At 46.4% G+C, this 70,799-nt stretch overlaps 2 protein-coding genes across 4 annotated transcripts; both read left to right on the forward strand.

Annotated features, from left to right (window-relative positions):
- The first annotated feature begins 4,557 nt into the window (after window positions 1–4,557).
- F11R (F11 receptor) lies at window positions 4,558–37,512 on the forward strand. 3 transcript variants are annotated; one of them, XM_030824100.1, is made up of 11 exons: window positions 4,558–4,629; window positions 4,738–4,840; window positions 24,443–24,511; window positions 24,669–24,776; window positions 25,020–25,166; window positions 25,447–25,649; window positions 25,818–25,920; window positions 26,049–26,156; window positions 26,392–26,404; window positions 26,706–26,754; window positions 26,891–29,577. In XM_030824100.1, exons 2-11 carry the CDS (start codon window positions 4,777–4,779, stop codon window positions 26,924–26,926), a joined length of 900 nt encoding a protein of 299 aa, XP_030679960.1. In that variant the 5' UTR covers window positions 4,558–4,629; window positions 4,738–4,776; the 3' UTR covers window positions 26,927–29,577. The 3 variants fall into 3 exon arrangements, with proteins under 3 accessions (XP_030679960.1, XP_030679959.1, XP_030679958.1); XM_030824099.1 differs by lacking the exon at window positions 4,558–4,629 and adding an exon at window positions 37,450–37,512 and having other exon boundaries at window positions 4,646–4,840; window positions 26,891–26,970; XM_030824098.1 differs by lacking the exon at window positions 4,558–4,629 and having other exon boundaries at window positions 4,646–4,840; window positions 26,891–29,578.
- Window positions 37,513–51,294: 13,782 nt separating this feature from the next.
- ITLN2 (intelectin 2) lies at window positions 51,295–61,553 on the forward strand. The gene is given in 8 exon segments (XM_030823638.1): window positions 51,295–51,309; window positions 51,586–51,647; window positions 53,584–53,699; window positions 55,019–55,266; window positions 55,598–55,756; window positions 56,144–56,264; window positions 58,276–58,379; window positions 61,305–61,553. Coding segments are annotated over 8 exon segments (1,074 nt in total).
- The last annotated feature ends 9,246 nt before the right edge of the window (window positions 61,554–70,799 follow it).

Here is a 70,799-nt window from a genome sequence, read left to right on the forward strand (position 1 = left end):
GAAGGTCTTGCTTTGTCGCCCAGGCTGGAATGCAGTGGCATGAGCATGGCTCACTGCAGCCTCCACCTCCCAGGCTCAAAGGATCCTCCCACCTCAACCTCTGGAGTAGCTGGGACCACAGGCACTGCCATGCCCGGCTCATTTTTTAATTTTTATTTTTTTGTAGAGACAGGGCTCTCTGTTGCCCAGGCTGGTCTGGAACTCCTGGGCTGAAGCGATACTCCCGCCTTGGCCTCCCAAAGTGCTGGGATTGTAGGCATGAGCCACTGCGCCTGGCCTCTCTTTTCCACACATGATTAATTTCCTTGCTCTTTACTGGATCATTGCTATTAGCATACAAATATTTCCATCTAAACAAAATACCTACTCTGCGTTTATTCAACATCCCTTAACAGCTGTTGCTCCTTTTCTCTGCTGGCCTTCTCTGCAGAATTTCTATTGAACTATCTATAGTCACAGTCTATTTTTTTTTTGTGTGTGGGGCTGTTGAATAATTCCTTCCATAATTTTCTACTTTACAGACAAACTCATCAGTCTGTAGTTTACAAATCTGCTTTTTTGAAGGACTATAGAAAACAAATGTCAATGACAATGAAATTTTAACATTTATTATACATTTAAGCAACTTTATGGGAAAAATAATCTGATGAACATCAAATTACTTGCATGCTCTAAAATACCTTCATGCTTTGTAACTGTATATGCAGATGTTTATATAGGAATAACTGAGGTGCACACTATTTGTATTTACTTTTTTCGTTTTAGTTATTAACATTATTTCATGTATACTTGTCCATTACTAATATTTTCAAAACAGAAAATATAAAATTGAATAGAGATAAATGCAAAATGTACTTTGGTTAAGAAAGAAATGTGGCTGGACGCAGTGGCTTACGCCTGTAATCCCAACACTTTGGGAGGCCAAGTCGGGCGGATCACCTGAGGTCGGAGTTCAAGACCAGCCTGACCAACATGGAGAAACCCCGCATACTAAAAATACAAAATTAGCCAGGCGTGGTGGCCTATAATCCCAGCTACTTGGGAGGCTGAGGCAGGAGAATCGGTTGAACCCGGGAGGCGGAGGTTGCAGTGAGCCAAGATCGCGCCATTGCACTCCAGCCTGGGCAACAAGAGCAATACTCCATGTGAAAAAAAACGCATAAGTATAGGATGTGGGAGACCCAATTTAATAGTAGTTCAAGTGAAAATAAAGGGCTTACCCATTTTAGTATGCTGTAAATTGAATATAACTCAATAGTGTAACATGGCTATTATTATATTTGTGAATGCATGCTTTTTAAATTTATTTTTATTTATTTTTATATTTTTAAGAGGCGGGATCTTTCTTGTTCCTTTGCCCAGGCAGGAGTGCAGTGGTGCAATCATAGCTTACTGCAGGTTCGAACTCCTGGGCACAAGTGATTCTCTTGTCTCAGCCTCCGGAGTACAGGATTACAGGTTACGCCACCATACCCAGCTAATTTTTTATTTAAAAAAAATTTTAAATTTAATTTTCTGGCGGGGCATGGTGGTTCATGCCTATAATCCCAGCACTCTGGAAGGCTAAGGTGGGAAGATCACTTGAGCTCAGGAGTTCAAGACTAGCCTGAGCTACATAGCAAGACATCGTGTATACAGAACAAAACAACAAAAACAAAGAAAAGAGAGAGGAAGGAAGGAAGGAAGGAAAAGAGAGAAAGAAAGAAAAAATTAGCAGGATGTGGCAACGCCTGTGGTCCCATCTACTCAGGAGACTGAGGTGGGAGGATTGCTTGAGTCCAGGAGGTGGAGGTTGCAGTGAGCCATGATTGCACCACTGCACTCTAGCCTGGGCAACAGAGCAAGACCCTGTTTCAAAAATAAAATAAGTAAATAAAGGCCAGGCACGGTGGCTCATGCCTGTAACCCCAGCACTTTGGGAGGCTGAGGCGGGTGGATTACCTGAGGTCGGGAGTTCGAGACCAGCCTGACCAATATGGAGAAATCCCGTCTCTACTAAAAATACAAAGTTAGCAGGTGTGGTGGCACATGCCTGTAATCCCAGCTGCTAGGGAGGCTGAGGCAGGAGAATCGCTTGAACCCGGGAGGCAGAGGTTGCGGTGAGCCGAGATCGCGCCATTGCACTCCAGCCTGGGCAACAAGAGTGAAACTCCGTCTCAAAAAAAAAAAAATAAATACAAAAAATAAAAATAAATAAATAGGCCGGGCGCGGTGGCTCATGCCTGTAATCCCAGTACTTTGGGAGGCCGAGGCGGGCGGATCACGAGGTCAGGAGATTTAGACCATCCTGGCTAACACGGTGAAATCCCGTCTCACTAAAAATACAAAAAAAAAAAAAAAAAAAATTAGCCGGGCTTGGTGGCAGGCGCCTGTAGTCCCAGCTACTCGGGAGGCTGAGGCAGGAGAATGGCGTGAACCCGGGAGGCGGAGCTTGCAGTGAGCAGAGATCGCGCCACTGCACTCCAGCCTGGGCGACAGAGCAAGACTCCATCTCAAAAATAAATAAATAAATAAAATTTCCTAGACACACAGTCTTTTCCCTATGTTGCCCTGGTTGGTTTCAAACTCCTGGCCTTAAGTGATCCTCCCCTCCTGCCTCAGCCTCCTGAGTAGCTGGGATTACAGGCACACGTCACAGAGCCCAGCTGTCAGTGTATATACCTTTCTCCAAGACTTTAAATTTCTTTCTTTTCTTTTTCTTTTCTTTTTTTTTTTTTGAGACGGAGTCTCGCTCTGTCGCCCAGGCTGGAGTGCAGTGGCGCAATCTCGGCTCACTGCAAGCTCCGCCTCCCGGGTTCACGCCATTCTCCTGCCTCAGCCTCTCCGAGTAGCTGGGACTACAGGCGCCCACCACCACGCCCGGCTCATTTTTTGTATTTTTAGTAGAGACGGGGTTTCACCGTGGTCTCGATCTCCTGACCTCGTGATTCGCCCGCCTCGGCCTCTCAAAGTGCTGGGATTACAAGCTTGAGCCACCGCGCCCGGCCTTCTTTTTTTTTTTTTTTGAGACGGAGTTTCGCTCCTGATGCCCAACGGGCTGGAGTGCAATGGCGCGATTTCGGCTCACAGCAACCTCCTCCTCCCAGGTACAAGCGATTTTCCAGTCTCAGCCTCCCAAGTAGCTCAGATTACAGGCATGTGCCACCACGCCCGGCTAATTTTTTTGTATTTAGTAGAGACGGGGTTTCACCATGTTAGTCAGACTGACCTCAGGTGATCCACCCGCCTCGGCCTCCCAAAGTGCTGGGATTACAGGCGTGTGCCACGCACCCGGCCAAGACTATTAAGCACCCAGTAGGTGGTTTACATTGAATGGAACCAGAAGCAGAACTTTGGCCAAAGAGATGGGGACAAAGGAATGAGAGCAAAGATGAAAAAGGCAAAATGTCAAACAATATCATTCTTTTGGATAAAAATGTGGTCTTTTCCCTTGCAATGAGGTAATGCTAAGGAAGTTTTTTTTCCCCACAGTGTGCATATGCTTAGTACAGTTAAAATTAAATCATCGTAAAATAGAAACTACAACTAGCAAAGGTGTTGAGCATGAATTTCAATTAAAAATGATGTAGCAATATAAATATTAACAGAAAGTTTGAGTATCAACATTGTCTATAGAAAAAAGGTGGCTTAGTCAGCACACAACTATTAGTCACAGTGAGAAAACAATTCTGAAATGTAGGGACCTGTTCACAGATCAAATATGTGTAAAGGACATATCCACAGTCACCCAGAGATGTTTCTAGAGCATGTTCAGCTCAGTTTGTATCACCTGGGTGTGTTTTGTGTACATCTATTTAACTTTCTTCTTGAGATAACGTAATTCTGCTTTTCCCAAGTTGTGTTGTTGTGGGTTTTTTAATTTTTTGTTGTTGTTGTTTGTTTTTTGAGACAGGGTCTGGCTCTGTCGCCCAGGCTGTAGTTCAGTGGCGCGATCTCGGCTCACTGCAACCTCCGCCTCCGGGCTCAAGCCATCCTCCCACCTCAGCCTCCCAAGTAGCTGGGACTATACTGCCCAGGCTCCCATTTCCAGTTGAGTGCTCCCTTCCCCCCCCCCTTTTTTTTTTTTTTTTTCCCTTTCTTCCTCCCAGCGTAGCTCATCTCTCAAAGCCGGTGGGGTGGACAGAGGAACAGTTTGGAGGTGGTGTCAAAGTAACATTCCATTTCTCTCCGGGTTTTCTCCCTTACCCTCCCATATTAATATGTGGTTTTCACTTGCCAAGAGGCAGGACCAAAGTTTCTGCAGCACCAAACTGCAGGTGCAGTTGCACCAAGCAACTTACATTCAAACAAACACAAAACCCCAAGCCAAGCCGGTCTCCGTAAATCCCACACCACGACTGCCTTTCCTACTTCCTCCTTAGAGGTACTTCTCAGCCCTCCAGCTCCAACTGAGAACCCAGCCAGTCAGGAAGTCGCTACTTCAGGAACACCAACCAATCAGGGGGCCGTCACCTGCTGAAGGTGCGGAATTCGTCTCCTGACGCGACAGTCTCCTGGGCCAATCAGAGGCAGCTCGTGTGGGGAAAGGCGCCATTGCGCGGAGGCGGGGAGTGGCGGCGGGGTAACACCTGGCCGAGGTGACTCTTTCTGAAGAGCAGCGGTTCCTTACACCAATCGGAACGTGCAGGGGTGGGGAGCTGGCCAATCAGGCGCGGAGGGCGGGGCAGGGCGGGGCTCCACCTGGCGGCTGGCTCTCAGTCCCCGCGCTGTAGTCTGCGGAGCTGTGTCTGTTCCCAGGAGCCCGTCGGCGGCTGTTGTGTTGGGAGCCTGATCGCGATGGGGACAAAGGCGCAAGCCGAGAGGAAACTGTTGCGCCTCTTCATATTGGCTATCCTGTTGTGTAAGTTCCCAGAGTTTCGGGAGGAATCGTCTGGTCGGGTCAGAGGTTGGAGGAAGGCTCTCCCCACGCCCCTAACCCGCGGGAGGGGAGGAGCTCAGAAACCTTCCTACACCGTTCTCCTAATTATCTTTTCCACCCCTGGCTGGTCCCTCTTTCACCACTCTCACAGCTGGGTGAGTGGCTGGCTCCCCTCCCCCACACTGGTGAGTTGTGACCGCACCCCTCACGGCCACCTGGAGGGAGCTGACCCATCTGCACACACCAGAGGTACACTCCTCGTCCTCACTGGAGAGGGTCGTCGGGCCAAGGACCCTTCCACACTCATCTACCCAGCGCGCGCTCCACACGCACCTGGGAACGGCCAGCCTGCCCCTCCAGCGCCCACCCAGCATCCACGAACCCCGATGCTTAGCCGGGAGCCTTGGCTCCTTTAAGGGTCCTCGGAGAAAATCAGATGGAGGTGGTCTGGGGTGGAAGTCTCTTTCCCTAGCTTTTGCTGAAGGAGTCTCTGGCTCCTCTGAATCTTTGAATTGCGGCGGTTGCTCTGGGAAAATGTCTGGGTGCACAGTCTAAAGAGGAAATGCAATAGAAACCTGAAATTTCTCTAAGCTCAGCAGAGGTTCCAGCGAAGTTCCTTTCTGGAATAACTACCTCAGGAGTCCTTAATACGTGTTGTTGACTGAGTGACTCTTCCCAGGGGGAGAGTGTATCTGTTGGTTGGCTGGATTCTCATCAGAGCCAGAGCTCTGCCCTCCCCCTGGCTGTGTATGAGAGTTTTTGTTTCCTTTGTAAACTCCCTTTCCTGAGGAACAATGAGGCTCACTTGCTAGGGCATGCCTCTGTCTCTAGATGTGTTTGTGTGGGGCTGAGCGTTTAGTCGGTTGGTTTGTGCGTTAGTCAACCTGTGGCAGCACCTGTGTGTTTATCTGTCTGATTCTTGAGTGTGCGTGTCGTTGTGTGAGTTGTGTCAGTATGTGTTCTACATGAGTCTCCCCCTACCCCCAAGGTTCTTGTTTTAGAAAGTGTTAAATAAATGAATGATTACAATCAGTTTGGTGTATGTAGATTCCCTGCCCTTAGATGGATTGACTGCTCATTTCTACCTTATCACAACATAAACCCTTGGGAGAGATTGGACCAGAGGCATATCTGGTCGTCCTCTTTTTATTTTACTGATAAGGAAACAGGTCCAAGAGGGGAAATGACTGCAATGACAATAGAGTTAGGCGTGGAACCTGGGAATGGAACCAAACCCTCTTGACTTGCTTTTCCTTTTTCCATTCTTGGATCCAGCATCTCAGGCAGCCTATAGCACAAGAACTGTTTGGGATACTGCTTCAGAATCTACTGTCTTACTTACATTTAAACTTACTTTCCCACTAGCTTCTTCATTCATGTCTCCCTTTTTTTTTTTTTTTTTTTTTTTTTTGAGACAGAGTTTCGCTTGTTGCCCAGGCTGGAGTGCAATGGCGCCATCTTGGCCCACCGCAACCTCCGCCTTCCGGGTTTAAGCGATTCTCCTGCCTCAGCCTCCCGAGTAGCTGGGATTACAGGCATGCACCATCACGCCCGGCTAATTTTTTTGTGTTTAGTAGAGACGGGGTTTCACCATGTTGGTCGGGCTGGTCTTGAACTCCTGGTCTCAGGTAATCCACCCGCCTCAGCGTCCCAACGTGCTGGGACTACAGGTGTGAGCCACCGCACCTGGCCATGTCTCCCTTTTATTCTACTCTTCGGGTTCCCTTTTCTTTAATTTCCCTTTTTTCCCTACCCCTTGCCATTTTACTGCCTGTATTTTAGAACTGCTAGTGACACCCATAGTCAATTTTTGGTTATGTGGTTCTGGTACTAAAGTTTTTTCTAACCTTTGTACTGTGCCAGTATTTTTCCCCTAAGCCCAGAAGTTTCTTCTGGGTGAGTGACGGTATTTATAACAGTGTTTGTCTGTGACAGTATTTGTCAGGCTTAAAGGCTTCCTGGAGCTGCTTCCTCCCTATCCTTTGCCACCGCTTCCTTTCTTTTTTCTCCCTCTAATTTCCTATATTATTTATGATAATCCTAAAATAATCATACTGGCATTGGAAGGGTCATGATAATACCATTTTGAGCTTGGAGGTGTCTTCAGGGAACCAAGCCTCAGTAGTACAGAGGGAACCTGAGATGTTGTCGCATTAGCCTGTTAGGACAGTGGGTCCTGGGAAGTGACATGTCCAGGGGATGGAGGAACTGACCTTGTAACTTTTAAATCAGGCTAGATCTGGGGTTGGGTTGGGGGAGGGGAGTGATTTGGTTAGTGCAAATAAGGATGGAAATGGGAGCTGGGCCACCACACCTGCCTTCTAGCTTGGCTTTCTCTCTGCCTTGTTTGTGATCTTAGGCAGTAGCTTAGTCTTTTCATCTGTAAAATAGGAGTAATACTTGTCCCACCTTTGTCATGAGGATCAACCAGGATAATAGTTACATTAAATATACATGAAGGGATTATTTTTGGCAGCTATTATCCCCTATGGATTTTGTGAGGATGGAAGAATGCCAGAATGCTGTCCCTAGCCGAGTAGGTAAAAAAGGAAGCAGGGAGATCCCAAATGGCCAGAGTCAGAAATCAAAAAGCAGGAGCTTTTTCTTGGGTGTCTAGCTTGTCCACTGTCCCTGAGAGGCGTGGATAGGTTGCCCATATGTTCTGCCTGTTCCTCATTGTGGGTTCTGCTGTCAGGGAGGAAGTAGAAAAGGCAAGATAGGACTGACAAGTCAGGCAAAGGCCTGGCCCCAGCTTGGGGAACCTAATGGAGGGGAAACCCTGACCCTGTGGGGCAGAGATCCAGAGGGTAGACACTGGGAGAGCTGGACTTGGGAAAAGTAAAACTGATGACCCAGAGTACTAGCCTCCCTTTCCCTAGGGAACCTGTCCCTTAGAAACGGTTCAGCTGTCTACCAGGTAGGGAGAGACACAGTGGAGGTGAGTGTGGATAGGTCAACTTACAGTGTAACCACAGGGGAGAGAGGGAAACCTGGGTTAGAATGCTGGCATTTGCTCCCCTGCCCTTTCTCGAGTGTGGTATCATCACTGAAGAGTTCCGGGTGGGCAGGGCAGAACTGCTGCCCTGCATCTGGGTCATTCTCTGAGTCCCAGTGTTTCCTACTGATGTTTCTGACTCAAGCCCTTCTAGCTTTGCCCTTTCAGGGGCAGGCATACCTCAAAACCATAGACTGGTGAGTCACTCCTCCTTTCCTCTCCCTCTACTCCCAGGAGTGAATTGTTCCCTCCAAACTAGAAACTGGTGACTGGCACTTCCTAGTTCTACCTGGAACTAGGAAATGAGTGGCAGTGGAATTCCAATGCCCTTTAGTCTTTGCCTTCTGGCTCCAGATCACTTTTTTTTTTTTTTTTTTTTTTTTTTGAGACAGAGTCTCATTCTGTTACCCAGGCTGGAGTGCAGTAGCATGATCTTGGCTCACTGCAACCTCCACCTCTCAGCTTCAAGCGATTCTCCTGCCTTAGCCTCCCCAGCAGCTGGGACTACAGGCACGCGCCACCACGCCTGGCTAATTTTTTGTATTTTTTATTTATTTTTTTTTTGAGACAGAGTCTCGCTCTGTTGCCCAGGCTAGTACAGTGGTGCGATCTCGGCTCACTGCAAACTCCACCTCCCAGGTTCACGCCATTCTCCTGCCTCAGCCTCCTGAGTAGCTGGGACTACAGGCGCCCACCACCACCCCTGGCTAATTTTTTCTATTTTTAGTTGAGACGAGGTTTCACCGTGTTAGCCAGGGTGATCTCGATCTCCTTACCTCGTGATCTGCCCGCCTCGGCCTCCCAAAGTGCTGGGATTACAGGCATGAGCCACCGCGCCTGGCCCCTAATTTTTTGTATTTTTAGTAGAGACAGGGGTTTCACCATGTTGGCCAGGCTGGTCTCGAACTCCTGACTTCAAGTAATCCTCTTGCCTAGGTCTTCCAAAGTGCTTGGGATTACAGGTGTGAACCCCTGCACCTGGCCACTCCAGACCACTTTTACCTCACCATGTTGCTCTTCGGTTCCTTTGTGATCATGGCTTGTGGAGTCTCCAGCCCAGTTCTTTTTTTTTTTGAGACGGAGTCTTATTCTGTCACCCAGGCTGGAGTGCAGTGGCATGATATTGGCTCACCACAACCTCCACCTCCCGGGTTCAAGTGATTCTTCTGCCTCAGCCTCCCGAGTAGCTGGGATTACAGGCACCTGCCACCACACCTGGCTAATTTTTGTATATATTTAGTAGAGACGGGGTTTCACCATTTGGGCCAGGCTGGTCTTGAACTCCTGATCTTGTGATCCACCTGCCTCGGCCTCCCAAAGTGCTGGGATTACAGGCGTGAGCCACCGCGCCCGGCCTTCCAGCCCAGTTCTGATTCAAGATAGAGCTACTGTGATTTTTAAAAAAAATATTTATTTAGAATAGGTTAATTGACATGGTTTTATAATTAAAATGATATCAAAGGGGTGGGATATCTCATTCCCATGTTGCTCTTGTTCACCCCAAGCCCCAATAGTTTCTTATGTCTCTTCAGTGTTTCATTTTACAGATACAAGTATATATAAATAATACTTGTTTTTTCTCCCCTTTCTGACACAAAAAGAGGCATACTACATATATCCTACATCTTGCTTATATATATATATATATCATGGAGTTTTGTTTTGTTGTTGTTGTTGTTGTTTTTGAAACAGGGTCTCACTCTGTTGCCCAGGCTGGAGTACAATGGCATGATCATAGCTCACTGCAGCCTTTTTTTTTTTGAGACAAAGTCTTGCTGTGTTGCCCAGGGAGGAGTCCAGTGGTGTGATCTTGTCTCACTGCAGGCTCTGCCTCCCAGGTTCAAGTGATTCTCCTGCCTCAGCCTCCTGAGTAGTTGGGACACAAGCATGCACCACCATTCCCGGCTAATTTTTGTGTGTGTGTGTGTGTGTATATATTTTATATATATATATATATATATATATATATATATTTTTTTTTTTTTTGAGATAGAGTCTGGCTCTGTCACCCAGGCTGGAGTGCACTGGTGCAATCTCGGCTCACTGCAGTCTCCGCCTCCCGGGTTCACGCCATTCTCCTGCCTCAGCCTCCCGCGTAGCTGGGACTACAGGGGCCCGCCACCACTCCTGGCTAATTTTTTGTATTTTTTTTAGTAGAGACGGGGTTTCACCGTGTTAGCCAGGATGGTCTCCATCTGCCGACCTCGTGATCTGCCCACCTCGGCCTCCCAAAGTGCTGGGTTTATAGGCGTGAGCCATTGCACCCAGCCTTTTGTATATATTTTTTTAATTTTTTTTTTTTGAGACGGAGTCTTGCTCTGTTACCCAGGCTGGAGTGCAGTGGCACGATCTTGACTCACTGCAAGCTCCGCCTCCCGGGTTCACATCATTCTCCTGCCTCAGCCTCCCGAGTAGCTGGGACTACAGGCGCCCGCCACCATGCCTTGCTAATTTTTTTTGTTGTTTTTTTTGTATTTTTAGTAGAGATGGGGTTTCACCATGTTAGTCAGGGTGGTCTTGATCTCCTGGCCTTGGGATCTGCCCGCATCGGCCTCCCAAAGTGCTGGGATTACAGGCGTGAGCCACCGTGCCCGGCTAATTTTTGTATTTTTAGTACAGACGGGGTTTCACCATGTTGGCCAAGCTGGTCTTGAATTCCTGACTTCAAGTGATCCGCCTGCCTTTGCCTCCCAAAGTGCTGGAATTACAGGCATGAGCCACCGTGCCTGGCCTCACTGCAGCCTTGACCTCCTGGGTTCAAGCAGTCCTCCAGTCTTAGCCTCCTGAATAGCTGAGGCTATAGGCAAGCGTGAGTGGTGAGCCATACCTGGCTAATTTTTAATTTTTTTAGTACAGACAGGGTCTCATCTGTTGTACAGGCTGGTCTTGAATTCTTGGCTTCAAGGGACTCTTTTGCCTTGGCCTTTCAAAATGCTGAATGACAGGTATGAGTCACTACACCTGGCCCATATTGGTTTCTAGGGATTGTGGCCTTGGCTGTTAGGATACATCCCATCCCCCTCCAAGTCAGCTGAGTTCAATTTGCACTTGTTCTGTGGACACATAAATGGGCAACACAGGTTTCCACCACACCCAGAAATAGATTTAAATGCCATGCACATTTTATGTGATAGGAATAATGAGACTTGTTTATTACATCTGTTAGGTTTGACTAGAGACCCTGGGGATCTCTAAACTCAAACCAGTTTCTGTTTCAGAGATTCAGGAAAGACCTAGATGACCTTGCGTCCAACATAATTGAGGATGAGGTTTCACTATTGTGTGAGGGTTGTGGAAAGCAGTATGAGTGAACACATACTGTGAGAGTGGACACACACTAGGGTTTTCCTGGCATTGAAAACCCAAGAGTTCATCTGCCTGGACTCCCTGATAAGCAGGGTTTCTGTCTAAAGTCCGGCTGTGTCATTTGTTTCACAATGTCGGGGCGGAACAGGAGGAAGCAGCTGGCTGGCAGGAAGTGGATGCTGGGCCCCTGAAGTAAGTCCTGGGCAGGCAGGCTCGACCTTCCCTTGCACTGGGGAGATGGGGTGGTGGGGGAGCTGAGCAGGTAGAACCGGAAATTCTGCAGAGAGGGCGGGAGGGAGCCAGGGAGTGAAAGCGCGCCTGTCTTACCCTGCCATTACCACTTTCTGCCATCCTCAGAGGGCCCGAGCCAGCTGATCGACATCACTGAAGGTGCAGCCAAGGAGGGCTGTGTAGACATAGCCTAGCCTGTTGTTGGCCTCACAGAGCCTTCCTCTCGCCCACACATTTCTAAACTGTTCTACCCCAACCCCTGGAAAGGCCCTTCCCTGTGGAACTTCCCTGGCCCAGTGGAGCCTCTTGATCTTTACGAGGAGGCCAACCCTTGTGGGAGTTACTTCAGTCTCTACAGGGTGAGTGGTGGGGAGGAAGGGGAAAACCAGAGTGGAAACTCTAGGTCCAGGTTCTAATTATATTGCAATGTGAAATTCACTTGTTAATCCAACAAACATTGGTGTTTACTATGTTCTGAGCACTGTGCTAGAGATTAGGGGGAAAACATGAAGTTAAACTGGGTATGCTGTAGCTGGTGGGGTGAGGAGGCCCTGACTCATCCTTCCCATTGCAGGGCTCCAGCTCCCTGGCAACTGGGGGGTATGGTGAGTCTCATATGCCCAGAGGGAAGTTTGGATGAATTCTTAGAGAAAACCAGAAAGAGACTGGTTGACTGTTTTCCCTCCTTTTCCCCCTCCTCCTCTTTCTTCTTTTTTTTTTCTAAATGAACAAGACACCAGGGCCTACTTGAGTTTAGAGGATGGGAGGAGGGTGAGGATAGAAAAACTACCTTTTGGGTACTTTGCTTATTAGCAGGGTAATGAAATAATCTTTACACCAAACCCCAATGACATGTAATTCATCTATATAACAAACCTGCATATGTACCCCTGAGTCTAAAATTAAAGTTAAAAATAAATAAATCGGCTGGGTGCAGTGGCTCATGCCTATAATCCCAGCACTTTGGGAGCCTGAGGCGGGTGGATCACCTGAAGTCAGGAGTTCAAGACCAGCCTGGCCAACATGGTGAAACCCCGTTTCTACCAAAAATACAAAAATTAGCCGAGCATGGTGGTGGGTGCCTATAATTCTAGTTACTTGGGAGGCTGAGGCAGGAGAATCGCTTGAACCCAGAAGGCAGAGATTCCAGTGAGCTGAGATCATGCCATTGCTTTCTACCCTGGGTGACGAGAGCAAAAACTCTGTCTTAAAGTAAATAAATAAATAAATAAATAGATATAATTAATTCAAACTCGACACAAAAGCAACTCAAGGAAAATTCTTTTTTTCTTTTATTTTTGTAAAGATCAGAGCCTCTCTCTTTTTAAAATTTCTTATATTCTTTTTTATGTTGTATTTCTTCTTTTATTTTTTGTTATTGATATCCCTGAGGCATAGAGATGGGATCTTTCTATGTTGCCCAGGCTGGTCTTGAACTCCTGGGCTCAAGTGATTCTCCCATCTTGGCCTTCCAAAATGCTGGGATTATAAGCATAAGCTGCTGCACTGCACCTGGCCAGAAAATTCTAATAATTAACAGGATATCTGGAAAAAAACTAAAGCTTTCTTAGTAAAGTAGTGGAAGGAAGTAGGTCCTTTTCTGTTATGGGTCTGACCTGACCCTTCACATACAAGGGATGGTTGTTGGTGGGTTCTGTTAAAGAGTCTGGAGGCGTCTGTCTTCTGTGACCATCTTCTCACCCCAGCAGTGCTTTGGTGCAGTTCATTGAGCACCTCCTCTGTGCAAAGTAGTGCTGGGAGCTGGGGAAGGATACAAGCAGAACTCAACAAACTGAAGACACGTATTGACTAGGTAGAGTACAGACCAGCGTGTGCCAAGGGCTGTCAACAAAGTACAAAATGTTTTAGGAGCATAGAGGAGAAGAGAGTAACTTTTTAAAAAGATAAGTTTTTTGTTCTATTAAAAAAAGTGATACATGCTCAATATAGAAAAATAGGAAAATGCAAAGGACTATGGAGAAAATAAAATCACATGTAATTCTATTATCTAGAGATAAACACTTATTACTGGTGTTTCATTCTAGTCTTTATGAATTAATGTGTGATATATGTCTATATTTCCTACAAAATATACTTTTTTTTTTTTGAGACAGAGCCTCGCTCTGTCGCCCAGGCTGGAGTGCAGTGGCGCAATCTCGGCTCACTGCAAGCTCCACCTCCCAGGTTCACGCCATTCTCCTGCCTCAAACTCTCCGAGTAGCTGGGACTACAGGCGCCCGCCACCACGCCCGGCTAATTTTTTGTATTTTTAGTAGAGACGGGGTTTCGCCGTGGTCTCGATCTCCTGACCTCGTGATCCGCCCGCCTTGGCCTCCCAAAGTGCTGGGATTGCAAGCGTGAGCCACCGCACCCGGCCAACTTTTTTTTTTTGTTTTTGAGATGGAATCTCGCTCTGTCACCCAGGTTGGAGTGCAGTGGCACAATCTCGGCTCACTGCAACCTCCACCTCCTGGGCTACAGCAATTCTCTGCCTCAGCCTCCCAAGTAGCTGGGATTACAGGCGCCCACCACCACGCCTGGCTAATTTTTTTGTATTTTTAGTATAGACGGGGTTTCACCATCTTGGCCAGGCTGGTCCTGAACTCCTGACCACCTGCCTCGGCCTCTGAAAGTGTTGGGATTACAGGTGTGAGCCACCGTGCCTGGCCCAAAATATACTTTAAGGTCCTTTCTATATTATTCCTAAAGTATGACTATATCATAATTTACTTATTCACCTTTTGTTGGGCATTTAGATTTCTTTTTTTTCTTTGCTATACTAAATAACATTAAATTGGCTGGGCATTGTGGTTCATGCCTGTAATCCCAGCACTTTGGGAGGCTGAGGCGGACAGATCACTTGAGGCCAAGAGTTTGAGACCAGCCTGGCCAATGTGGTGAAACCCTGTGTCTATCAAAAGTACAAAAATTAGCTGGGCATGGTGGTGTGTGCCTGTAATCCCAGCTACTTGGGAGGCTGAGGCAGGAGAATCTCTTGAACCTGGGAGGTGGAAGTTACTGTGAGCCGTGATCGCGCCACTGCACTCCAGCCTGGGCGACAGAGCAAGACTCAGTTTCCAAAAAAAAAGGACAATGAAACCTAAATAACGTTAAATTGTTCTTGTACATGAATCTTTTTTTTTTTTTTTTTTTAAAGATGGAGTCCTGCTGTATCACCCAGACTGGAGTGCAGTGGCATAATCTCAACTCACTGCAACCTCCACCTCCCAGGTTCAAGCAATTCTCCTGCCTCAGCCTACCAAGTAGCTGGGATTCAGGTGCCTGCCACCATGCCCAGCTAATTTTTGTATTTTTGGTACAGACGGGGTTTCACCATTTTGGTCAGGTTGGTCTCAAACTCCTGGCCTCAAGTGATCCGTCCGCCTCAGCCTCCCTAAGTGCTGGGATTACAGGCGTGAACGACTACACCCAGCCAAAATCTTTAAACTTACCTTTGATTGTTTTCTTAGGCTATATTCCTAGAAATTGGGGTGAGATTAATTTTGACTGAGGAACGGTATAACAGATCAATAGACATTTGAACAGGATCTTGAAAGATACATGGGATTTCCTTGCTTGTCCAGTAAAGTTACATATAGCATAATAGTTTTAGAGCCTCAAAATCAGGCAGAGTTAAGATTCCTACCTTGCTGTTTGTAGCCATATGGTTTGGATCAACTGTTTTGTTTTTTGTGTTTTTTTTTTTTGAGACAGAGTCTTGCTCTGTCACCCAGGCTGGAGTGCAGTGGCTTAATCTCGGCTCAATGCAACCTCTGCCTCTTGGCTTCAAGCGATTCTCCTGCCTTAGCCTCCCGAGTAGCTGGGATTACAGGTGCCTGCCACCATGTCCAGCTAATTTTTGTATTTTTAGTAGAGACGGGGTTTCACCACGTTGGCCAGGCTGGTCTCGAACTCCTGATCTCGTGATCTGCTCACCTCGGACTCTCAAAAGTTCTGAGATTACACGTGTGAGCCACTATGCCTGGCCTGGGTCGACTGTTCTAAGCCTCAGTTTTTTCTTTTCTTTTCTGTTTTTTTTTTTTTTTTTTTTGAGACGGAGTCTCGCTCTGCGCCCAGGCTGGAGTGCAGTGGTGCAATCTCGGCTCACTGCAAGCTCCGCCTCCCGGGTTCACGCCATTCTCCTGCCTTAGCCTGTCTGAGTAGCTGGGACTACAGGCGCCCACCACCACGCCCGGCTAATTTTTTGTATTTTTAGTAGAGACGGGATTTCACTGTGGTCTCGATCTCCTGAACTCATGATCCGTCCGCCTCGGCCTTCCAAAGTGCTGGGATTACAAGCGTGAGCTACCGCGCCCGGCCTCAGTTTTTTCATCTGTAAAATGAAATGATAACGATAGTACTTCAATGGTACTTGTCTCATAGGGTTTTTTTTTTTTTTTTAGAGTTTAGTGAGAAAATGCATATAAAGCCTAACATTAATAATATGCCACTTCTACAATTATGCCATTGGCAATCATAAGACCCTGCCAGATTCATGAGGAGGAAACATTTTTTTTTGAGACAGAGTCTTGCTCTGTCATCCAGACTGGAGTACAGTGGCACAATCTCAGCTCACTGCAGCCTCCACCTCCTGGGCTCAGGTGGTTCTCCAGCCTCCCAAGTAGCTGGGACTACAGGTATGCACCATGCCTGGCTAATTTTTGTAATTTTTATCATGTTGGCCCGGCTGGTCTTAAACTCCTGACCTCAAACAATCCACCCACATCGGCCTCCCAAAGTGCTGGGATTATAGGCGTGAGCCACCGCACCCGGCCCATGGGGAGGAAACTTAACTTAGACTCCACCTCAGTCACAATGTAAGTAGAGCATGGGGGAGGAGATAAATATATAGATAGATGTGGCTGTTTTGGAAAATACTATTTGCCACAGTTGTTTCATTATTATTATTCAGGTACATAGTAATTTCCAGGAATTACATCCTCAGTGTTACAGGCGTTCGTGGGCGTGCATGACTGCAGCTGGTTAATTTTTTTTTTTTTTTTTTTTTTTGGTACAGATGGAGGTCTCACTGTGTTGCCCAGGCTGAGAAAACATTTACTGAATGTCAACTTGTACCAGTTTTATTATGCTAAGTGTGGGATACTCAGAATATTCAATAACACATGGTTCCTTTTCACTTGGGGTTTACCATGGGAGACATGCTTGTACACAGATGATATCATTATAATGTAGAAATTGCTTTGACAGTGTTTTGCATGGGATAATTAAAGCCTAGGAAAGAGGCTTAGGTGAGGCTATAGTGAGGACTGGGCATGTGGGAGGTCATTTTCCAGAAAATAATGTGGATGAATACTGCTGCCCAGATAAAGAGAGGAAAAGGGTGTTCCACGTAGCAGAAATAGCATGAGCAAAGGCAGAGATTGTGAAACAGCCCAGTCTTTGCTAGGAATTTTAAGTAGTTTTGTATTGCTAGAGGGTAAATTGCAACAGTAGAGTGGGTGATGAAGATGATAACCTTATCAAGGGGTCAGATAGTGCTGGAAGAAAGTTCCAGCACTTCCAGGGAGGAGAGAGGGAGGTGGGCGTTTGGCAGAGTATAGGGATTATTGGAACTTTCTTAGCTTGCAGAAAAATTTGGATTTTATCATATAAGCAATGTAGAATCATCAAAAGCTTAAAGGAGGTGTCAGATTTGCATTTTTAGGAAGACTGTACAGTATAGTGTAGCATTGTATAGTCTCTGCAGTTGGACTGCTTTAGTGTGAATCTGCACTACCACTCACTGTGTGGCCTTAGCCAAGTTACTTAACTACTCTGGGCCTCAGTTTCCCCATGTAAATATGGGTGATAACGATAGAATCACCCAACTCTAAAGGCTGTTGCAGGGATTAAATTATATTACATATAATATGCTTACAACAGTGCCTCAAATATAGTATGTGCCCAATAAATGCTAGCACTTCATCCAGTAGTGGAATGGAGAATGGACTTTCTTTTTTTTTTTTTTTTTGAGGCGGGGTCTTGCTCTGTCACCCAGGCTGAAGTGCAGTGGTGCCATCTCAGCTCACTGCAAGCTCCACCTCCCGGGTTCACGCCATTCTCCCGCCTCAGCCTCCGGAGTAGCTGGGACTACAGGTGCCCGCCACCACGCCCGGCTAATTTTTTGTATTTTTAGTAGAGATGGGGTTTCACCGTGTTAGCCAAGATGGTCTCGATCTCCTGACCTCGTGATCCGCCTGCCTCGGTCTCCCAAAGTGCTGGGATTACAGGGGTGAGTCCCGCGCCTGGCTGGAGAATGGACTTCCTATACATGGGCCCAAAACCTGAGCAGGCCAAAAATCTATTGATGCCTATAACTTTGTGGCTTTTCTTGTTGTGAACTTAGAGAAAATTAAACTTGACAATGGAAAGGATGGAATTTCCTTTTATTATTGGTTTACCACGTACATCAGTAGGACATTTGTATGTGTGTGTACAGTATGGTATGTATGGGCCCAAGGTTAAGTGCAAAAGGGGGGCTGTGAAGAGGCAAGGGAAAATATAAAATAGATGAGGAGTATGGACAGGGAAACTGTGAGTGTCCTGATGTAGATTGGATTCAGTGAGAGCAAGCTCCTAGCTCTGCTGGTACATCTGTGAAGGTTCTAGAGAAGGGGCCGCCTTTCCAAGGCAGCCGCAATAACAGGAGATACGGTTTGGTAGGCTGGAGTAGGCACTTTTCAGGCTTTATTTATATGTCTTGTTGAAGAAAACACTGAAGTCAGAAAGAAGTATGTGTACAGAAGGGCCTATGAACAGATGATGATAATCATAAAATATAAACTTATTTGGGGCTTCCTGTTCAGACACTGCTCTAAGCACTTTATTTGTACAGTATTAGCTTGTTTAGCCCTCAGAACAGCCCTTTGATGTAGAAACTGTTATCCCCATTTTACAGATGGGTAAACTCAGATTTGAAGAGGCCAAGTGGCTTGTCCAGGTCACATAGCCTAGTAAGTAACAGAGCTGGGATTTTTTTTTTTTTTTCTTTTCTGAGACAGAGTTTCTCCCTTTTTGCCCAGGCTGGAGTGCAATGGCGCGATCTTGGCTCACTGCAACCTCTGCCTCCCGGGTTCAAGCAATTCTCCTGCCTTAGCCTCCCAAGTAGCTGGGATTACAGGCATGCACCACCACACCTGGCTAATTTTGTAGTTTTAGTAGAGACGAGGTTTCTCCATGTTGGTCAAGCTGGTCTCGAACTCCCCACCTCAGGTGATCCACCCGCCTTGGCCTCCCGAAGTGCTGGGATTACAGGCATGAGCCACTGCGCCCAGCCTTTTTTTTTTTTGAGACGGAGTTTCTTGTAGCCCAGGCTGGAGTGCAATAGCACAATCTCAGCCCACTGCAACCTCTGCTTCCCGGGTTCAAGCGATTCTCCTGCCTTAGCCTCCCAAGTAGCTGGGATTATAGGTATGTGCCACCACACGCGGCTAATTTTTACATATATATTTTTTAGTAGAGACGGATTTTTGCCACGTTGGCCAGACTGGTCTCGAACTCCTGATCTCAGGTGATCCACCTGCTTCGCCTCCTAAAGTGCTGGGATTACAGGCGTGAGCCACCACACGCAGTCTGGTTCCAGGGGCCTGTTCAAGAATGAGAAGGGGAATGTGGACCAGGATGGCCGAGGTGTCCTATGGTGAATGGGAAGGGCATGGTGATAAGGCTGGCCTTGACTCATGATGTGATAGGCAATCACAATAGACCTTGGGAGTATTGGCACAGTCAGGTCACAGGCCGACATAGTGAATCCTGCAACACAGGTGGGTGGGAGGACAGTAAGGCGGAGGTTCATGTATTTGAAACAAAAGAACAGAAGCCCAGACCAGGTGATGGCAGTGCAGATTAATGAAGAAAAGGGTAATATGCCTGTAGCCCAATGTGTTTGTGTATATGTGGTATGAATGTGATGATCTGAGAGGACTCAACAGAGAACTTTAGCTAAACCCAGAAGTGGTGGAGGAACAACCATCAAATTCTTATGTTGTGATTTGTGTGTATATGTGTGTTTATTTCAAAGGCTAGTTTTTAGTCTAATTAGATGTTGCTGTTTATTTGGGTGGTGCCATAGGTTGGGTTCTTGGGAAGCTGACTCTGAGATGTCAATAATCATACAAGACATTTATTAGGGAGTGCACTTGGGATCCATGCCAGTGGGAAGGAGGGGAAGGAAGCAAGGTTGGACAGAGGGAGAGGCCAAGTTTGCGTTGTAGTCCCGGTGAGGCCTCAGCCTATCCCACAGATAGCTTTGGAACAGAAGTGCCCCCCCATCCTTTTTTTTTTTTTGAGATGGAGTCTCGCTGTGTTACCCAGGCTGGAGTGCAGTGGTTCGATCTTGGCTCACGGCAACCTCCGCCTCCCGGGTTCAAGTGATTGTCCTGCCTCAGCCTCCCAACTAATTGGGATTACAGTTGCCCGCCACCATGCCTGGCTAATTTTTGTATTTTAGTAGAGATGGGGTTTCGCCATATTGGCCAGGCTGGTTTCAAACTCCTGACCTCAGGTGACCTGCCCGCCTCAGCCTCCCAAAGTGCTGGGATTACAGGCTGTTGAGCTGCCATGCCCAGCCTATTAGCATTCTTAATGAGAGTTGAGTAAGAGACTTCCACAGGCATGGTGGCTGACGCCTGTAATCCTAGCACTTTGGGAGGCCAAGGCAGGAGAATTGCTTGAGCTCAGGAATTTGAGACCAGCCTGGGTAACATAGTGGGACCTGGTCTCTACAAAAAAATTGTAAAAGTTAGCTGGGCAGGCCGGGTGCGGTGGCTCAGGCCTATAATCCCAGCACTTTGGGAGGCTGAGGCGGGTGGATCACTTGAGGTCAGGAGTTCGAGACCAGCCTGGCCAACATGATGAAACCTTGTTTCTACTAAAAATACAAAAAATTAGCCAGGCATGGTGGCTCGTGCTTGTAATCCCAGCTACTCAGGAGGCTGAGGCAGGAGAATTGCTGGAACCTGGGAGACAGAGGCCTGTAGTCCCAACTACTTAGGAGGCTGAGGTGGAAGGGTCACTTGAGCCCAGCAGGCCAACACTGGGCCCTAAGCAGTAAGCCATAATCGTGCCACTGAACTCTAGCTGGGGCAACAGAGTGAGAAAGGGGGGAGGAGATAGGGGAGGTGGGAGAGGGAGGGGAGGAGGGAGGGGAAGGAGGAAGGAGGGAGGAAGGGAGGAGACTTATGTGTCCTCAGGAAGAATTTTCAATTTAATAAAAGCTACTTGGTTTAATTTCTGTATCTATTATTGTTATTATTATTATTTTATTTTTGAGACAGAGTCTTGCTCTGTCACCCAGGCTGGAGTGCAGTGGCACAATCTAGGCTCACTTCAGCCTCCACCTCCTGGGTTCAAGTGATTCTCCTGCCTCAGCCTCCCGAGTAGCTGGGATTACAGGTGCGTGCCACCACCCTCGGCCAGTTTTTGTACTTTTACTAGAGACGAGATTTCGCCATGTTGGCTAAGCTGGTCTCGAACTCCTGGCCTCAAACGATCTCCCCACCTCGGCCTCCCAAAGTGCTGGGATTACAGGTGTGAGCTACCGTGCTCAGCCTCCATATCTATTATTACATTTAAGCATAAATTTGACATTAAAAATATAATGGCAAATATATAAATAAAATCATATCATTAGAAATATTTTATTAGTTTTTCTTCATTAAACCAATGGTTTTTCTAAGAAACAGCTCGGTTTTCTTTTCTTATGTTTTTTAGAGACAGGGTCTTGCTTAGGCACCCAGGCTGGAATGCATTGGTGTGATTGTAGCTCACTGTAACCTCACACTCTTTGGCTTAAGTAGTCCTTTTGCCTCAGTCTCCCAAGTAACTGGGCTACAGGCATGTGTCACCATGCCTGGTTAATTTTTTTTTTTTTTTGGGACAGAGTCTCACTTTGTTGCCCAAGCTGGAATGTAGTGGCACAATCTCAGCTCACTGCAACCTCTGCCTCCCGAGTTCAAGTGATTCTCCTTCCTCAGCCTTCCAGGTAGCACGCGCCACCACGCCTGGCTAATTTTTGTATTTTTAGTAGAGAGAAGGTTTCACCATGTTGGCCAGGCTGGTCTCAAACTCTTGACCTCAAGTGATCCGCCCTCTTTGGCCTCCCAAAGTGCTGGGGTTACAGGTGTGACCTACCGTGCCCAGCCTATACCCTTCTTTTTTGAAAACCATGCTATATGGCCAGGCGTGATTGTTCACATCTGTAATCCCAGCACTTTGGGAGGCCAAGGCAGGAGAACTGCTTGAGGCCAGGAGTTCTAGACCAGCCTAGGCAATGCAGCAAGACTCCAGCTCTTAAAAAAAAAAAAATTCCAGCCTGGACAACATGGTGAAACCCTGTCTACTAAAAATACAAAAAATTGCCAGGCGCGGTGGCTCATGCTTGTAATTCCAGCATTTTGGGAGGCCAGGGCGGGTGGATCACCTGAGATCAGGAGTTCGAGACCAGCCTTACCAACATGGAGAAAACCCATCTCTACTAAAAATACGAAATTAGCCGGGCGTGGTGGCGCCTGCCTGTAATCCTAGCTACTAGGGAGGCCGAGGCAGGAGAATCTCCTGAACCTGGGAGGCGGAGGTTGTGGTGTGTCTAGATAGCGCCATTGCACTCCAGTCTGGGCAACTAGATCGAAACTCCATCTTTAAAAAAAATAATAATAATACAAAAAACTAGTTAGAACTAGCTAGGCGTAGTGGCGGGCGCCTGTAATCCCAGCTACTCAGGAGGCTGGGGCAGGAGAATCTCTTGAACCTGAGAGGCAGAGGTTGCAGTGAGCCGAGATCACACCACTGCACTCTAGCCAGGGCGACAGAGTGAACTCTGTCTCAAAAAAAAAAAAAAGAAAATTAGGCCAGTCGCCGTGGCTCATGCCTATAATTCCAGCACTTTGGGAGGCTGCAGCGGGCAGATCACTTTAGGTCAGGAGTTTGAGACCAGCTGAACAACATGGTGAAACCCTATCTCTACTAAAAATACAAAAATTAGGCCAGGTGCAGTGGCTCATGCCTATAATCTCAGCACTTTGGGAGGCTGAGGCGGGCGGATCACCTGAAGTCGGGAGTTCGAGACCAGCCTGATTAACATGGAGAAACCCCGTCTCTACTAAAAATACAAAATTAGCCGGGCATGGTGGCACATGCCTGTAATCCCAGCTACTTGGGAGGCTGAGGCAGGAGAATCCCTTGAACCCGGAAGGTGGAGGTTGCGGTGAGCCGAGATTGTGCCATTGCACTCCAGCCTGGGCAACAAGAGCAGAACTCTGTCTCAAAAAAAAAAAAAAAAAAAAATTAGCCGGCATAGTGGCAAGCACCTGTAATCCTAGCTGTTTGGGAGGCTGAAGAGGGTCACTTGAACCTGGGAGGCAGAGGCTGCAGTGAGCTGAGATAGTGCCATTGCACTCCAGCCTGGGCAACAGGAGTGAAACTCCGTCTCAAAAAAAAAAAAAAAAGAAGAGTATAATAAGAGAAAAAAAGGGACATAGGAGTAACTTACATCTTTAGTCTCTTATCTATAAAATGGGAGAGAGAATACTTATCTGGACTAATTCATAGTGTTATTATATCAGATTGAAATACATGTATACAAATATTGTCTAAACATTAATGCCAAAATTTAAAAAAAAGAACCTAAAAGACTTTAGAGCACATCTATTTCATATTTCAGAGAGGAAGGGGAGTCTCAGAGGTCAAGAGACCGTATTCAGTTATGTGCATAATTAAGTAAAGGAAAAATGTACTTGAATTTAACAGATGTGCTTGAATTCTACAAACATTTATCTAAGACAGGGTCCTGACTTGAAGCTATAAATAAAAGGATATTTCATGAATTTGACTTTGAAAACATGAATGAGAATAATCGTGTAAGTGCAGGTTTGTAGCTGCATCATGTGATCCCAGAATCCCTGGTCACTGGTTCTTAATTTGACCTTTGTGGGTCCCTCCTATGAACCCTGATGCACTTCCCCCATATTATTTAATTACCCTTGTTGCTTCTCCCTTCCTCCACCCAGCACACACTACCTTTTCTTTTCTTTCTCCATTTGGCAAGTAGAATATTCTAATGAGGTGATCTGAACCCACTTCTAGTGCAAGCTTCACCTCAGAACCAGTTGTGTGATTTTTTTTTTTTTTTTTTTTTTTTTTTTTTTTGAGATTGAGTCTTGCTCTGTCACCCAGGCTGGAGGGCAGTGGCGCGATCTCGGCTCACTGCAACCTCCACCTCCTGGGTTCAAGCGATTTTTCTGCCTCAGCCTCCCAAGTAGCTGGGACTACAGGTGTGCCACCATGCCTGGCTAATTTTTGTATTATTAGTAGAGATGGGGTTTCACCATATTGGCCAGGCTGGTCTCGAACTCCTGACCTCATGACCTCCCCACCTCGGCCTCCCAAAGTGCTGGGTTTACAGGCCTGAGCCACTGCGCCTGGCCCCTGCTGTGTGATCTTAGGCACATTTACTCCTTGTATTCTCAGTTCCTCATGTAAACTCGGGATAATAACACACGTCTTGCGGATCTGTCATGCTTGTTTCCAGGATCAAATGATGCAACGTGTCATAATGTACGCGAAAACACTTTAAAAAGCACCACATGCTCCACAAATGTCGAGTATTATTATTATCCTCATTATGGCTCTGCCCTTCCCTTCCATCCCTTGCCTCCAGCCCTGCTGGCTTCCTTCCAGGATTGTCTTGACAAGTGGCTGCAATCATTTGTTGAGAAGCTTTCTCTCAACGGTGAAATGTCATTCTGGAAGCTGCCCTTGGACTAGTAGAAATCTAATTAGATTATTGGGAGTCACAGAGAGAAAAATTAGAAGCAAAAGAAACTGCATTCCCATTGATAAAAGAAGTATTAGCCGGCAATTGTAGCAAAAAGCACTTAAAGAAGACATTTAGGATCATGGTGACAAAGTGTGAGAGCCAGAGGGAGCATGAGTCTGGAATCCCTTCCTCTTAAGGTCTGTGAATGGAGAAGCCCTGTCCACTGGGTCTGTGACTCCCTCTTCCTGGCATTTCTCTGTCCGCTCCTGACGGGGCCCACCTCTTTCTTTCTTCTCAGGCTCCCTGGCATTGGGCAGCGTTACAGTGCACTCTTCTGAACCTGAAGTCAGAATTCCTGAGAATAATCGTGAGTTGGGAGGGGCCGTGGAGGGTGTGAGGGTGAGCAGTTGCCGGCCGCCTGGGGACCTAGAGAGCACCCAGCCCAGCCTGCAGTCTGGGGCTGTTCCCCATCTCGTGTATTTGCTGCTGCTTCCTCCTTCGGCTCATTTTGACCCTGTCTGCAGCTGTGAAGTTGTCCTGTGCCTACTCGGGCTTTTCTTCTCCCCGTGTGGAGTGGAAATTTGACCAAGGAGATACCACCAGACTCGTTTGCTATAATAACAAGATCACAGGTGAGTTGCTTCTCCTCCTTTCTGATTGCCTAGGTTGTGGAGGGATTATCATGCCTGGATTCTACGGTCCAGACTTTGTGCCTTTATCCCAGGGCACACCCTGGGGCTCAAGTCCTCATGGCCTTCCTACCCCCCTTTCTGGGGGAAGAGGAGCACACTTGCGTACCTTGGATGCCCCCCTTCATCAGACTCCCTTAGCTCTCCAGTTCACTCTGTCCTTGCCCTTGCCTCCTCTTGTGGTAGCTTCCTATGAGGACCGGGTGACCTTCTTGCCAAGTGGTATCACCTTCAAGTCTGTGACACGGGAAGACACCGGGACATACACTTGTATGGTCTCTGAGGAAGGTGGCAACAGCTATGGGGAGGTCAAGGTCAAGCTCATCGTGCTTGGTACGTGCCCCATGTCTTCTGGGTAGGCCCGGAGTTAGTTACTTCTCATAGCAGGCTCTGCTGCGCTTTGGAGCTCTTTGATGGTGAGAATACCCACAGGTGGGCTGTTCAGAGTCCTGGAGCTGCCAGAGAGGGGATGAGCCCCTGGTTAGGTGGCAACCAGGGGCATGGTGAGGGCAGGAGGCTCGAGCCGAGTAGATGGGGTACCATTCTAGTTGGTTACTTAGACTCAAGCAGCCCCCACCCTGTACTCAGCACCTTCTGTCTTTCTGTTCCACAGTGCCTCCATCCAAGCCTACAGTTAGCATCCCCTCTTCTGCCACCATTGGGAACCGGGCAGTGCTGACATGCTCAGAACAAGATGGTTCCCCACCTTCTGAATACACCTGGTTCAAAGATGGGATAGTGATGCCTACGAATCCCAAAAGCACCCGTGCCTTCAGCAACTCTTCCTATGTCCTGAATCCCACAACAGGAGAGCTGGTATGGATGGGCTGGTGGTGAAAGATGTGTGGGGGATGCAGTTATAGAACCCCAAAAGGTGGGAGGAAGAACAGGCAACAGGGTGAACTTGGAACTGGGGTCAAGAGACATTAAAAAATGACTATTTTGCTTCTTCAAGCAGGAAGCCAATTTGTTTTTCTTCCTCAGGTCTTTGATCCCCTGTCAGCCTTTGATACTGGAGAATACAGCTGTGAGGCACGGAATGGGTATGGGACACCCATGACATCAAATGCTGTGCTTATGGAAGCTGGTGAGAGTTAGGGCTTGAGCCCAGACCTGGGGTGGGGATTGGGGTCTGCTTTTCATCCTGCCATTGGTGATACTGTAGGTACCGTGAGTGAGTATCCCCATGCCTGACTTCTCATTTGTGTCTCGCAGTGGAGCGGAATGTGGGGGTCATTGTGGCAGCCGTCCTTGTAACCCTGATTCTCCTGGGAATCTTGATTTTTGGCATCTGGTTTGCCTATAGCCGAGGCCACTTTGACAGTAAGTATCTGCCCCCAGAGACTCTCCTTTGAACTGCCCCCATCCCAGGGCCTGGCATGGGTGTCATCTGAGTACTGACTCTGATACTATGCTCATGTGTGTGGGTGTTGTCCCCTGGGGAACACTGAACACCCATCTAACACACACCAAGAGCTGGGGGCCTGCCCCTCCATCTTCCCAAGCCATGCTGTCTTCTGTCCTGCTGACACTCATGATCCCATTTCTTCTCTTTCAGGAACAAAGAAAGGGTGAGTGAGGTGCTGTCCTGGGGTTCTCCAAGTTTGAGAGCATGGATGCATGTGGTTTGAAGCCGAAGTGGGCCTGGGGGAATGGGGTTGAAGGCAGAAGAAACCAGTTTGGAGGGAAGGCATTTGGATATCCAGCCCTTTCTCTGTGGTCTTGGCCCTGGGCCTGTTATCCCCACCCATAGCTTTCTGCTGCGCACTCTGTGCTTCTGTAGCATTCTCGGTTCTGGCCTTTAAAGTTGGCAAGGAGAGGTTAATAAGCACCTAGGTGGCTGAGTGTCTCCGTCTTCTGGCTTGTTCACAGGACTTCGAGTAAGAAGGTGATTTACAGCCAGCCTAGTGCTCGAAGTGAAGTGAGTATGCCTTCCCTGGGCAGGGGTGGGCCACCTGGGGCTGGAGTGAGGAGATTTCTAGCCCATGTTTATGTGTTTTGGGGATTATCAGCTAAAGAAGACTATTGAGAGTTGACTGGATGTTTTATTTCTGCAGGGAGAATTCAAACAGACCTCGTCTTTCCTGGTGTGAGCCTGGTCGGCTCACCGCCTGTCATCTGCACTTGCCTTACTCAGGTGCTACCGGGACTCTGGCCCCTGATGTCTGTAGTTTCACAGGATGCCTTATTTGTCTTCTACACCCCACAGGGCCCCCTACTTCTTAGGATGTGTTTTTAATAATGTCAGCTATGTGCCCCATCCTCCTTCATGCCCTCCCTCCCTTTCCTACCACTGCTGAGTGGCCTGGAACTTGTTTAAAGTGTTTATTCCCCATTTCTTTGAGGGATCAGGCAGGAATCCGGGGTATGCCATTGACTTCCCTTCTAAGTAGACAGCAAAAATGGCGGGGGTCCCAGGAATCTGCACTCAACTGCCCACCTGGCCAGCAGGGATCTTTGAATAGGGATCTTGAGCTTGGTTCTGGGCTCTTTCCTTGTGTACTGACGACCAGGGCCAGCTGTTCTAGAACGGGGATTAGAGGCTAGAGCGGCTGAAATGGTTGTTTGGTGATGACACTGGGGTCCTTCCATCTCTGGGGCCCACTCTCTTCTGTGTTCTCATGGGAAGTGCCACTGGGATCCCTCTACCCTGTCCTCCTGAATACAAGCTGACTGACATTGACTGTGTCTGTGGAAAATAGGAGCTCTTGTTGTGGGGAGCGTAGCAAATTTTCAGAGAACTTGAAACGAAAAAGATTTAAAACCACTGCTCTAAAGAAAAGAAAACTGGAGGCTGGGCGCAGTGGCTCGTGCCTATAATCCCAGAGGCTGAGGCAGGTGGATCACCTGAGGTCAGGAGTTCAAGATCAGCCTGACCAACATGGAGAAACCCTACTAAAAATACAAAATTAGCCAGGCATGGTGGTGCATGCCTGTAATCCCAGCTGCTCAGGAGCCTGGCAACAAGAGCAAAACTCCATCTCAAAAAAAAAAAAGAAAGAAAAGAAAGCTGGAGCTGGTGGCTCAGGCCATCACCCTTCCCTTGGCTGGAACTACTGGACAGACCCTTTTGAGATGTGCCTGTGGTGCTGTGGAGATGTGTGTAGTGGTCTTAGCTCTTTGTTGAGCTTGTGTGTGTGTTGTGTGGTCTTAGCTGTATGCTGAAATTGGGTGTATGTTGGAGGGCTTCTTAGCTCTTTGGTGAGATTGTATTTCTATATGTTTGTATCAGCCGAATGTCGCTGGAAATAAAACCTTGGTTTGTCAAGGCTCTTTTTTGTGGGAAGTAAGTAGGGGAAAAGGTCTTTGAGGGTTCCTGGGCTCCTTTGTACACAGGAAAATGCCTCAAAGCCTTGCTTCCCAGCAACCTGGGGCTGGTTCCCAGTGCCTGGTCCTGCCCCTTCCTGGTTCTTATCTCAAGGCAGAGCTTCTGAATTTCAGGCCCTCATTCCAGAGCCCTCTTGTGGCCAGGCCTTCCTTTGCTGGAGGAAGGTACGCAGGGTGAAGCTGGTGCTGTACTTGGGGGATCTCCTTGGCCTGTTCCACCAAGTAAGAGGAGAAGGTACTTACTCTTGTACCTCCTGTCCAACCAGGTGCATTAACAGACCTCCCTACAGCTGTAGGAACTACTGTCCCAGAGCTGAGGCAGGGGGATTTCTCAGGTCATTTGGAGAACAAGTGCTTTAGTAGTAGTTTAAAGTAGTAACTGCTACTATATTTAGTGGGGTGGAATTCAGAAGGAATTTGAAGACCAGATCATGGGTGGTCTGCATGTGAATGAACAGGAATGAGCTGGACAGCCTGGCTGTCATTGCTTTCCTCCTCCCCATTTGGACCCTTCTCTACCCTTACATTTTTGTTTCTCCATCTACCACCATCCCCCAGTCTATTTATTAACTTAGCAAGAGGACAAATAGAGGGCCCTCTTGGCTTGATTTTGCTTCTTTCTGTGAAGGATATACTAAGTGCGACTTTGCCCTATCCTATTTGGAAATCCCTAACAGAACTGAGTTTTCTATTAAGGATCCAAAAAGAAAAACAAAATGCTAATGAAGCCATCAGTCAAGGGTCACATGCCGTTAAACAATAAATTTTCCAGAAGAAATGAAATCCAACTAGACAAATAGAGCTTATGAAATGGTTCAGTAAGGATGAGTTTGTTGTTGTTTTTTGTTTTGTTTTGTTTTTTTTAAAGATGGAGTCTCGCTCTATCACCCAGGCTGGAGTGCAGTGGTGTGATCTTGGCTCACTGCAACCTCCTCCTCCCGGGTTCAAGCCATTCTCCTGCCTCAGTCTCCTGAGTAGCTGGGATTACAGGTGCTAATTTTTGTATTTTTAGTAGAGACAGGGTTTCACCATGTTGGTCGGGCTGGTCTCAAACTCCTGACCTCTTGATCCGCCTGCCTTGGCCTCCCAAAGTGATGAGATTACGGGTGGGAGCCACCGTGCCTAGCCAAGGATGAGATTTTTAAAGTATGTTTCAGTTCTGTGTCATGATTGGAAGAGTAGGAGGGTTATGGAAAAGGTCATGGGGAAGCAGAGGTGATTCATGGCTCTGTGAATTTGAGGTGAATGGTTCCTTATTGTTTAGGCCACTTGTGAAGAATATGAGTCAGTTATTACCAGCCTTGGAATTTACTTCTCTAGCTTACAACAGACCTTTTGAACTGGAAAACACCTTGTCTGCATTCACTTTAAAATGTCAAAACTAATTTTTGTAATAAATGTTTATTTTTCACATTGAGTTTGTTTAAATCCTGAAGTTCTTACCTTAAGAGAATTGGGACTCCTAGAGTGATTGGACATTCAAAATATTCCTGATAGTCTTGTTAATTAAGAGATTAGGATATCTTTCCATTACCTTGATAATTACATTTTAATTTAGCTTTTTCCATTGGCCTGTGTTTAAATGCGAATAACCCCACAATGGACATTTCCTATGTTAAAGTGACATTTAGGGGATAAAAAATGAGAGCAGTTCCATGGATTTTGGTGTTTCCCTTGAGACATGAACTCAGCATAATCTGGGATAAAATGATTGAGTGTTAAGGATGTGTTTGTTGTTCCTGTCTTTTTTTATTTTCTTCAAAGTATACAACATGGTTTGATATGCATATACATTTGTGTAATGATTGCCATGGTCAATTAACACATCACCCTTTTTTTTTTTTTTGTGAGGGAGTCTTGCTCCGTTGCCAGGCTGGAGTGCAATGGTACGGCCTTGGCTCACTGCAACCTCCACCTCCTGGGTTCAAGCAATTCTCTTGCCTCAGTCTCCTCAGTAGCTGGGACTATAGGCACGTGCCAGCATGCCCAGCTAATTTTTGTATTTTTAGTAGAGGCGGGGTTTCACTATGTTGGCCAGGATGATCTCGATCTCTTGACCTCATGATCTGCCCGCCTCGGCCTCCCAAAGTGCTGGGATTACAGGTGTGAGTCACCGCGCCCGGCCACATCACCTCCCATGTTCTATCTTACATATTCAGAACTTGTTCATCTTGTAACCGAAAGCATGTACCCTTTGACCAACATTGTTTTTCCTGTCTTAACAGGATCTACAGATCAAGGACAGGGCAGGGGATAGTGGAGGAAAATGGAGTTAGTCTGTTTCTAAATGAGGGGACAGTATGTTTCTTGGGGCCTGAGGACAGCTTAATAAAGTAGACAAATGAAAAACACAATTTGCATTAAAAAATATCCAATTCTTTAGCTTTTCCAGCTTGTTACCCCTTCTCTGGTACTAGCTATGATGATATGAAACAGAACATTTTTTCTTTTCTTTATTTTTTTTTTTTTTGAGACTGAGTCTTACTCTGTCGCCCAGGCTGGAGTGCAGTGGAGCGATCTCAGCTCACTGCAACCTTGCCCTCTGAGTTCAAGCGATTCTCCTGCCTCAGCCTCCTGAGCAGCTGGATTACAGGCGCCTGCCACTGCACCCGGATAATTTTTTTTTATAGTTTTAGTGGAGACGGGGTTTCACCAGCTTGGCCAGGCTGGTCTTAAACTCTTGATCTCGTGATCCACCCACCTCGGCCTCCCAAAGTGCTGGGATTACAGGTGTGAGCCACCATACCTAGCCCATTTTTTCTTACTACTGTCTCTGTTTCTCAGATGGGGAAGAGAGGCAGAGAAATGCTAAGGAATTTGCCCAAGTTCACACAACCAGTACTAGGCAAATGGTAGGTCTGGGATTAAGATCCTGGGGAGGGGAGGTTGGGTAACCTATATCCTGCTCAGTGACCCAGAATGGAAAAGAATGAAGGAGGAGGAGCTGGAAACAGAAGTTAACTTTTTTTGTAGAGGTGGGTATCTGGGTTTGAGGAGAGAGAACATTAAAAGTAATGCTGGGGCTGGGCGCGGTGGCTCATACCTATAATCCCAGCACTTTGGGAGTCTGAGGCAGGCAGATCACTTGAGGTCAGGAGTTCAAGACCAGCCTGGCCAACATGGTGAAACCCTGTCTCTATGAAAAATACAAAAATTGCCAGGTGTGGTGGCTCACGCTTATAATCCCAACACTTTGGGAGGCGAGGGAGATGGATCACCTGAGGTTGGGAGTTCAAGACCAGCCTGACCAACATGGAGAAACTTTGTCTCTACTAAAAATACAAAAATTAGCCGGGCATGATGGTGCATGCCTATAATCCCAGCTACTCGGGAGGCTGAGGCGGGAGAATCGCTTGAACCCGGGAGGCATATGTTGCCGTGAGCCGAGATCATGCCATTGCACTCCAGCCTGGGCAACAAGAGCGAAACTCCGTCTCAAAAAACAAAAAACAAAAACCAAAAAAAACAAAAATTAGCTGGGTGGGTGGTGCTGTGTGCCTGTAACTGCAGCTACACGAGAGGCTGAGGCACAAGAATTGCTTGAACCTGAGAGGCAGACATCACAGTGAGCCGAGATGGCGCCACTGCACTCTAGCCTGGGTGACAGTAAGACTCAGTCTCAAAAAAAAAAAAAAAAAAAAAAAAAGTGATGTTTGGCCTAGGGTTTCCCCTGAAGTGTGACAAAATCTCACTTGAGTCTGCTATCCCAACAGACAGACTCTGGACAGAGTGAGGCATATTAAGTATGAGGCTCTCTATGAAATGGAGGGCCTATGAGTGCCACCTTCTGGAGTAAAGGATAAAACTTAATGCAATTTTGCCAGTGACCGGGATGAAAAACAGAAGGCATGCATATCATATTTGTGGACAGCAAGGAGTTAGTAGGAATTGCAACATCATCATTGTGCAGAATGAGGATTCAAATAGTCAGGAATGGTAAACTCCAGCTTATTAAATTTTATTGAATTGAAATTCAATAGTAATAAGTCAGATTCTGCCTTTGGGTTCAAAAAGTCAACCCTTCATAGATAAAGTAGGAAAGATGTAGAATTTTTAGAACTAGGGAGGCACTCTGCTGACGGCACCCTACCCCTGCATCAAGTTGACTTAAGTGCCAAACTTTAAGGGCATTATCAACAAATGAATATATTCAGAGGAGTGATCTGGAGGGTGAAGGGACCTAAAATTTTGTCATGTAGAAACTTCTGAAAGAATCAGCATTAAGCCCAGATAATAAAGACTCAGGGAAAACAAAATTATAGTCTAGATGTACTGTATTAATGGACTGAAGGGAGAAAATTAGGGCCAGTGGATGGATACTGCTTGTATTAATTCAGAATGTAGTATCCCTCAGAGATTTAAGGAGGGTGTGTTGTGCACTGGAAAAAAAATTCTAGTTTCCAAGTCAGGCAGACCTTGTTTAATTCCAGACTCTTGCCAAAGTTTTATGTCTTAGTTTTCTCACTTAAAAAATTGTGGTAATATGTATTCTGTGAAGTTTGGAAACGTAATGTAGCAAGGTCTGTAAATCACTTTGCAGCACCTCACCTAAGAGCTGTCTATGGTTGATTTTAAATTGGGTATTCTAGGTCAGGTTTGGCATACTTTCTTTCTTTCTTTTTCTTTTTTTTTGAGGCAGAGTCTCACTCTGTTGCCTAGGCTAGAGTGCAGTGGCGCAATCTCGGCTCACTGCAACCTCCACCTCCCAGGTTCAAGAGATTCTCCTGCCTCAGCCTCCCGAGTAGCTGGGATTACAGGCACACAGCACCACACCCAGCTAATTTTTGTATTTTTAGTAGAGACGGGGTTTCACTATGTTGGTCAGGCTGGTCTCGAACTCCTGACCTCATGATCCACCTGCCTCAGCCTCTCAAAGTGCTGGGATTACAGGTGTGAGCCACCGTGCCCGGCTCAAGGCTTGGCATACTTTCTGTAAAGGGCTAGAGAATAAATTTTTCAGGTTCTGCAGGTCTCTATACAATGATACCACTCCAGTTCTATTGGGAAAGCATCCATAGACAATGATCATGGCTGTGTTCCAATGAACCTTCTTTTGTGGACACTAAAATGTGAATTTTATATAATTTTCGTGTGTTGTGAAATAATTATCAAATCTTTTTCAAGCATTTAAAAATGTAAAAACAGCTGGGCGTGGTGGCTCACGCTTGTAATCCTAGCACTCTGGGAGGCCAAGGCAGGTGAATCACCTGAGGTCAGGAGTTCAAGACCAGCCTGGCCAACATGGTGAAACCCTGTCTCCCTGTCTCTACTAAAAATACAAAAAATTAGCTAGGTGTGGTGGCAGGTGCCTGTAATCCCAGCTACTTGGGAGGCTGAGATAGGAGAGTCACTTGAACCTGAGAGGCGGAGGTTGCAGTGAACCGAGATTGCGCCACTGGGCGACAGAGTGAGACTCCAGTTCAAAAAAAAAAAAAAAGTAAAAACGATTTTTATATATCAGGCTGTGCAAAAACAGGTGATGGGTTGGTAATTGGCAATTAACCATGATTGAAAATCTTTTTTTTTTTTTTTTTTTTTTAATGGAGTCTGGCTCTCACCCAGGCTGGAGTGCAGTGACAGAATCTCGGCTCACTGCAAGCTCCGCCTCCTAGGTTCACGCCATTCTCCTGCCTCAGCCTCCTGAGTAGCTGGGACTACAGGTGCCCGCCACCACGCCTGGCTAATGTTTTGTATTTTTAGTAGAGATGGGGTTTCTCCATGTGGTTAGGCTGGTCTTGAACTCCTGACCTTAGGTGATCCACCCGCCTCAGCCTCCCAAACTGCTGGGATTACAGGCGTGAGCCACTGTGTCCAGCCTGAAAATCTGTGTTGACTCTGTCTCAAAAAAAAAAAAAAGTAGCTAGCCTCATTTGTTTTCCTTTTTCTTTTTCTTTTTTTTTTTTTGATACAGAGTCTCACTCTGTCACCCAGGCTGGAGTGCAGTGGTGTGATCTCGGCTCACTGCAAGCTCCGCCTCCCAAGTTCAAGCAATTCTCTTGCCTGAGCCTCTCGAGTAGCTGGAATTACAGGCGCCCACCACCACACCTGGCTAATTTTTTTTGTAGTTTTAGTAGAGACGGGGTTTCACCATGTTGGCCAGGCTGGTTTTGAACTCCTGACCTCAAGTGATCCGCCCGCCTCGGCCTTCCAAAGTGCTAGGATTACAGGGGTGAGCCACCACGCCCGGCGTGACATGGAACTTCTAAACAGTGATGCTACGTAACAGGCCTGGTTCGCTGGAGATAAGTAAGAGAGGGATAAAAGTAGTTAAACTCACCTATCTGATTGGCAAAAATTCAAAAGCTTGATAGGGAGTCTGTCTGAGCCTGGGCAGGTTCTGGAAGCTGCCCAATTTAAAAAAAACAATGGCGCCTGGTGCGGCTGCTCACGCCTGTAATCCCAGCACTTTGGGAGGCTGAAGCGGGTGGATCACGAGGTCAGGAGTTGGAGACCAGCCTGACCAACATAGTGAAACCCCGTCTGTACTAAAAATACAAAAATTAGCTGGGCGTGGTGGCACGTGCCTGTAATCCCAGCTACTCAGGAGGCTGAGGCAGGAGAATCGTGTGAACCTAGGAGGCGGAGGTTTCAGTGAGCTGAGATCACGCCACTGCACTCCAGCCTGGGCGACACAGCAAGACTCCATCTTAAAAAAAGAAAAGAAAAGAAAAGTGGCTGGGCATGGTGGCTCACACCTGTAATCCAAGCACTTTGGAAGGCTGAGGTGGAAGGATTGCTTGGGGCCAAGAGTTTGAGACTAGCCTGGGCAACGAAGTGAGACCCTGTCTCTATGAGAAAATTTAAAAAAAAAAAGGCCACCTTTTTGATAAGAAAGGAGGGGAAATAAGAAGGCATACTATATATGCTTATTTTTGCAGAAACAAACACAGGAAGGAAAATAAACTAAATTGATTATTTCAAGAGGTAGATAAGGTCTGGATGAAACAGATACATGATTGGCTGGGTGCGGTGGCTCACACCTGTAATCCCAGGACTTTGGGAGGCTGAGGCGGGTGGATCACGAGGTCAGGAGATTGAGACCACCCTGGCTAACACGGTGAAACCCCATCTCTACTAAAAATACAAAAAATTAGCCTGGCGTGGTGGTGGGTGCCTGTAGTCCAGCGACTCAGGAGGCTGAGGCAGGAGAATGGCGTGAACCCCAGAGGCAGAGCTTGCAGTGAGCCAAGATCGTGCCACTGCACTCTAGCCTGAGCGACAGAGTGAGACTCTGTCTCAAAAAAATAAAAATAAAAATAGATACATGATGGAGTATTACTTCTCTGAGTTTATTTACCATTTTGTCTAGTTTTGACTTCTGGAACCATGTTAATGTTTTGCACATTTAAAAAAGTTGACAAGAAAAATATGCACAACATGCTTGTCCTAAGATTTGTCAGAGACTCCTATAACCATATAAAGAAGCTGAGAGTTGATCATGCTTGAGCTATGATACTTATAGTACTAGAAAGACAAATAGAACGTAGCATAGCAAAGGTTCTGCACATTTTGGGAGAAGGCATTTATTTGTAGGGGCTGAAATGTGCTAGCTGTAGAATCAGACCTAAGAATTACAAGGTGATTAACCAAAGGAAAAAGTCTCTGGAAGTAGAAAACTAAAAAGAAGGTTTGGAACAGGCTGGAAGTGAGATTGAAGCATATCACAGAAATGTTAGAGAGCTTCAAGACAGTGCCATGGATGAATTTATAAGGCTTTGCCCTAAAGTTACTTGTGGGCTTATAAAGCCTGTGTCAAAGCTAAACAAAGCCAGACAATAGTTTAGACAAGAAGTAAGGATAGGTATTTACTTATCTGAGACGGAGTTTCACTCTTGTCGCCCAGGCTGGAGGGCAATGGCGCGATCTTGGCTCACCGCAACCTCCACGTCCGGGGTTCAAGCGATTCTCCTGTCTCAGCCTCCCGAGTAGCTGGGATTACAGGCATGTGCCACCACGCCCGGCTAATTTTTTTGTGTTTTTAGTAGAGACAGCATTTCTCCATGTTGGTCAGGCTGGTCTTGAACTTTTAACCCCAGGTGATCCGCCCACCTCGGCCTCCCAAAGTGTTGGGATTACAGGCATGAGCCACTGCGCCCGGCCTAGGATAGGTTTCTTTAAGTAGTAACTATTGCAGTAGGGAAGAGGGCCCAAGGTGAACTGAACTCAACTTCCTAAAAAAAAAAAAAAAAAAAAAAAAAAATGCAGGAGGCCTTTTGAAGGCTGGGGTGTGCTAAAGGATAGGCATGAAGATATTAAGAATTGCTTCATGTGACTAGACAATCTGGATTTGTGAATTGGCGCTGGTCCAGAAGAGAAATAAGCACCTGTTTTTACGACAGGAGCTAGTGTTGCAAGTTAGAGCAAGGCACCCACCTGGCTGGGAGCTGGAGCAAGATTTATTTCCTCAAATGTTTGCATTTCAAAGAAACTCTCAGGTCCCAGTGAAAATAGCTCTGGGTAGAAGATTTACATCTCAAAGAGGCCGAGAAAGATGTTTTAATTGCAACCTTTCTTTCTAGGTAATTGCACTAAGATGAAGTTCAGGGGCATGTGTCTATTACTAGGTTTGGGCTGGGATGCACAGTAAATTTTTCTGACAGCAATGAGCTTTTTCAGGCAGGCATTTTAAGCGGGGGGCTGAGGTCCTCCTAGGGACAAGGCCTTGAGTTGCTAGAAGCCGTGCTAGAGCTTGGTTAAGGAGAGTCTTTGTTACCTGGCACCTCTCTGCAGTGCCGTTTCAGTGCCTTGGAACAAGGGAGTGGTGGATGGCCAGTGATAGGGATTCACGCGTGCAATTCACAACTTGCATCAGCAACCAGGCAAATGCAAACGCTGCTTTTAGAGGCCTTGGGAAGAATTTCCACAAGTTGCCGGCCATTGGGATACAGGGGAAAAGGGACTGGAGGGAGGCTCATCGGGAACAATACACTTAGGTAATGTTGGGGTTTATAAATCGATACCCCCAAATGTAGTACATTGACATACTGAACCGAAGAAGCAAACTGAAGGTCTCTCTGACCTTCCCCGCTCCACACGGTCTCTCCCAAAAAGCTGAAGTTCCTTTATTTGCCTAAGATCCAGACCCTCCAAGGAGAATGGTGTTTCTTTTCCTCCTGTAAGACCAAAAATGTAACCACACCTGAACAGACCTTTTCATGAGTTAATGCCTGCTTCTCATAGTCATCTAAATTCCAAAGAAAACTATTTACAAGTTAATTTGTTTCCGGATCCAACCATTCTCTTTAGTAATCATTTATTGCCCATCAACAGAATTCCTTTTCTCCCGCAGGATCCAAACTCATTCTTTCTGTAACCTCATGATGGCGTATAAGCTTTTGCACCTCACTGGGAGGTTGGGTCTTCATTCTGAAGGCTTCTATGTATACATATTAAATAAATTTGTATGCCTTTTTTCCTATTAATCTGCCTTGCATCAGTGATTTTCAGTAAACTTCAGGGAGCCAAAAGCCTTGGCTCCCACAGTGATAATAAGCAATATGACTTTTGGCTACCAAAATTCCTGCTGTTAGCTAAGGAAAAATTGTGACAGTTTCTGAAATGGACAAATACAGGCATCCTTCCAGTGGATTACTAGGATTTGTCTAGACTAGAGGAGAGGATGCTTCTGGGGGTTTTCTGATTCTCTACAGGTCAGTATCCTTCCTTGTCTTGTACTGTTTTGCAACTCTAGAAAGAAAAGTTAAATATGTAGAAGCCTGACAGTGATACAAATGATCCCTGTTCATATTAATACAAATGCAAATTGTTTGTCTGGTAGAGATACAATTGATTTTCTCTCTGTAGAAAAAAAGATGATCCTAGCCAGGCGCGGTGGCTCACCCTGCAATTCCAGCACTTTGGGAGGTCGAGGCAGGCAAATCACAAGTTCGGGAGTTCAAGAGCAGCCTGGCCAATGTGATGAAACCCTGTCTCTACTAAAAATACAAAAATTAGCCAGGTGTGGTGGTGGGCGCTTGTAATCCCAGCTACTCTGGAGGGTGAGGCAGGAGAATTGCTTGAAGCTGGGAGGCAGAGGTTGCAGTGAGCCGAGACCGCGCCATTGCATTCCAGCCTGGGCAACAGAGTGAGATTACATCTCAAAAAAAAAAAAAGAGTCCCAGAAATTAAATGTTTTATATTTTTGCCACAAGAAAACACGTGCAAGTATGAAACTCTTTGTAAGATCCTCTGAGCTGGCTGCACTATGGTCAAGCCACGGTGACATTCCCCCACCCTTGTGATAATGTACTTTGTGATATTCCTGTCCTTGTGAATGTACTTTGTAACATTCCTCCCCACCCTTGTGACAATACATCCTCCCTGCCCTTGTGACAATACACCCTCCCTGCCCTTGTGAATGTACTTTGTAACATCCTCCCCACCCTTGAGAATGTACTTTGTAATATCCATCCCCTGCCTGTAAAAAATTGCTCCTGACTCCACCGCCTATCCCAAACCTATAAGAACCAATGATAATCCCACCACCCTTTGCTGATCCCTTTCTCGGACTCAGCCCACTTGCACCCAAGTGAATAAACAGCCATGTTGCTCACACTAAGCCTGTTCAGGTGGTCTCTTATATGGACACGCATAACACTTTTATTATTATTATTAAAAAAAATAATAAAAAGAGACAGAGTTTTGCTCTTGCTGCCCAAGCTGGAGTGCAATGGCATGATCTTGGCTTGCTGCAACCTCCGCCTCCTGTGTTCAAGCAATTCTCCTGCATCAGCCTCCCAAGTACCTGGGATTACAGGCATACACCACCTCGCCTGGCTGATTTTTTGTATTTTTAGTAGAAACGGGGTTTCACCATGTTAGCCAGGCTGGTCTCGAACTCCTGACCTCGGGTGATCCACCCGCCTTGGCCTCTCATAGTGCTGGATTACAGGCGTGAGCCACCATGCCCGGCTGAAACTTTTATTTTTTATTTTTTTATTCGTTTGAGATGGAGTCTCTTGTTGCCTAGGCTGGAGTGCAATGGCGTGATCTTGGCTCACTGCAACCTCTGCCTCCTGGGTTCAAGCAATTCTCCTGCCTCAGCCTCCCGAGTAGCTGGGACTACAGGCGCATGTCACCACGTCCAACTAATTTTTGTATTTTTAGTAGAGGTGGGGTTTCTCCATGTTGGCCAGGCTGGTCTTGAACTCCTGACCTAAGGTGATCCACCCGCCTCTGCCTCTCAAAGTGCTGGGATTACAGGCGTGAGCGACCGCACCCAGCCGACTTTTATTTTTAATTGAAAAATACTAATTGCATCTATTTATGAGGTACAAGTGATATGTTGATACATGTATACATTGTGGAATGATCAAATCAAGCTAATTAACATATACATCACAGCAAATATTGTTTCTTTGTGGTGAGAATAATATACCTTAAAACAAATTATCTTTCAACTACCTAATGGAAGCTGTCAGAGCTAGCAGTCAGCAGCAGGGGAGAAGACAGGTTTGGCTGGCCTGAAGTTCATTCGATTGAAGATTTATTTTTATATATTATATATATTTTACATATATAATATATATTTATTTTATATATATTATATATTATTTATATATATAATATATATAATATATATTTATTTTATATATATTATATATTATTTATATATATAATATATATATAGACACCATCTAGCTCTGTTGCCCAGGCTGGAGTGCAGTGGTGTGATCTCTGCTCACTGCAAACTCTGCCTCCCAGGTTCAAGTGATTCTCCTGTCTCAGCTTCTCGAGTAGCTGGAACTACAGGCACACGCCACCACGCCCAGCTAATTTTTGTATTTTTAGTAGAGACAGGGTTTCATCATGTTGGCCAGGCTGGTCTCGAACTCCTGACCTCAAGTGATCTGCCCACCTCGGCCTCCCCAAGTGCTGGGATTACAGGCGTGAGTCACTGACCCTGGCACCGATTGAGAATCTCTTTAAGAAAAAATACAAAATTGGGTACAGGACCTTGGATGGGGGCCTGAAGCTTCAGTTACTTTAATATTGCAGTTATTGTCCCTGGAGCGGTGGTTCACACCTGTAATCCCAGCACTTTGGTAGGCCGAAGTGGGAGACCCGCTGGAGTCCAGGAGTTCGAGCCTGCAGTGAGTTATGATCTTTGCCACTGCACCACCGCGCGATAAGAGCGAGACACTATACATTAAAAAAAAAGGGGGGGGGAATCGTATTCTGCCTCTAATCATTGTTAAAAAATTAATTTTCAGAAAAGTCAAATCATGAATAAAAACAATATAGCGACATAAAAATGAACGCAGATGAAGGACCTTATTTTACTTGTGTGAGATAGCCAGGTAAATGTTATAACCGATTCAAGGGAGAACAGAAAAAACACAAATTTATACGGAGAGTAAAAGAATGTTGAATTGCAAATGGAGGCAAAAATTCGTTGGGGCGTGGGAAAGGAAGTAATACAAATTAGGTAAGTCACAGAATTTACTATCAATTACCTACGACTTAAAATGCAGTACCTCAAAGAAGGGACCTGGAAGGATGTAGACAATGCATTGAAATGCAGATTCTTTTCTACTTCAGCTTGAGACTGTCCCCGGTACCCCACGGTTTGGGTGTCTTCGGGATCTGGGAGAGACTCAGGCCTGACCTGGCTCGATTCCCAAAAGACAGACGAAGCTTCCATACCTGAGGTCCCTGCGAGTAGATTCGAGGGCGTTCTTTTTTATTTTTTTTGAGACGGAGTCTCGCTCTGTCGCCCAGGCTGAAGTGCAGTGGCGCGATCTTGGCTCACTGAAACCTCCGGCTCACTGAAACCTCCGCCTCTCGGGTTCACGCCATTCTGCTGCCTCAGTCTCCCAGCTGGGACTACAGGCCCGTGCCACCGCGCCCGGCTAATTTTTTGTATTTTAGTAGAGACGGGGTTTCGCCATGTTAGCCAGGATGATCTCCATCTCCTGACCTCGTGATCCGCCCGCCTGGGCCTCCCAAAGTGCTGGGATTACAGGCGCGTGCCACCACGCCCGGCCTCGAGGGCATTCTTAAGATCCCACGGGGACCGCTTCTCACGGAGCTAGCGGAGCCTGGGGCTGGAGACTACGTCAGCTAATTCGCTTCCTCCTAAGGGAGGAGACCACCCCTCATATCGTCTTATGCCCAATTTCTGCCTCCAAAAAAAAAAGAAGTAAAAACTAAAAGGCAGAAATGAAACCCACAGACAGACAGCCCGGGCGGCACCCTGGGCCTGGTAGTTAAAGATCAACCCCTGACCTAATCGGTTATGTTATCTATAGATTACAGACATTGTATAGAAATGCATTGTGAAAATCCCTATCCTGTTTTGTTCTGATCTAATTACCGGTGCATGCAGCCCCCGATCACGTACCCCCTGCTTGCTCAATCACCACCCTCTCACACGCACCCCCTTAGAGTTGTGAGCCGTTAAAAAGGACAGGAATTGCTCACTTGGGGAGCTCGGCTCTTGAGACAGGAGTCTTGCCAATGGCCCCCGCTGAATAAACCCCTTCCTTCTTTAACTCCGTGTCTGAGGAGTTTTGTCTGTGGCTCGTCCTGCTACACTCGGAGGCCAATCTGAATCTGGCCCTAAGGGAAGCGCTGGGGCCAGGAAGCCTGCTGTGCCGCCCCACGGCCAAGTTAGGGAGGAACGAACACCAGGACCTCGCGCTCTGGCTGAGCCCCGCGTGGCCCTGGATACGGCTCAGGGGGACACGGAGTGGCCGCTCGTCTTCTTGCTCTTCCTTCGGGGCGGAAGATCTAATGGTGGAGGGGCTTTAATCTCCAGGCTTTGATTCTAAGAAGGTGTGGGTTCCAAATCTTTGTGCGAGGAGGCTCAGCCCCGTGGCGTCTTCAAGGCACGCGGAGGAGCCATGCGCTGGGCTTGAAGCGGGGCAGCGGGGACGCGCGGGGATGTTCCCTGCGCAGGGTTTGGAGGTGTGGGTGAGTGCAGGGGCGCCGCGGCGTCCCTTCCTCCAGGCTTCCCGATCCCATTTCTTTTTTTTTTCTTTTTATTTCTTTTTTTTTTTTTTTTGAGATGGAGTATCGCTTTTTCGCCCACGCTGGAGTGCAGTGGCGCTATCTCGGCTCACTGCAAGCTGCGCCTCCTGTCCCCGACCCCATTTCTGATACCTTGCGGCGACTGCGTCCCACTTCCCATCTCTGGGAGAGTAGATCCCGGCCAGACCGGTTCTGAACTTTTGTGATGCAGAATTATAGAAAGGGCAGAACTGAAAAGGCTGGGAGAGGCCAGCGCAAGGTATTTACGGGGAAGCTGACTTAATTTACATTACAAAGAGCCGGGGGCTGGGGACCCGCCCTGGGGACTAGGGTGTGAAATTGGATTTTGTGGGTTGGGGGAGCGGGATTGGAGAAAATGAGGGAGAAGAGAAAGGGGATTATACAAAGTATTACTGGCTGGGCGCGGTGGCTCACGCCTGTAATCCTAGCACTTTGGGAGGCCGAGGAGGGTGGATCACCAGGTCAGGGGACCGAGACCATCCTGGCTAACACGGTGAAACCCCGTCTCTACTAAAAATACAAAAAAAGTAGCCAGGCGAGGTGGCGGGCGCCTGTAGTCCCAGCTACTCGCGAGGCTGAGGCAGGAGAATGGCGTGAACCTGGGAGGCGGAGTTTGCAGTGAGCCGAGATCGGCCACTGCACTACAGCCTGGGCGACAGATTGAGACTCCGTCTCAAAAAAATAAAGTATTAATGAGATTAAGGATTTACCCCCTTTCAATGTCTTTTGGGAGGCAGTGTAAAGAGGGCTTTTTCCCTCTAATTATTTTGTTCTTATTTGGAACGTGATTTTCCCAATAGGATCCCTCCAGGAGACTTTTACACTTTAATGTCAAAAATTGTAACAAATATTATCACTAACACTGGTGTTTTGGGCTGAATTTTGTCCCCTCAAACCCTTAGGTTCAAGTTCTAACCTTCCAGTACCTTTGAGAGTGTGACTGTATTTGGACATGGGGCCTTTAAGGAGGTAATTAAGGTTAAATGAGGTCATTAGGGTGGGCTCGAATCCAATGTGACTGGTGTTCTTATAAGAGATTAAGACACTAATACAGACCAAGGGTCGACTGCATGAGGAATAGCAAGAGGATGGCCATCTGCAGGCCAAGGAGAGAGGCCTCAGAAGAAACCAAGCATGCTGACACCTTGATCTTGGATTTCTAGCCTCCAGAACTGTGAGACAATAAATTTCTGTTATTTAAGCCACTCAGTCTGTGGTTGTGTTACGAACTGATACAGCTGTACTTAAGGATGACGCCTATTGAATAGGCTTTTAATTTGTTGTTGTTGTTTTTTTTTTATTTCTCAAAAAAATAGAGATGAGGTCTCACTATGTTGTCCAGGCCAGTCTCAAATTCCTGGGCTCAAAGAATCCTCCTGCCTCAGCCTCCCAAAGTGCTGGGATTACAGGAGTGATCCACTGCCTGGCTGATTATGCTTTTATTTATTTTAATTAATTAACTGATTTACAGACATAATTTTGCCCTGTCTCCCAGGCGGGAGTGCAGGGGCACCATCTCCGCTCACTGCAACCCCTGTCTCCTGGGTTCAAGCGATTGTCCTGCCTCAGCCTCCCAAGTAGCTGGGATTACAGGCATGGGCCACCACGCCAGGCTAATTTTTGTATTTTCAGTAGAGATGGTTTTCACTCTGTTGGCCAGGCTGATCTTGAACTCCTGACCTCAGGTGATCTGCCTGTCTTGGCCTCCCGAAGTGCTGGGATTATAGGCCTGAGCCATGGCACCCAGTCTGGTTGAGTATGCTTTTAATTTGTATAGGAAATATAATCTAGGCATTACTCCATATTTCCATTAATCCCTGACAGTTTTACTCATAACTCGGTCTTACTTTACCCACAGTCTCTTGTGTGCCTTTGGATTTCTAAATCTTGTCTTGGAGTCAGAACCTACTGGGTCTCATACTTTACTGTTCTTTTTTCTTTTATTTTTTTTTTTTGAGACAGAATCTTGCTCTGTTGCCTATGCTGGAGTGCAGCGGTGCGATCTCAGCTCACTGCAACCTCAGCCTCCTGGGTTCAAGCGATTCTTCTGCCTCAGCCTCCTGAGTAGCTGGGAATACAGGCGCCCACCACCAAGCCCGGCTAATTTTTTTTTTTTTCTGTATTTTTAGTAGAGACAGGGTTTGACCATGTTGGCCAGGCTGGTCTTGAACTCCTGGGCTCAAGCAATTCACCCGCCTTGTCCTCCCAAAGTGTTGGGATTATAGGCGTGAGCCACCACACCCGGCCTGGGGTCATACTTTTCTCAAGGACTATAAAGTTCTTTTTTTTTTTTTTTTTTTTTTTGAGAGACAGGGTCTTGCTTTGTTACCCAGGCTGCACTTCAGTGGTGCAATCATGGCTTGCGGCACCTTCAGGGCCCAGATGATCCTCCCATCTCATCCTCTTGAGTAGCTGGTAGTACGGGCACATGCCACCACGGCTGGCTAATTTTTTAGTTTTTTGTAGAGATGGAGTCTCGCTAGCTATGTTGCCTAGGCTGGTCGTGAATTTTTCGGGTCAAGCAATCCTCCCACCTCGGCCTCCCAAAGTGCTGAAATCATAGGCATGAGCCACTGTCCGACCTAAAGTTCTTTTTTTCCAAATCAAAATCTGCAGCTGACATTTCTACTAGGCTGGTCTCATGCAGTTGAGAGTCATGTAGCAGTTCTGCTTTAGGAATCATTCTTACAAAGAAAGATTTCCTTTACTGAGATACAGATTTCACATACAAAAGGGTAATTTCTATGTTTGCAGTTCTCAAAATAATCAGCTCAAAATAATCCTTATGCCAAAAAGGCATGTTTGGGTGGCATACTCCTACAGTCATATTTTGGGGTGGCATATTTTCATCTCCTCCATGAGATTTTCATCTCCTTGTGAGAATAGAGGTTTATATAGTCAGAAATGGCATGCTGAAATGTCAACTAAGTGTAGGGAAGGAAAAATGCCTTCTTCACCCCTCTAGATTCTGTAGCTGGTCTAAGAATTAAATTGATATAAGATTAACAGAAGAAAAACAATCTTATCTATTTATTTATTTTTTTCGAGACAGCGTCTCTCTCTTTGCCCAGGCTGGAGTGCAGTGGTGGGGTCTTGGCTCACTGCAGCCTCACCCTCTGGGGCTCAAGTGATCCTCCCACCTCAGCCTCCCAGGGAGCTGAGACTACAGGTGTGTGCCACCATGCCTGGCTAAGTTTTATATTTTTGTAGAGATGGAGTTTTGGCATGTTGCCCAGACTGGCCTTGAACTTCTGAGCTGAAGCGATCCTCCCTCCTCGGCCTCCCAAAGTGCCGAGATTACAGGTGTGAACAAATGCGCCTGTCAGCCATGGCACCCAGCCTAAAAAAAAATCTTAGGGGAAGAAAAATAATCTTCTCTCTTAGTTACATATATATAAGTGGGAGTCTCATGAAAATATGAAAGGCCGGGCATGGTGGCTCACAGCTGTGTAATCCCAGCACTTTGGGAGGCTGAGGCGGGTGGATCACTTGAGGTCAGGAGTTCGAGATCAGCCTGGCCAATATGGGGAAACCCCGTCTCTACTAAAAATAGAAAAAGATTAGCTGAGCATGGCAGCACATGCCTGTAGTCTCAGCTACTCTGGAGGCTGAGGCAGGAGAATTGCTTCAACCTGGGAGGTGGAGGTTGCAGTGAGCCAAGATCTTGCCACCATACTCCAGCCTGGGCAACAGAGCGAGGCTCTTTCTCAAAAAAATAAAATAAAATAAAAAGAGATTCAAAGTAGCCAGATGATTGAGGTTTACATGCCATTCTGAGCTACAGAAAGATATATGGGCTTGGGCTTCTATAGGGTGGTGGAGGCAAATTATAGGAGGGTGAGGAGAGGAAATGTATGGTGAGTAAAAGTTGCTTGATTATGCAGCTAAAAGTCTCTCAGGTGATTAAAGTTGTGTCAGATTAGCTCTCTTCCTGATACAGATACTTTTATTAATGGACATTTCTTTTCTTGCCCAGGGTCTAGTCTTGAACTCCTGGCCTTAAGCGATCCTCCTGCCTTGGCCTCCCAAAGTGCTGGGATTACAGGTGTGAGCCACCACACCTGGCCTGGTCTTTGATTTTTAAAGTTAGTCTGAAATAAATATACAAGGAAGAATAAAAAATAAACTTTTTTTTTTTTTTTCTGTGTCCCAGGATGGAGTTTGGTGGCACAATCATTACTCACTGCCACCTAAACCTTCTGGGCTCAAGTGATCTTCCTGTCTCAGTCTCTTCCTGTCTCAGACTGAGATCTTCCTGTCTCAGTCTCTTGAGTAGTTGGGCCTACAGGTGCAAATCTCCACACCTGGCTGATTTTTTTTTTTTTTTTTTTAGAGACAGGGTCTCACTATGTTGCCCAGGCTGTTCTGGAACTCCTGGGCTCAAGTCATCCTCCCACCTCAGTTTCTCAAAGTGCTGGGATTACAGTTGTGAGCCACTGTGCCTGGCCCAAGTAAACACTTAATAAGGTTTTGCATTTGATAAACAACTATTTTATATGTACGTGTAAATGTAGGCATTAGCCTTCTTGGAATCACAATATGTTGTTAAGCTGTAATAATTTTTTTTTTTTTGGAGACGGAGTCTCGCTCTGTTGCCCAGGCTGGAGTGCAGTGGCGCAATCTCGGCTCACCGCAACCTCCGCCTCCTGGGTTCACGCCATTCTCCTGCCTCAGCCTCCCAAGTAGCTGGGACTACAGGCGCCCGCCTCCGCGCCCGGCTAATTTTTTTGTATTTTTAATAGAAACGGGGTTTCACCATGTTAGCCAAGATGGTCTCGATCTCCTGACCTCGTGATCTGCCCGCCTCGGCCTCCCAAAGTGCTGGGATTACAGGCGTAAGCCACTGCGCCCGGCCTAAGCTGTAATAATTTAAACAACATAGTACTGGTACAAAAATAGATGAATTGACCCTAAATAAGAACTTATTTAATGCCTACTAAAAGCACTAATTGTGATGGAAGGCCGGGTGGAGTGGCTCATCCCCGTAATCCCAGCACTTTGGGAGGCTGAGGTGGGTGGGTCGCCTGAGGTCAGGAGTTTGAGGCCAGCCTGACCAAAATAGTGAAACCCTGTCTCTACTAAAAATAGAAAATTAGCCAGGCATGGAGGCGCATACCTGTAATCCCAGCTACTTGGGAGGCTGAGGCAGGAGAATCACTTGAACCTGGGAAGCAGAGGTTGCAGTGAGCTGAGATCGTTACATTGCACTCTAGTCCGGGCAACCAGAGCAAAACTCCATTTCAAAAAAAAAAAAAAAAATTATGATGGAAAACAATCCATAAACAATGTTGGGAAAAAAAATTTGCAAGATGAAGAAAGATCAATTTAGATGTTCACCTCAGATTTACATGAAAATTAACACCAGAGGTATTAAAAATGAAATTTAAAATATCCAGAATTGGCCAGGCGTGGTGGCTCACACCTGTAATCCCAGCACTTTGGGAGGCTGAGGCAGGCGGATCATGAGGTCAGGAGTTCAAGACCAGCCTGGCCAACATAGTGAAACCCCTTCTCTACTAAAAATACAAAAATTAGCTGGGCATGGTGGTGCGTGCCTGTAGTCCTAGCTACTCAGGAGGCTGAAGCAGGAGAATCGTTTGAACTCGGAAGGCGGAGGTTGCAGTGAGCCAAGATCATGCCACTGCACTCCAGCTTGGGCAACAGAGTGAGACTTCGTCTAAAAAAAAAAAAAAAAAATCCAGAATTTACAAAGAAAGGTACTAAGTGGATAATAAACATTTATGAATATGTAATGGAAGCCTCAGGTCCCCTTTCTTCCAGCTACATTTTCATTGCCATTCCCAGTAGTTCTGGTACTGCGGGAAAAATCTACTGTAGAAAATTACCCAATTCAACTGAAGAGTGCCAAGGAGACCTATTTTTCTCCTGTGTGTTTCTGCATTTCAACCAGTTCCTGGGCTCTCATCTACTCCTTATCATCCATCTGTTTGGGGCTGCCATTGTTTTTCTCTGGTTTCCTTCATCCTGTTGTTCCTTCCCAAACAGAACACCACATCTCTTCCTTTTTTCCTCCAAAGCATTGGTAAACAGCAAGCTGTTGCATGCATTCTAACTTTTATTGAAAATTTGATGGTGGAAACATGGCTTACAGTAATTACAACAAAGGGGAGAAAACTGTAAAATTTTGCATTGGCCATTTTCATTCCTAGAAATTTTTTTGGATTGGAGGAAGCGTTCATGTGTGTTTTTTAGTACCACCTGGAGTCAATTTCTTTCATTCAACTAACGCATATTGAAGGCCCACTGTATGCCAGGCATTGTGCTTAGGCCGGGACATCTGGTGGACAACCACAGAAATAGATTCTGTCTTTATAAAGAAGGAGACAGGTATTAAACAAATACCCATATAGGTACTCAAATAAAAAAATTCAAAAGTTTCATGAGAAGGAGCTTACAAAATCTTTCCAATAATAGCATCTTCGCATTCGGAGACAAAGGTCCATCAGAGTTGTATGACATCTTCCAAGTTTGTCCTCTATCCTTGTCTCCTTAGATTCTTGTCTGAGTCCGAGAGAGAGAGACTGCAAGAGACACTGAAAGAGCAGTGTCACTGAGGTCACTGAGACACTTGGAGACATGTCCCGGTCTGGTGCCCATCATGCAAGCAGTGAGGCGTTTCTCTTCTCTGGCACCCTATGAGGTGGATGACTTCCATGCCTTGAATAGCAAGAGATGTGCCGGAGGCCTGGGAGTGAGAGGAAGCAGTGCCTTAAACACCAGCAACTTGTCCCGACACCAGGTCCAGCATCAGAGGCAGCGGGGATGCCAAATCATATGGTTGGCGTTCAGCTGTGGTCTCAGCAGTAGGCAGTGCTGAAAGGAGTCAGGGTGGGCTGGGAGTATGTGTGGAATGGAGAAATGTTTGTTAGCACACACAAGATGCCCCTTGGGATTATGGACTTAAAAGGGGACCAGAAGTCTCCTTACAATGGGAGGGCATGAAAGCCAGATAAATTCCTGTCTCATTAATGCTAACTCACTATGACCCCTGGGCTGATGTACTCTAGGGAAGTATCAGTTACATTAAAAAGAGTTAACAGGCTGGCTTGGTGGTTCACGCCCATAATCCCAGCACTTGGGCAGGCTGAGGCAGGAGGATCTTTTGAGGTCAGGAGTTCAGGAGTAGCCTGGGCAACATGGGGAGACCCCGTTTCTACAGAAAAGAGTTTTTTTTTTTTTTTTTTTTGAGATGGAGTTTCACTCTTGTTGCCCAGGCTGGAGTGCAATGGTGCGATCTTGGCTCATTGCAACCTCCGCCTCCTGGATTCAGGTGATTCTCCTGCCTTAGCCTCCCGAGTAGCTGGGATTACAGGCATGCACCACCACACCCGGCTAATTTTGTATTTTTAGTAGAGACGGGGTTTCTCCATGTAGGTCAGGCTGGTCTCGAACTTTTGACCTCAGATGATCCACCCGCCTCGGCCTCCCAAAGTACTAGGATTACAGGTGTGAGCCACTGTGCCCAGCCCAAAAAAAGAGTTTTTAATAATATGGTGTTGATAATTGTATTGTGGTTATACATGACATATTCCTATTATTAGAAAACACACAGTTGGCCGGGCATGGTGGCTCACACCTGTAATCCCAGCACTTGGGAGGCCGAGGCAGGTGGATCACGAGATCACGAATTCAAGACCAGCCTGGCCAAGATGGCAAAACCCCATATCTACTAAAAATACAAAAATTAGCTGGGCGTGGTGGTGGGTGCCTGTAATCCCAGTTACTCGGGAGGCTGAGACGGGAGAATCGCTTGAACCTGGGAGGCAGAAGTTGCAGTGAGCTGAGACCACGCCATTGCACTCCAACCTGGGTGACAGAGCGAGGCTCTGTCTCAAAAAACAAAACAAAATTAAAAAACCCATACACACTTATTTAAAGGTAAAACCCCATGATGTATGTAAATTACCCTCAAACGGTTCAGAAAAAAATTTTGTGTGTAGGTTGGTGTATTTTATATACATATCTCTCTTTCTATATATATATAGAGAAATAACATGAATGATAAAGCAAATGGGGTGAAATATTAACAATAGTTGAATCTAGGTAAAGGGCATATGTGTGGTTTTATACTATTGTTATTTTTGCAACATTTAATAAATTTTAAATTGTTTCTAAACAGAGTTAATAAAACAATAAAATTACAGCAGGATACATACAATAATTAGTGTTTGGACAATGTATAGTGGGACAAAGGAAGGCTCCATCAGCTTTGTCTGGGGGTGGGGGTGTCAGGGAAGGCTTCATAGAGAAATTGGAGGAAAGATTGGAAGGATGATGTCTTCTTTTCATTTATTAATTATTATTATTATTGTTATTATTATTATTATTATTATTTTGAGACGAAGTCTTGCTCTGTTGCCCAGGCTGGAGTGCAGTGGTGTGATCTCGGCTCACTGCAACCTCCACCTCCTGGATTCAAGCAGTTCTCCTGTCTCAGCCTCCAGAGTAGCTGGGATTACAGGTGCATGCCACTGCACCTGGCTAAATTTTTGTATTTTTAGTAGAGACACGGTTGCACCATGTTGGCTGATCTTGAACTCCTGACCTCAGGTAATCCGCCCACCTCGGCCTCCCAAAGCGCTATGATTATAGGCGTGAGCCACTGCGCCCGGCCAATTATTATTCTTAATTAATTAATTTATTTTTCATGAGGTGTCACCTCAGTCTAAAAGGATGATTTCTTGACAGAGCTGTGTCTAGGGGGCTAGGGCATCTGGGGAAGGTGGGAGAGGGAGAACGCAGGGGAGGACTGTGACCTATCCATGAATCTGATTAGATGCTGCTACATTGTATGGCCTGCCCTGGCAAAGCAGGACGTCCCTCCCCAGATGGCGACAGTCACCTGTGTGGCCAGGAACACAGCTCCCTGCTCCTCCAGCCAGTTGCACGTCTTTTCTCATTTCTAGGGTCCCAGGCTCAGGTACCCTCAGAGGGAAGGGCATCAGAGGGAGGGGCTGGCAGCCTAGGCTGTTCAGGGCTGGGCTGGGCAGGGCTCAGGTGGTTTGGCTCTCCACAGCTCTCCACATACAGGGACCAGCACTTCACCCCTCATCAGGATCCTCTGCAGGGGAGCTCTGAGTGTCCACCGGAAGGGAACTATCAGCTTCTGGCACCTGTAAGGATGCTGTCCATGTTGGTGAGAAAAGTGTTTTTGATCCATGTGTGTGGGAGCAATGATGCCAGCTCAGGTCTCAGTTTTAGAGATTTAGAGTTTCAGGGAAATGAGCCCATGGCCCCTTGGGTATTTGTAGTGTTGGACAGCCGTGGGGGATATTCCAGGAGGTTCTAGAATGCTCATAAGCCCATCACTTTGCATTCGAGGATTCCTGACTCAGAAAGGTCAGGAAGTAAGAATGAGAGGATGACAAAGGAAGGGCCAGCCAGTGACCTTGTGCATCTTGTTTTTCCTTAGAGGACAATGACCAGACTCTGCTTCCTGTTATTCTTCTCTGTGGCCACCAGTGGGTGCAGTGCAGATAAATCGCTTCTGAGAGTAACAGCTGCAGTTTCCTGGGCTCCCCTCTGCTGTGCAGGCCCTGGAGGGAGTAGAGCTGGGCAGGGCTCTGAAGTCAAGGGCCAGCGGGGAAGTCCTGGAGAGGCATGGAACCCAGGCTAGGCAGCCAACTTGAGGTGTGGACTGGGTGCTGATTTCTGGCCTCTCCTGGGGTCTGGTCTGAAGCAGTCAGGATGTTAGCTCAGGTATTTCCCAGGGCTTGATTCTCTGCTTCTGTGGCTGTGAGGGGTTCATGGGGTGAGAGCGTAAGAACTGTGTCCCTGCTCAGCTGCTCTCGTGGCCTTGGCCTTGGGATCTCCAGAGGGAGCTGGGTGATCAGTGCTGTGTCCAGGGTACACCCTCCTCTAGTCGCCATCCTCACAATTCTATTCTTCCAGTAGGCACAATAGTGATATTTTTTCATTGATACTGGGTTTATTGTTTATTTCAATCCATCAGTTTAAAAAAGCACATATACATACGTCATCTCATTTGATCTCCATGAGTATAAAGAAGTTATTAATGACATCTTAAAGATGAAGAAAAAGGATCAGAGATATTAAGCGTCTGCTCAAGGAGGCACTGTCATCAGGGGTTGTCTGGGTTTTACCTTGAGTCCTGTAATTTTTTTTTTTTTTTTTTTTTTGAGACGGAGTCTTGCTCTGTTGCCCAGGTTGGAGTGCAGTGGCGCGATGTCGGCTCACTGCAACCTCCGTCTCCTGGGTTCAAGAGATTCTCCTGCCTCAGCCTCCCCAGTAGCTGGGATTACAGGTGTGCACCACCACACCCAGCTAATTTTTGTATTTTTAGTAGAGATGGGGTTTCACCATACTGGCCAGGCTGTTCTTGAACTCCTGATCTTGTGATCCACCCTCCTCGGCCTCCCAAAGTGCTGGGATTACGGGCATGAGCCACCGCGCCCGGCCTGCGTCCTGTAATTTTACACTTTTTCCCACTCTTCCCAGGCTTTTGGAATAATTTCTAGGCTTTTAGACTAATATACATGGCCCTTCATCCACTGGCCTCTGTTAATTTTTCAGCTTTGGTTTCCAGACCTCTTTGTATTACAACATATGTTCCAGCCACACTAAGTGACTGACCTGTAGTTTTTGGCAGGCTGGGCTGGGCTGGGCTCTGCTATTGCTTCAGGCCATCTCATGTGCTTTCTTCTCTTCCTGGGGTGTACTCTCTCCTTTCCTTCCTGTCCTGTAGCCAGCTCCCATTCTCTCATCAAAATCAGCCTGCTCTGAGTTACAGCTCGTCCCTTCCCCAGCAAGTTCCCAGGCCTCACCCCCGTTGGTGGGTTTGCACCTCCCATCTCAGTTGGGTCCCTTTCCATGTGCTCCTTCCCTGTAGAATGTAGTCTCTTGAAGAAATGTGTCAAATTGTCTTTGTCCGGTGTCTAGGTAGTTCACACAGTAGGTATTTAATTAAAGTTAGTCGAGTGGAAGATTCCAGGTGTTTAACCTGTGCCAGCTGTTGGATCAGACCGTCTTAGCATAGGGAATCCCTGAGCTCCTGGGACTTCAGAGTGATGAGTTGATACAGGGGCAGAGGTTGGCCAGGAAAGATGGCCTCAGTGGTCAGACTTTTAATAAGAATCATTCTCACATTTTCTTTTCTTTTTTTTTGAGATGGAGTATCGCTCTTTCACCCAGGCTGGAGTGCAGTGGCGCGATCTTGGCTCACTGCTAGCTCCGCCTCCCGGGTTCACGCCATTCTCCTGCCTCAGCCTCTCCGAGTAGCTGGGACTACAGGCGCCTGCCACCACACCTGGCTAATTTTTTGTATTTTTAGTAGAGACGAGGTTTCACCGTGGTCTCGATCTCCTGACCTCGTGATCCACCCGCCTCGGCCTCCCAAAGTGCTAGGATTACAAGCGTGAGCCACCGCGCCCGGCCCATTCTCACATTTTCTAGCAGCAGCCTCTTCTCTTGAGATGCTCTCGAGGGAGTTCGAAACCTGTGCCTTCTCCTTTTCTTCCCTGCCTAGAAGCTGCAAAGAAATCAAGGAATGCTGCCATAGTGCAGGTGGTGAGTAATGAACCAACTCAGCATTCTCTCTTTGAAGCCACTTTTTAGCTCAACAGAGCCCAGTTATGGAAATCAGGAGGCACATATCCATGTGGAGCCTGTTCTGCCCCTGCTCCTACTCAAGGAGGGAATCTTGAGGCTTTTGTGTCCCATTCCAGTCACAAAGCCTTCTGAACACAGAGAGAATGCAGTGTTCCTGGTGACGCTTATGGTGGTGGCAAGAACTGTGATGAGTCTAAGATTTGCCCCTACTTGCCCCAGGTTTATAGATGCTGGCAGAAAACCTGAAACTCCCGAGCCAGAGACAAAGAGCTTTATTAATCACAGAAATAGCAGTAGCCAGAGCATCAGCATTTTCTTGTACTGGGCCAGGTGACATCTGCCCAAGTAGTGGGTTTGTCAGGCCGGCTGACAAATGTGGCTGGCAAGGAAACAACAAGCCCTTTTTAGAGCCAGAGAGTTTATTACTTACATAGATAGCAAGTTCAAGATCGGCGAAAGTGTCAGCTTTTCCAATCCCTTGTCCCACAAGACAGCACAGAAAAGAGGGTGAGTGACAATGCAACATGGGCAGTGGCTGAGGAGACAGTCCATGGTGCCATAGCCGTTTCATAGCCTGTATACCCTACGGGGTGGGGGCGAGTGAGGCAAAAAGCCTCATACCTCTTCAGAACCCGGGAGATGATGACACAGTCATGACAGCTGTCTCATGACAGCCTCCACGAAAGATAGGGAGGGGGGTGACAAGTGACCTTGTTGTAGCTCCTCACAAGGTTCCCATCTTTCCATGTTTCGGGAAGACCACAGGCTTTCTGCCAAGACTTAGGTCAGCTGTCCCTATGTGGCCTATGCGCAAATGTGCAAGGTCACCGGGATGCCACAGTGGAGCCAGTCTCCTACAAGCTTGTGAACAGGACGGGAACCCTGAGCTTAGGGAAGCTGAATCTTATGAAAAGGGCACAACCTTTGCTCGGAGCTGCACAGAGGCCCCATCCTGCTGTAGACTCAGATGTGGCTGTGTGCTGATTTCTGGCCTCTCATGGCCACAGGGTGGCACTGTGGAGAAGGAGATACCATCTCTGTCTCTTATAAGGCTATTTGCTCTACAAACTCTTTGAAAAGATAGTGTGAAGCCAAGGCAGTCAGTGCCTCTGCTCATAGGTGAGCAGAACACGAGATGCGTGGAGCATCATCTTCCAGCAAGTATGTGTTGGAGTCTTCCGAGTGTACTTTTGACTTCCTTGGGCTTTTCTATTCACGGGGCTGAGATGAACCCTGACCTCTCAGACAGGGAGGCTCTGGGCTGGTTCTCTCTACAGATGGCCTGTATTTTCTCCGCACCAAGAATGGTCTTGTCTACCAGACCTTCTATGACATGACCTCTGGGGGTGGCGGCTGGACCCTGGTGGCCAGCGTGCACGAGAATGATATGCGTGGAAAGTGCACGGTGGGCGATCGCTGGTCCAGTCAGCAGGGCAACAAAGCAGACTACCCAGAGGGGGACGGCAACTGGGCCAACTACAACACCTTTGGATCTGCAGAGGCGGCCATGAGCGATGACTACAAGGTTGGTGCCACTTCCCTCCCACTTGGGTGAGGGTGAGGTGTGGAGTGTGGCTGGCCACCAGGCTGCAGGAGGGAGGGCTGGAAGGTGGGGATGTGGGGAAGGGCTGGAGAAGAAGAGAGAAATACATGCCTTGAATCACAACTTCCTCTCAACAAGGCTGTTAGGGCCCTGGGTGGTGGTGGGATCATCTGCTGGGAGTTGGGTGTCTGAGCGTGGCTGGCCATCTGCCTACTGATCCCAGAGCTCTCAGCCCAGCTGAGGCTGCACATGTGGACCTTCTGCCTCCTGGTACCTCCTGGCCCAGTCAGGCTCAGTGTCTGTTGCTTTCCAGAACCCCAGCTACTAGGACATCCAGGCCAAGGACCTGGGCATCTGGCATGTGCCCAACAAGTCCCCCATGCAGCATTGGAGAAACAGTGCCCTGCTGAGGTACCACACCAACACTGGCTTCCTCCAGACACTGGGACATAATCTGTTTGGCATCTACCAGGTACACAGGGCTGCCGGCTGGGGGGCACTTTCTTTGGTGAACAGAGAGCCAAGTGTCTAGGGTAGGGGGCAGATCTGTCCTGTGGTTCCACATCACTACCGAGCGGTTGGCTGTTTCTCCTTCATTTGATTCACTGTGAACTCATGTCCGGCCTCTCAGAAACTCTAAGCCAGGCAAGGAAGAGGCCTGTGGGACAGGAAAGCATAGGGAGAAAGAGACAGGGACAAGGGGTTTGGGGCTGTTGGGGAGACACAGCTATGGGGAAAAGCAGTCACTATTATTATGATTGGGTTTGGTTAATGGCAGTTAACTTGAAACGCTTCCTCTCCCCGCACTGTGGCAGCATCTCTACTGTCCTCACAAAACCTTTCTTTTGGGTCTCTGCAGAAATACCCAGTGAAATACGGGTCAGGGAAATGTTGGAATGACAATGGCCCAGCCATATCTGTGGTCTATGACTTTGGTGATGCTAAGAAGACTGCATCTTATTACTCACTATATGGTCAACGTGAGTGTTTGCTCCCTAAGTCCAGTCATAAATATTTTCTTGCACTCTTGGAGAGAATGGTGGCAAATAACAATTAATAATTGCTAGTATTTACTGAGCACTTAAAATGCACCAGACTCTTGTCTTGGAACTTAACATGATTTTGTGTCATTTAATTACCACGAGAAAACTGTGAAGTTAGAATTGCTGTTATCCCCATATCACAGGACATAATCCCAGGCTTCTTCATCACCACCTTGTATAGTCTCTTATAATTATGGGGAAAAGAAAGAGAGATCAGACTGTTACTGTGTCTGTGTAGAAAGAAGTAGACATAAGAGACCCCATTTTGTTCTGTACTAAGAAAAATTCTCCCTTGAGATGCTGTTAATCTGTAACCCTCCCCTCAACCCTGTGCTCACAGAGACATGTGCTGTGTTGACTCAGGGTTTAATGGATTTAGGGCTATGCAGGATGTGCTTTGTTAAACAGGTGCTTGAAGGCAGTATGCTTGTTAAAGGTCATCACCACTCTCTAATCTCAAGTATCCAGGGACACAATATGCTGTGGAAGGCAGCAGGGACCTCTGTGTAGGAAAGCCAGGTATTGTCCAAGGTTTCTCCCCATGTGATAGCCTGAGATATGGCCTCATGGGAAGGGAAAGACCTGACTGTCCCCCAGCCCGACACCCGTAAAGGGTCTGTATTGAGGAGAATTAGTAAAAGAGGAAGGAACGCCTCTTTGCAGTTGAGATAAGAGGAAGGCATCTGTCTCCTGCTCCTCCCTGGGCAATGGAATGTCTCAGTGTAAAACCCGATTGTATGTTCTATTTACTGAGATAGGAGAAAACCACCTTAGGGCTGGAGGTGAGACATGCTGGCGGCAATACTGCTCTTTAATGCACCGAGATGTTTACCTATGTGCATATCAAAAGCACAGCACCTTTTCTTAACCTTGTTTATGACACAGACATTTGTTCACATGTTTTCCTGCTTACCATCTCCCCACTATTACCCTATTGTCCTGCCACATCCCCCTCTCCGAGATGGTAGAGATAATGATCAATAAATACTGAGGGAACTCAGAGACTGGTGCTGGCACGGGTCCTCCTTATGCTGAACGACGGCCTCCTGGGCCCACTTTCTTTCTCTATACTTTGTCTCTGTGTCTCTTTCTTTTCTCAGTCTCTTGTCCCACCCGACAAGAAACACCCACAGGTGTGGAGGGGCAGGCCACCCCTTCAATAATAGTTAAGAAAAGGTGCATACAAAACATTAGCCGGGCATGATGGTGCATGCCTGTAATCCCAGCTCCTCAGGAGGCTGAGGCAGGAGAATTGCTTGAACCCGGGAGGCGGAGGTTGCGGTGAGCTGAGATCACACCACTGCACTCCAGCCTGGGCAACAAGAGTGAAACCCTGTCAAAAAAAAAAAAAAAAAGTGCACACTGAGGTTCACAGGAAAGAACCACTAGCAGAGTGGTGAGAGAGATTTACTTTTGTTATGAAGGAAAACTTTAATTATCTTACAAAAGACAGTTTTCAGTATAATAAGACCACAGAAGTTGAGTTGTGGATAAAAAAATCAAAGACATCACTGTTTGCCTTTGATATTTCGATGAAAGCAGGTGATGGTCAGGGAAACTAACCCATGGTAATTGGATGAGAAGTGTGTAAACAGTAACAGGCAGCCACATCTGATCATTGCTTATTTCTGCTGGGCCTTCTCAGATCTTTTTGGTAATCTTTCTGGAGTCTAGCTTCTCCTATAAGTTGTAGGCAGACAAGGGTCCTTTTGTGTGCCCCAGCCTTTGTCCTCTTGCCCCAGATGAAATGAGGTTTCCTTGGGGACAAGTTTAGGACTGACGTGCACCAGCCACTGGCCATAAAGGTGCCGGGCTGCACCCCGACAGCCTGGGGTGTTTGGCCGTAGCCTCAGCTTTTGGCTTAGGGAATCCCTGGACTGGCCAATGGGACGCTGCTTCTAGTTCCTCCTTTGAATACTTGGCTCTTTCTTCACCTCTTCTTTTTCAGGGGAATTTGTTGCAGGATTTGTTCAGTTCCGGGTGTTTAATAAGGAGAGAGCAGCCAACGCCCTTTGTGCTGGGATAAGAGTTACTGGCTGTAACACTGAGCATGTGAGTTTTTGGGGAGATCAATGGCCCACGTGTGGGGAAAAGAAAGAGAGATCAGATTGTTACTGTGTCTATGTAGAAAAGGAAGACATAAGAAACTCCATTTTAATCTGTACTAAGAAAAATTGATTCTGCTTTGAGATGCTGTTAACCTGTAACTTTAGCCCCAACCCTGTGCTCACAGAAACATGTGCTGTAATGAATCAAAGTTTAATGGATTTAGGGCTGTGCAGGATGTGCCTTGTTAACAATATGTTTGCAGGCAGTATGCTTGGTAAAAGTAATTGCCATTCTTCATTCTCGATAAACCAGGGACAAAATGCACTGCGGAAAGCCACAGGGACCTCTGCCCAAGAAAGCCTGGGTATTGTCCAAGGTTTTCCCCCACTGAGACAGCCTGAGATATGGCCTCATGGGAAAGGAAAGACCTTACCATCCCCCAGCCTGACACCCGTAAAGGGTCTGTGCTGAGGAGGAGGAGTGAAAGAGGGAGGCCTCTTTGCAGTTGAGATAAGAGGAAGGCTTCTGTCTCCTGCTCATCCCTGGGAATGGAATGGCGTAAAGCTGACCACTCCCATTCGCTCTATTCTGAGATAGGAGAAAACCGCCCTGTGGCTGGAGGCTAGATATGCTGGCAGCAATACTGCTCTGTTGCTCTTTGCTACACTGAGATGTTTGGGTAAAGAGAAACATAAATCTAGCCTATGTGCACATCCAGGCACAGTACCTTTCCTTGAACTTATTCATGATACAGATTCCTTTGCTCACATGTTTCCCTGCTGACCTTCTCCCCACCTGTTGCCCTGCTACACTCTCCTAGCTAAGATAGTAAAAATAATGATCAATAAATACTGAGGGAACTCAGAGGCTGGCGCCTGCGCAGGTCCTCCGTATACTGAGTGCTGGTCCCCTGGTCCCACTGTTCTTTCTCTATACTTTGTCTCTGTGTCTTATTTCTTTTCTCAGTCTCTCGTCCCACCTGACGAGAAATACCCACAGGTGTGGAGGGGCTGACCCCCTTCACCATGTGTGTGCATGGGTATGCACATGTGTGCACCTGTGTGGGGTGTATCAATGTGTGTCTCTGTGGTTACTCACTTACTCTCATTCTGTTTACTCTCATTACTCTCCTGATGATGTCTCATGAATATAATTTATTTTTTATTTCTTTTTTTTTCTTTGAAGAGTCCTTTTCTTTTTTTCTTTTTTCTTTTTTTTTTTTGAGACAGAGTCTCACTCTGTCACCCAGGCTGGAGTGCTGTGGCGCGATCTCAGCTTACTGCAAGCTCCACCTCCTGGGTTCATGCCATTCTTCTGCCTCAGCCTCCTGAGTAGCTGGGACTACAGGCACCCACCACCACGCCCCACTAATTTTTTTTTGTATTTCTAGTAGGGACGGGGTTTCACTGTGTTAGCCAGGATGGTCTCTATCTCCTGACCTCGTGATCCGCCCGTCTCGGCCTCCCAAAGTGCTGGGACTACAGGCGTGAGCCACCACGCCTGGCCTGAAGAGTCCATTTTTTTTTTTTTTTGAGACGGAGTCTCGCTCTGTCACCCAGGCTGGAGTGCAGTGGCACAATCTCGGCTCATTGCAAGCTCCGCCTCCCGGGTTCACGCCATTCTCCTGCCTCAGCCTCTCTGAGTAGCTGGGACTACAGGCGCCCGCCACCACGCCCGGCTAATTTTTTGTATTTTTAGTAGAGACGAGGTTTCACCGTGGTCTCGATCTCCTGACCTTGTGATCCGCCTGCCTCGGCCTCCCAAAGTGCTGGGATTACAAGTGTGAGCCACCACGCCTGGCGAGTCCATATTTTTAATAAAAATTAAGTGGTACAAAGTTTGGAGTAGTAGATGCCAGAAGTTGAGTATAATCTGTCTTTTAAATCTTATTTATTTATTTATTTTTTGAGATGGAGTTTCACTCTTGTTGCCCGGGCTAGAGTGCAATGGCGGGATCTCTGCTCACCGCAACCTCTGCCTCCCGGGTTCAAGTGTTTCTCCTGCCTCAGCCTCCTGAGTAGCTGGGATTACAGGAATGCACTGCTACACCCGGCTAAATTTTTTGTATTTTTAATAGAGACGGGTTTCTCCATGTTGGTCAGTCTGGTCTCAAACTCCTGACCTCAGGTGATCTGCCCGCCTTGGCCTCCCAAAGTGCTGGGATTACAGGTGTGAGTCACCGCGCCCGGCCGAGTAAAATTTATTTTAATGGAATTCAGTTTATCAAAATTTTCATTTATGGTTAGTACTTTTTATGTTTTCTTTAAGATGTACCTCCTTACACTGAGGTCATGAAAATATTCTCCAATATTAATCTTAAGTTTTAGAAGCTTTATATTTTAATTGTTTTTCCAGTCTTGCAGGAGACAGCACCACAGCTGTAGTGGTGGGAGATTGTATTTGAGGGACATCCTGTGCCTAGGGGCTGGAGGAAGAGAGCATCAGAGCCATCAAGAACAAGGGCATTCACTCAGGGCCCCCTTCCCTCCCGAACTGACAGTCTGAACTCACAGTTCCATCTTTTCTTCCCTGCCTCAGCTTTCAGCTTTTTCATTTTCCAGCTAAGGTGAGGCGGCTATTCTCTCATGGAGGGACTCGCAGATTAGAATTCGGAGGATGCTGACCATGTGGGCACTGGGGGTGGACTAGAGTGTGTGTCTTTATGCCCTTTTCCTTGACAACCTTCTCTACTGGCTCTGTGCTCCTTAGACTGTCCGTTAGTGCATGTTTGTGTATGTTCCTGCATGCATTACTACTTTAAAATACATGCATAGGGCCAGGTGCGGTAGCTCACGCCTGTAATCCTAGCACTTTGGGAGGCTGAGGCAGGCGGATCACTTGAGGTCTGGAGTTCAAGACCAGCCTTGCACTCACTGGTGTCAGCAGCAAATCAAATCCCTCACAGTGTCTCTTCTTTCTGTTTCCCAGCAATGCATCGGTGGAGGAGGGTTCTTCCCACAGGGCAATCCCCGTCAGTGTGGGGACTTCTCCGCCTTTGACTGGGATGGATATGGAGCTCATATTAAGAGCAGCTGCAGTCGGGAGATAACGGAAGCAGCTGTACTCTTGTTCTATAGACGAGACAGCTCTGCGGTGCCAGGGCAAGAACCCATCTTCCAACCCCAGCTATTTGGAGACGGAAAAACTGGAATTCTAACAAGGAGGAGAGGAGACTAAATTACATCAATCTGCAACTCTATGTTTCTTTGAATTCTTTTTATAAATTGGCTGATGTGTTGAGGGATATTTTAAAAGAATACCTATGGTTCTGGTGAATTCCACCTCAGATATTCTGGGCTTGCACAGTGGCTAGGAAGAACCCATTGAATAAAAATAAATGTTCACTTCAGCAACACATATATTAAAATTGGAACAATACAGAGAAGATTAACAAAAAGATATAAAAAAATTGAAAAATAAAAAGACATTCTGGGCCAGGGATGGTGGCTCATGCCTGTAATCCCAGCACTTTGGGAGGCCGAGGCAGGTGGATTGCCTGAGGTCAGGAGTTCAAGACCAGCTTGGGCAACATGGCAAAACTTCATCTTTACAAGAAGTACAAAAATTAGCTAGGCAGTAATGTGTGCCTGTAGTCCCAGCTCCTCAGGAGGCTGAGGTGGAAGGTTGGCTTGAGCCAGGGAGGCAGAGGTTGCAGTGAGCCAAGATCTCGCCATTGCACTCCAGCCTGGGTGACAGAGCAAAACTCTATCCAAAAACAAAAAGGAAAAGAAAAGAAAAAGACAAAGACATTCTGGGTTTGGAATTTCAAGTCTCATCTGTCCCAGAACACAAGTATCTTCCTGTTTTTAGGAGATCCCTGAACTGGATTTAAGGACAAGAGAAAATATTTCATGTTAATTCTTCATAATGCACCTTTATTAGCCAATTAAAGAAAGCCTTCAATATAAACATGTTAAAGAAGAGAAACAGGAGATAGAAGGCACAATCACCCATTTCTTTTATTCTTCCAGCTTTAGTAGACAGGGTAGTCTCCCCAGAGGTGCATGTGCCTGGCCATATCTGGAATCCCAACTCCAGTTGCTTACTAAAAAGGAGAGATGGCCAGGTGTGGTGGCTCACACCTGTAATCCCAGCACTTTGGGAGGCCGAGGCAGGCGAATCATGAGGTCAGGAGTTTGAGACCAGACTAGCCAATATGGTGACACTCCATCTCTACTACAAATACAAAAATTAGCCAGGTGTGGTGGTGTGCACCTGTAGTCCCAGCTACTCAGGAGGCTGAGGCAGGAGAATCGCTTGAACCCAGGAAGTGGGGGTTGCAGTGAGCCAAGATCACACCACTGCAGCACTCCAGCCTGGGTGACAGAGCAAGACTATGTCTCAAAAAAAGGAGAGCCAGGCATTCCAATCAGGTTTCAAACAGGATGCTGACTACAGCAGTCCTGGCTGGGGAAGAGGGCTTGGACGTCTTACAGTGTTTTGCTCCAGGCTGGGCATGGTGGCTCACGCCTGTAATCTCAGCACTTTGGGAGGTTGAGGTGGGTGGATCCGAGGTCAAGAGATCAAGAACATTCTGGCTAACATGGTGAAACCCCATCTCTACTAAAAATACAAAAATTAGCCGGGTGTGGTGGTGGGTGCCTGTCATCCCAGCTACTCGGGAGGCTGAGGCAGGAGAATCACTTGAACGTGGGAGGCAGAGGTTGCAGTGAGCTGAGATCGTGCCACTGCACTCCAGCCTGGGCAACAGAGCGAGACTGCGTCTCAAACAAAACAACACAACACAAAACAAACAAAAAGTGTTTTGCTCCAAATGCAAATCTAATCATAACATTTCCCAAACCCATTGCCACACTTTTTCTCCATTGCTCCCTGTGGACTAGAGCATTTGTTCTCAAATGGGATGGGAGGTAGGAGATGTAGGGGTGATTTTACCTCTCAGGGTTGCCAGATTTAGCAAATAAAGATATGAAAGGCCAACTTAAATTTGCATTTCAGATAAACAATCGATAATATTTTTAGTATGTTTGTCCCATGCAATATTTTACCTGGCAACCCTACATCTAGGGAACATTTGGCAATGTCTGGAGACGCCGTAACCAGTGGTGGCGGAAGGACTGGCAGGAGCACTACTGACATCTAGTGAATAGAGGCTGGAGATGCTGTGAAACACCTTCCACTGCACAGGACATCCCTGCTCCACAACAAAGAATGGCCTGATCTCAAATGCCAGCTGTGCTGCCTTTGAGAAACAGAGGATTTTGTTTAAATTCTATAGAATGGAAGTCATGAAGCCCTGACAGCTGAAGGCAATAAAGAACTTTTTTTTTTTTTTTTTGAGATGGAGTCTCGCTCAGTCGCTCAGGCTGGAGTGCAGTGGCAAGATCTCGGCTCACTGCAACCTCCACCTCCCAGGTTCATGCCATTCCCCTGCCTCAGCCTCCCGAGTAGCTGGGACTACAGGCACCCACGACCATGCCCAGCTAATTTTTTTGTATTTTTAGTAGAGATGGGGTTTCACCGTGTTAGCCAGGATGGTCTCGATCTCCTGATCTTGTGATTTGCCCGCCTCAGCCTCCCAAAGTGCTGGGATTACAGGGCTGAGCCACCACGCCAAGCCCAAGAGCATTTTTAAAAAAGAGATTTAGGCCGGGCACGGTGGCTCACGCTTGTAATCCCAGCACTTTGGGAGGCCGAGGCGGGCGGATCCTGAGGTCAGGCGATCAAGACCATGGTGAAACCCCGTCTCTACTAAAAATACAAAAAATTAGCTAGGCACGGTGGTGGGTGCCTGTAGTCCCAGCTACTCAGAGAGGCTGAGGCAGGAGAATGTCGTGAACTCGGGAGGCAGAGCTTGCAGTGAGCTGAGATCGCGCCACTGCACTCCGGCCTGGGTAACAGAGCAAGACTCCGTCTCAAAAAAAAAAAAAAAAAAAAAAAAATTAAAACCAGGCATGGTGGCTCATGCCTGTAATCCCAGCACTTTGGGAGGCCAAGTGGGGGGGGATCACCTGAGGTCAGGAGTTCGAGACCAGCCTGGCCAACTGGTGAAACCTTGTCTCTACTAAAAATATAAAAAATTAGCTGGGTGTGATGGCAGGTGCCTGTAATTCCAGCTATTGGGGAGGCTGAGACAGGAGAATTGCTTGAACCTGAGAGGTGGAGGTTGCAGTGAGCTGAGATTGTGCCACTGCAGTCCAGCCAGCGCAACAAATAGTGAAATTCCATCTCGGAAAAAAAAAAAAAGATTTAAACAAACGTACCCAATGGCTTTTTTTGTGTGTTTTGGTTTTATAGTTTTCATAAAGGTCTATTTTATTATTGGTGGGCAACACATTTAACATTTAAACCCGTTTAAATAACGTATAGATGACTGCATTACTGCAATATGCAGCATGGCTGTAACTAGATAGAGAACCAAGTCAACTGAAGACCAGCTAACAAGAAACTAAATATTTAAAATACTAAATATTGGGAAGGGTTCCAAGATGGCCGAATAGGAACAGCTCTGGTCTGCAGCTCCCGACATGATCGATGCAGAAGATGGGTGATTTCTGCATTTCCAACTGAGGTACCTGGTTCATCACATTGGGACTGGTTGGACAGTGGGTGAAGCCCATGGAGGGTGAGCTGAAGCAGGGCAGGGCATTGCCTCACCTGGAAAGCACAAGAGGTTGGGAGATTTCCCTTTCCTAGCCAAGGGAAGCTGTGACAGACTGTAGCTGGAAAATCGGGATGCTGTCGCCCAAATACTGTGCTTTTCCAATGGTCTTAGCAAACAGCACACCAGGAGATTATATCCTGCACCTGGCTCAGTTGGTCTCACGCCCATAGGGCCTTGCTCACTGCTAGCACAGCAGTCCCAGATTGAGCTGCGAGGTGGCAGCTTGGCTGGGGGAGGGGGCGTCTGCCATTGCTGAGGCTTGAGTAGGTAAACAAAGTGGCCTGGAAGCTCGAACTGGGTGGAGCCCACCGCAGCTCAAGGAGGGCTGCCTGCCTCTGTAGACTCCACCTCTAGGGGCAGGGCATAACTGAACAAAAGGCAGCAGAAACTTCTGCAGACTTAAACATCCCTGTCTGACAGCTCTGAAGAGAGCAGTGGTTCTCCCAGCATAGTGTTTGAACTCTGAGAATGGACAGACTGCCCCCTCAAGTGGGTCCCTGACACCCATGTAGCCTAACTGGGAGACACCTCCCAGTAGGTGCCAACTGACACCTCATACAGCTGGGTGCCCCTCTGAGACAAAGCTTCCAGAGGAAGGATCAGGCAGTAATATTTGCTGTTCTGCAATATTTGCTATTCTGCAGCCTCTGCTGGTGATACCCAGGCAAACAGGGTCTAGAGTGGACCTCCAGCAAACTCCAACAGACCTGCAGCTGAGGGACTTGACTGTTAGAAGGAAAACTAACAAACAGAAAGGAATAGCATCAACATCAACAAAAATGACATCCACACCAAAACCCCATCTGTACATCACCATTATCAAAGACCAAAGGTAGAAAAAACCACAAGGATGGGGAGAAACCAGAGCAGAAAAGCTGAAAATTCTAAAAACCAGAGTGCCTGTTCTCCTCCAAAGGATTGCAGCTCCTCACCAGCAATGGAACCAAGCTGGATGTAGAATGACTTTGACAAGTTGACAGAAGTAGGCTTCAGAAAGTCAGTAATAACAAACTCCTCTGAGCTAAAGGAGGATGTTCGAACACATCGCAAGGAAGCTAAAAACCTTGAAAAAGGATTGAGCGAATGGCTAACTAGAATCAACAGTGTAGAGAAGACCTTAAATGACCTGATGGAGCTGAAAACCATGGCACGACAACTATGTGACACATGTACAAGCTTCAGTACAAGCTTCAGTAGCCAATTCGATCAAGTGGAAGAAAGGGTATCAGTGATTGAAGATCAAATTAATGAAATGAACTGAGAAGAGAAGTTTAGAGAAAAAAGAGTAAAAAGAAATGAACAACGCCTCCAAGAAATATGGGACTATGTGAAAAGACCAAATCTACATTTGATTGGTGTACCTGAAAGTGATGGGGAGAATGGAACCAAGTTGGAAAACACTCTTCAGGATATTATCCAGGAGAACTTCCCCAACCTAGCAAGGCAGGCCAACATTCAAATTCAGGAAATACAGAGAATGCCACAAAGATACTCCTCGAGAAGAGTAACCCCAAGACACATAATTGTCAGATTCACCAAGGTTGAAATGAAGGAAAAAATGTTAAGGGCAGCCAGAGAGAGAGGTCAGGTTACCCACAAAGGGAAGCCCATCAGACTAACAGCATATCTATAAGCCAGAAGAGAGTTGGGGCCAATATTCAACATTCTTAAAGAAAAGAATTTTCAACCCAGAATTTCATATCCAGCCAAACTGAGCTTCATAAGTGAAGGAGAAATAAAATCCTTTACAGACAAGCAAATGCTGAGAGATTTTGTCACCACCAGGCCTGCCTTACAAGAGCTCCTGAAGGAAGCACTAAACATGGAAAGGAACAACTAGTACCAGTCACTGCAAAAACATGCCAAATTTTAAAGACCAGCAATGCTAGGAAGAAACTGCATCAACTAACGGGCAAAATAACCAATTAACATCATAATGACAGGATCAAATTCACACATAATTAACCTTAAATGTAAATATTAACAATATTAACCTTAAATGTAAATGGGCCTAATGCTCCAGTTAAAAGACACAGACTGGCAAATTGGATAAAGAGTCAAGACCCATCAGTGTGCTGTATTCAGGAGACCCATCTCACATGCAGAGACACACACAGGCTCAAAATAAAGGGATGGAGGAAGATCTACCAAGCAAATGGAAAGCAAAAAAAAGCAGGGGTTGCAATCCTAGTCTTTGATAAAACAGACTTTAAACCAACAAAAATCAAGAGACAAAGAAGGCCATTACATAATGGTAAAGGGATCAATTCAATGAGAAGAGCTAACTATCCTAAATATATATGCAACCAATACAGGAGCACCCACATTCACAAAGCAAGTCCTCAGAGACCTACTAAGAGACTTAGACTCCCACACAATAATAATGGGAGACTTTAACACCCCACTGTCAATATTAGACCAATCAACGAGACAGAAGGTTAACAAGGATATCCAGGACTTGAACTCAGCTCTGCGCCAAGCTGACTTAATAGACATCTACAGAACTCTCCACCACAAATCAACAGAATATACGTTCTTCTCAGTTCCACATTGCACTTATTCCAAAACTGACCACATAATTGGAAGTAAAGCACTCCTCAGCAAATGTAAAAGAACAGAAATCATAACAAACTGTCTCTCAGGCCACAGTGCAATCAAATTAGAACTCAGGATTAAGAAACTCACCGAAAACTGCACAACTACATGGAAACTGAACAACCTGCTCCTGAATGACTACTGGGTAAATAACGAAATGAAGGCAGAAATAAAGATGTTCTTTGAAACCAATGAGAACAGAGACACAACGTACCAGAATCTCTGGGACACATTTAAGGCAGTGTGTGGAGGGAAATGTATAGCACTAAATGCCCACAAGAGAAAGCAGGAAAGATCTAAAATCAACACCCTAACATCACAATTAAAAGAACTAGAGAAGCAAGAGCAAACACATTCAAAAGCTATCAGAAGGCAAGAAATAACTAAGCTCAGAGCAGAACTGAAGGAGATGGAGACACAAAAAACCCTTGAAAAAAAATCAATGAATCCAGGAGCTGCTGTTTTGAAAGATCAGCAAAATTGATAGACTGCTAGCAAGACTAATAAAGAAGAAAAGAGAGAAGAATCAAATAGATGCAATAAAACATGATAAAGGGGATATCACCACTGATCCCACAGAAATACGAACTACCATCAGAGAATACTATAAACACCTCTATGCAAATAAACTAGAAAATCTAGAAGAAATGGATAAATTCCTGGACACATACACCCTCCCAAGACTAAATCAGGAAGAAGTTGAATCCCTGAATAGACCAATAACAGGCTCTGAAATTGAGACAATAATTAATAGCCTACCAACCAAAAAAAGTCCAGGGCCAGACAGAATTCACAGCTGAATTCTACCTGAAGTACAAAGAGGAGCTGGTAACATTCCTTCTGAAACTATTCCAATCAATGAAAAAGAGAGAATCCTCCCTAACTCATTTTATGAGGCCAGCATCATCCTGATAGCAAAGCCTGGCAGAGACACAACAAAAAAAGATAATTTTAGACCAATATCCCTGATGAACATTGATGCAAAAATCCTCAATAAAATACTGGCAAACCAAATCCAGCAGCACATCAAAAAGCTTATCCATCAAGATGAAGTTGGCTTTATCCCTGGGATGCAAGGCTGGTTCAACATACACAAATCAATAAACGCAATCCGTCACATAAACAGAAGCAAAGACAAAAACCACATGATTATCTCAATAGATGCAGAAAAGGCCTTTGACAAAATTCAACAGCTTTCATGCTAAAAACTCTCAATCAACTAGGTATCGATGGGACATATCTCAAAATAGTAAGAGCTACTTATGACAAACCCACAGCCAATATCATACTGAATGGGCAAAAACTGGAAGCATTCCCTTTGAAAACTGGCACAAGACAGGGATGCCCTCTCTCACCACTCCTATTCAACATAGTGTTGGAAGTTCTGGGCAGGGCAATCAGGCAGGAGAAAGAAATAAAGGGTATTCAGTTAGGAAAAGAGGAAGTTAAATTGTCCCTGTTTGCAAATGACATGATCGTATATTTAGAAAAGCCTATCATCTCAGCCCAAAATCTCCTTAAGCTGATAAGCAACTTCAGCAAAGTCTCAGGATACAAAATCAATGTGCAAAAATCACAAGCATTACTATACACCAGTAACAGACAAACAGAGAGCCAAATCATGAGTGAACTCCCATTCACAATTGCTTCAAAGAGATGAAATATCTAGGAATCCAACTTACAAGGGATGTGAAGGACCTCTTCAAGGAGAACTACAAACCACTGCTCAGTGAAATAAAAGAGGACACAAACAAATGGAGGAACATTACATGCTCATGGATAGGAAGAATCAATATTGTGAAAATGGCCATACTGCCCAAGGTAATTTATAGATTCAATGCCATCTCCATCAAGCTACCAATGAATTTCTTCACAGAATTGGAAAAAACTACTTTAAAGTTCATATGGAACCAAAAGAGAGCCCTCATTCCCAAGTCAATCCTGAGCCAAAAGAACAAAGCTGGAGGCATCACGCTACCTGACTTCAAAATATACTACAAGGCTACAATAACCAAAACAGCATGGTACTTGTAACAAAACAGAGATATAGACCAATGGAACAGAACAGAGCCCTCAGAAATAACATCACATGTCTACAACCATCTGATCTTTGACAAACCTGACAAAAATAAGAAATGGGGAAAGGATTCCCTGTTTAATAAATGGTGCTGGCCATTTGTAGATGGCCATTTCTACATATGGCTAGCCATATGTAGAAAGCCGAAACTGGATCCCTTCCTGACACCTTATACAAAAATTAAGTTAAGATGGATTAAAGACTTAAATGTTAGACCTAAAACCATAAAAGCCCTAGAAGAAAACCTAGGCAATACCATTCAGGACATAGGCATGAGCAAGCACTTCATGTCTAAAACACCAAAAGCAATGGCAACAAAAGCCAAAATTGACAAATGGGATCTAATTAAACTAAAGAGCTTCTGCACAGCAAAAGAAACTACCATCAGAGTGAACAGGCAACCTATAGAATGGGAGAAAATTTTTGCAATGTACCCATATGACAAAGGGCTAATATCAAGAATCTACAGAGAACTTAAACAAATTTACAAGAAAAAATCAAACAATCTCATCAAAAAGTGGGCAAAGGATATGAACAGACACTTCTCAAAAGAAGACATTTATGCAGCCAACAGACACATGAAAAAATGCTCATCATCACTGGTCATCAGAGAAATGCAAATCAAAACCACAATGAGATACCATCTCACACCAGTTAGAATGGCGATCATTAAAAAGTCAGGAAACAACAGGTGCTGGAGAGGATGTGGAGAAATAGGAACGCTTTTACACTGTTGGTGGGAGTGTAAACTAGTTCAACCATTGTGGAAGACAGTGTGGCGATTCCTCAAGGATCTAGAACTAGAATACCATTTGACCCAACGATCCCATTACTCGATATATATCCAAAGGATTATAAATCATGCTACTATAAAGACACATGCAGACGTATGTTTATTGAGGCACTATTCACAATAGCAAAGACTTGGAACCAACCCAAATGTCCATCAATGATAGACTGGATTAAGAAAATATGGCACATATACACCAGGAAATACTATGCAGCCTTAAAAAATGATGAGTTCATGTCCTTTGCAGGGACATGGATGAAGCTGGAAACCATCATTCTCAGCAAACTATCACAAGGACAGAAAACCAAACATCACATGTTCTCACTCATAGGTGGA

Source organism: Nomascus leucogenys, chromosome 12 (assembly GCF_006542625.1).
Source record: "Nomascus leucogenys isolate Asia chromosome 12, Asia_NLE_v1, whole genome shotgun sequence".
NCBI classification, from domain to species: Eukaryota; Metazoa; Chordata; class Mammalia; order Primates; family Hylobatidae; genus Nomascus; species Nomascus leucogenys.

What these genes read in the sequence shown, in the direction of transcription:
- F11R (XM_030824100.1), top strand. Translation starts at nt 4,777, where the DNA reads ATGGGGACAAAGGCGCAAGCCGAGAGGAAACTGTTGCGCCTCTTCATA. An exon ending in ATCCCACAACAGGAGAGCTG is followed by an intron (nt 25,650 to 25,817) that starts GTATGGATGGGC and finishes TTTCTTCCTCAG; the next exon opens with GTCTTTGATCCCCTGTCAGC. An exon ending in TGCTGTGCTTATGGAAGCTG is followed by an intron (nt 25,921 to 26,048) that starts GTGAGAGTTAGG and finishes TGTGTCTCGCAG; the next exon opens with TGGAGCGGAATGTGGGGGTC.